We start from the raw sequence: 62,771 nt of genomic DNA, 5'->3' as shown, positions 1-62,771 counted from the left end.
ACCGGGTTGCAGAACAAGAGTAGGGACAGGAGCCGGAGCCAGAGCAGCCACAACCACAGGAACAGAAACAGACGGACGGGTGACGGACGGACAGGTGGTGGACGGACGGGTGGTGGACGGACCACGGATGGGTGACTGGCAGTGACCAGCAGGAACTCGCAGTATGGACCGACATCCGATGACTGCAGGGTAGATATAGTCTGGTGAGGTGATCAGAGAAATGAGCCACCTGCAGGTGGGGATTGGGGAGAGTGGTAGCAGCTGCTGAGACCGGTGAGGGGTGCGGCCACGGGAGGTGACAGGAGGCAAGGAGAGGAGGACGCAGAACACATGGGGACACAATAACAAACAGACAGGGGAAAGACAGAAAACATGAGGAGAGGTGATTGGGGACAAAACAGAGGCGCAAACAGTGGGAGCAGACAGGAATCCTGACATCAACACCAAAACTGAGAAACAGAAGAGACCATAGCTCACTTTTGATCACTGGATTATTGACACTAATCTTGTGTGTCCACTCTGAAACTGAGCCGATTGTAAATATCTTGTGTTCTGCCTGGTTGAAGATGTGTGTGAAGCATTTTCTTTGTAGAGTGTGTAGCTTCTTTGCAACATCCATATTTTTCTACTGTCATGTTGTTCTATCAGAATCAGCTTCATCAGCGAATCATGTGAACATGTAGGGATTCCTTCACAGTAATTCTAGTTTTCCTCTGTAGCATTCAATAATGTATAATCTCCACAGACAGCTGTTTGAGTCTGACGAATCTCTAGATATGCAACTGTTAGAGTATCTGTAATGATTGATCAGGGTCCCGGTGTCAGTGTAAGCTTTCTGATTTCAGTCAGGGCAAGATCAATCAATAAATTCAGTAAATCCTTGCATAAAAACATTGCTAATTTCTTGCTGATTGACCTACATGGAAACTGTTCCTCCTGTCAGTCAGCCATTTAGCTCTTCTGAGATAATGAACAAAGCTCAGAGCCAATTGTGCAATTGTCATCTTGGCAGTAAACAACACAAGTGAATGTAGATGGAATAAAAGTTTAAACAATACAATTATGCAGTTTAACTAGACTACAAAAACTACGCCACAGTTTTAAGACAAATTAAAAATGAATTACTCAAGTCAAACGCATGTATAATCTACAGTATAATCCAATCCAGCACTCACTTCTTAAAGTGTGCAGTAAAGAATTAGTTGTTTGATGTCATGTACTAGTGAACTTTTGCATATTCACAATGAAAACAGCATTGGTTCATGGTGCAGGCACAGTCTCAGCATGTAAACAGGACTCGCCGAAAGCGTTGTTTGTTTTTCATGTCAAGTAAATAGAGAAGAGAGGTGAGAGGTAACCAAAAAGAGTCACAGGTTGGTGTGGCAGGTGTTAACCTCGTTGCTGTTATTGAAGGCGTTCTCGTGTCGTGGAAATGTGTTTGCGTGGCGAGAGATGAGCGTGCGACGGCTCGTGGCTGGTCGATGGAAGAGTCGACACTCGGGGAATAAAAATCGCCTCGCGCCTTGTTTTGTACCAGTTAACTAGACTGAAATAGCGGTTGAATAAGGTTCAATAATCAATTATATTTTAGAAAATAGGCAATTTCATTCCTCATCAAACATTTGAGAACTGTTCATTCGGCGTGACCACGACAGATTCATGTTTCTGCCTCTGCTGGCACTATGTCACTGCACGCTGCGACAGAGGGGAGGTGAGTGATCTCTCCTTAACAGCACCGTACACCGTGTTTCTGATAATATATCGCTCAGGGGAGAGTTTTACTGTCACACCGTCTTCCATGCTACGGGAGGGGAAAAAGATAAAGGAAGGCCGAACTTCATCGATCTCTGAGGGTGGACTACAGTTGACTTTAGTGTCGGAGTCATTGAATTGATTCTTTGCACAAAGAAGTGAAGATGCTGTAAATTCAACCATAATCCTATTAAGTAAATAGTGTACAGTTTGTATAGTTTCATATTAATGTCATTGTGCTGCAGATTAACATTTTATAGTCCTTTTAAGGATGATTTTTGTGGCATGCAGAGGCGTGACACAACACTTCGGTGTTATAATTGAGAAAACGAATGACTTTAATGTTTAAAATCACTGTTACAGTGTGAAAATAAATGCTTTAACACTAATAGTGCCATCTTGTTGAGATGTGATCACACCACCCCCAAGCTCTCCTCACTCTGTTACTGTCACTCTCTCTGTCTCCCTGTTTGGCTCGTAGCTCGGTTTTCTCAGTTTAAAAGGTGTTTTATTGGCATGGTGGGGGTCAAAGGGAAGTACATACTAAGTAAAACTATGTGGGAAAAATTACAATGAGGAACAAAAGTATGAACACTGATGGTAAGTCTAAATTATGAGCGATCGGGCAAAACAAAAGTATAAATGTAGCTTTAAAGAAATATTAAGTAAAAACTCAAAATCAGCTTTTGAAAACAATTGAGTAATTTTCAAAGTCTTATATCTCATAGTTATGATGTATTTGTAACCCACACAGGGTTAACAGAATACTCAATATTATATGGACCTGTGCCTATTTATAAGGGAGAGGTTGTAAGGAGATAACAGACAATGAACAACTGGAGCCGCTGGGATACGTTCAACTGCATTTGTAATAAACTTGAGCAAAAAATAAAAACTATTTACAAATCCTCTGTTCAAACTCGCGTTCTAGGTTTTCAACATATGCAATATTGCATTCAAAGTAACAATAACTGCTTAGCAGCTTGAAAATATATAACACTCATGAACTTGTTATCAATATCGCTGGTGATGAAAGAAAATTGTCTCTTTAATGCAAACAGTTTAAAGGTCTTTGGATCCAAATGTTTTAAGTTGATTCAGTTGTCGAGGTCGTAAGAGTTTTCTCAGTCAGACCGGTCCAGTCAAGTTAGTTCGGTTCAAAAGAGCTCTTTGGTTCAACCAAAAAAATAATCCGAGATGTGGGGCTTTCCCTGTCCTAACACACTAGTGCGCTCGGACGAAGGGATGAAGGAACGGATGGTCTCCTCCGTGGAACAACAGGTGATCGTGGTCCAACTCCTCAGAGTTAATGGTGGCTCGCCATCTCCTTCGTCAAGGAGAATCCAAATCCAAATTTGACAGGGTTTCCCGGGTAACTCAAAAACCGAGCCTGTGTAAAGCAAAGGATTATTGCAGAATCATTGACTTCTTTTAAATCACTTCTTAAAACACATTTTCATAGAATTGCTTTTAAGTGATGTCGTCATTTTACGTCCTTTTATGCAGTTCTTTTGTTCCCCTGTTTTTGTTTATTTTATTCATTTATTTATTTGTTTGTTTTCTATTCCATTTGCTCATTTTGGTTATTTGTTTGGTTTTCTTGTATTCATTACCTTTATTGTATGTTGGTTTTTTTTGCCTCCTGTTTTCTTAAATGTTTACCGGTATTGATGTTATGTACGACTATGCTTTGCTTCTCTGTAGAGCACTTTGTAAACTCTGTTTTTAAAGGTGCTATATAAATAAAGTTATTATTATTATTATTACTCGATGGCATCACAAAATTCGGTTCTCCAAGGCCTTACTGAAAATCACATCCAAATTCTCAATGTACTATTGTGACACAATAGTAACTACATGACTAAATTGGTTTCACTGTACAGTATTTCTGATGTAATAACATTTTCATCATGAATTGTGATTTTTTTTTTTTTTATAAACATTTACTATGAAATTAACATGTTTACTTTTTAAACCATCTGCTGAACATAAATATAGCATACTACATGCTCCCATTCTTTCATTTAAGATCACAGTTTAAATACACACGTTCAGTACTCTTAAACAGACATTACATTTAATCATTAGCACGAGGAGTGCATAACAGGACAGCATTGCTGCAACATAAATAGAGCAACACGAACTTAAAACACAAAAGTTATAACAGCAAACATCAGAGCGGCAATTGAGCTATGAATCATACTTTTCCCACCGGGTTATCAATGCAGAACTACAGCTTAATGCTCTGACTAACACAACCGTAAATACAACGCTAAGTTCACATATACAGTGAGGAGAACACGAGCTCTTATCGTTCATACAGTTTTTACTATTTTGTGTTTAGCTGAAGAATTTGGCAGTCTCGAGCAGCGCTCGACTGTTCATGCCGTCTCGACTTCTCTGCGCTCAGACTGCTTCCTTGTGGGGGTGGGACTTAACCTCCTCCAATCAGAAACCTCATTGCCTGATATAGCCAATGAGAACGACGTCTGAACGACGTGGCTATGATTGACAGTGTTTTAGCAAATAGACAACTGCAAAGGAAACTTCCTATAACCCGCGCAGTTTTACTTACTGGGACACATATTACGTAGGGATTTTCACTTAGCAGTCGTTACCTTGAAATAGTTTTATTTTTTCCATTTAAAATCATTTTAAGTGGTAATCTTTAATATTTTTGTCCTAGTTAATTTGGTGACACCAGTAGTTTCCATAGTAACAGTAATTGCAGCGAGAGGCACTTGTTGATCAGCTACTTTGTGAGAAATCACCAGGAACAAGTGGTGTATCTGTTCACAGAGCAAACTAATCAAACTCATCTCACAATTTTGTTTGATCATTAAACACGAGTTTTTTCTTTTCTTTTTTTTTTTTTTTGGTTTAATTTTTAATCCCTTGGTTTTATTCGTTTTCTTGGTGTAAATACATTTTAAGAGATTTCGATGAATAGCAGAACTGAATATCTACAGGAACACGCATGCACATACCAATGACGTGAATGCAGGCATCAACACCCATTCACTCCATACATGTGTAATACATTCATATGCAAGTGCAGGGATGTACAGTGTGCGTGTATTATTGTACTGCATAAGTGCACATACAAGCTTGTGTCCACAAACATGCAAGAAAATGAGCCAATCACAAACGAGGATTTTCTCTTCTCTTCCAGTAATGGTAACATCATGTATATTAAATGAGCGATAAAAGCAGAGGGGAGCAACAATTGGAGTGACGTCCTTGTGTGTGTGTGTGTGTGTGTGTGTGTGTGTGTGTGTGTGTGTGTGTGTGTGTGTGTGTGTGTGTGTGTGTGTGTGTGTGAGAGGGAGAGGGAGAGAGAGCGTGGAGTCCAACAGACGGCTAATGGTTTTCCTTTAATAAACTACCGTACCTCTCTCGGATGATTCTCCTTCTCACGCAAACAGACAGCCATGACTAAGATTAGCCTGAGGATAAACACAACAATAAACAGAGATGGAGAGGAGAGGAGAGGAGAGGAGAGGAGAGGTTGGACAAACCATCACAAACCCTCAGCTGTAATTTCATCTCCTTACATCATTAATCTCTTCTGTCCAGGGAACATCTTGTGTGTGTGTGTGTGTGTGTGTGTGTGTGTGTGTGTGTGTGTGTGTGTGTGTGTGTGTGTTTCTCTCTGTGTTATTTTTCTTATCCAGCTCTTATTAAGCGTGTTCTTTTAAGCACGCCCATCTCCATGCATGTCCTCACAGGTGTCAATGTGTGCACACCTGTTTCTCCGAAATACACACCATCACAACATCTCTCATTCTCCAACAAACACAGATATGCTATTTCTGTTGCGAGCAAAGACCACAAAATCTGTTGCAGGTGTATCTCGTGCTCTTTTTTTTCTCTCTGTATATATAAGACAGATTCTCAGGAGCAAAATCTTTTTGTCTGAGGCAGTTCTGGGGTCGGAAGGAGACCTGGTGTTAGCAGTAACGAATAACAAGTAAAATAAAAATCTGAATGAAAAAATGTATTCAAACTAAAAGAAAAATGAGAATAAGAACAAAAATAAACAAGAATAATAACATTAGAAAATAAGAAGAGTAAGAAGAAGAATATGAGTAAAAATAAAAGTCTGAGAAACAAAATAGAAGAAAAGATAAGAAGAAAACTTGGAAATGAGAATTAAAGACGAATTAGCAACTGAATGAGGAATCGTTTCACAAAAATAAACAATACATTCATATTATGCCAAAATATTTCTATTAAGCAAATCAAACATGTGCCTTAGTTGGTTTATTTTCAGTCTTACCTTTCTATAATTATGAGGACAGTCCTTGACATAATGCATTCCCTAACCTAACCTTAACCATCACAACTAGGTTACTTACTTAAACCTAACTCGAACCTTAACCCTAAAACCAATTCCTGACCATCAAATCGCTCTTTGAAGTTGTCAGCCAGCCTGAATGTCCTCACAATGTGTGTTTATCTTCATAAATATGGTTTTGGACCAAAATTGGTTCACAGACACACCGAGGAGGGGATTCCAAGCCGTGATTTGTTTTGACAGGGGGCTCCAATTAGTATAAAATCACACCATACAAAAAGGAAGAATAGACGGAAATAGACCACACACACAGCTTCCAGCTGAAGCTAATCCACAGTTGTAAGTATCATATAGATTTTAGATGTGTTTTTACGTAATATCTGAACACAATCTTAACTTTTAGTGTACATTACCTCATGAGTTGTGTGTGTGTGTGTGTGTGTGTGTGTGTGTGTGTGTGTGTGTGTGTGTGTGTGTGTGCGTGTGCATGTGTATGTGTGTGTGCTTAGGAAATTAAACACTTGTGAATTTTGCTGTTGAGGTAAATTTACACAACACCTTCCTCATATCTGTTCTCCAGAGACAGATGCAATACTGTCACAACAGCCTCACTAGGTTATTACAGCTATAGCATTATTGATTCACACACACGCACGCACACAAACGCACACACACACACACACACACACACACACACACACACACACACACACACACAGAGAGAGAGAGAGAGATACAACACATGCAACTTAAACTCAAGAGCCCTGCGACTTGTGGAAATGCAGATACAAAAATACACACACACACACACGCACGCACGCACGCACGCACACACACACACACACACACACACACACACGCACGCACGCACGCACGCACACACCTCTCATTAAGGACTCTCCAGTGTGTCCTGTAAGCAGTTTAGTTCCCTGGTGGGCCGGTAATATAGCGTTGTGTTTGTGTGCTGGTGTGTGTGTGTGTGTGTGTGTGTGTGTGTCGTTGTGTCAGCTGTTTTGTGCCTGTTAAGCCAGAGTTACAGTTTCTTAGTTGGCTTGGGAACCATTTGTTAGCTTGCTTAGGGACGAGGACGTGCTGGAAAATCATTACTCAGAAAATAGGTTAAAGGGAGCGCTCAGGTTTCGTTTGAGTTTTGTCGTTCTTGTTTCTTGTTTGGTTACTTAGTAAACTCTATTACTGTATTACTGGTTTTATTATTATGCTTCCTATTTTATTACATTACTTGCCTTTTTATTTTAGTTATTCAGTGTTAAATTGTCATATTTACCATCATATACTCAACTGCTTGTGGTTACTGGATTCACAAATCTTGATTTAAGTTATGTAATGCTCTGTGAACAAAATATTTTAATGTTTAAAAAAAAAAGGAACATATTCTAAGACAAATGTTAGTTTTTTGTAGCTAACTTTCTTTAGCTGTTCTTTTTCCAGCAGGCTAGTGTATTTGCATTTACCTTTTGTATTTTCTTAATAAAACCTTAATAAGTCTAAATGCAATCCTGCAGTCTGAGCTGGATTATTACAAAAATCTGATTGTTCTGGTGAACATTATTTTATTTTTAATGACTGAAACCTGGACAGATTTGAATACGATCCTGCTGTATGTGCTAGTAAATGACAACAAATCTGACTGGAGATGACTTTTAGAAATGTGTGTGTGTGTCCTCCTTTAAAACTGCTGCACAGGTTGTCAACATTTACATTTTTGTGATCTTTGGTGGCCATAGTGATAATTACATTACATTACATTACATTTAGCAGACGCTTTTATCCAAAGCGAATTACAATTAGTGCATTTCAACCATGAGGGTACAAACCCGTAACGTTTAACTTGCGTCCCTTATACGTAAAAAAAAAACCGTACATCACAAACATGCTTACTTTAACCCAAACCATGATTTTTTTTTCTAAATCTAACCAAGTTTGGTGCCTTAGCTTACCCCTGACTGGCAGCGTTTCACACCATGAACTATGATTATTTGCTACCATGAAGACAAGGTTCCGGTACGCCTTCTGCTATCCAGCAAATGAGCTGTTCTGCCCTTTAGGGTCCTATAGAAGGTGTCTAAAACACTCATCTGTGATTTTTGGAGTCTTTGGAAACACACCATCCTCTTCATAAGGATGTGTTACGCAAAAACTGTGAAAGCCTCCCGAGTCTTTTCACAGGCCTGCAGTGTGTTACTATTTAATGGGTTGAAAGTATTTGGACCAAGTGTAGTTTTCCTGAGGCCCGTATGTGATCAGAGCCATGTTCAATGCACATGATCTCTGTAAACTGGCTTTGTGATGCACAGTTGCTTTTCAGATCAATGACGAAACAGTACCTGATAAATAGGAGAAAACGTGAAATGATTCTTTGGACTGCTGTGGCTGTTTCTTGTAAATGAAGGAGAGCGATGAGGAAGCGCAATGTGGATCGAGGGAGGGAGAGAAATACTGTAAGAGGGCCAAAGAGAAAGAAGGAGAGAGGAGCTCTGCAGCAGCTGGAATTGATTTCTCAGGGAGCGACGGAGAGAGGCAGGAAACTACTGCTACATCCCCTCGAGCCTCCTCTGACACACACACACACACACACACACACACACACACACACCTGTGAGGACACACACCTGCACACACACACATTGCTGATTCCGCACATGACACACACACTCTCTTACATGCACGCAGGCATGCGCGCGCGCGCGCACACACACACACACACACACACACACACACACACACACACACACACACACACACACACACACACACACACACACACACTCACTCATTCACTCACCCTCTCTGACTCTTTCCTTTTAACCTTGCAGAAGCTCAGGCTGAAATCAGTGGAGATCACCGTTTAAAATTGTTCTTTCTTTGGTTTTTCTTCCCATCAGTGAAGCTGAATTAGTTCTCCAGTAGGCTCTGTTACACTTCAAAACGCAACACAGAGCAGAAATAATGAAAAATACCTTTGTGCATTTGAGTACAATTCATTACACTGATATCGATCTGCTCAGAGGAAAAAGCTCTGAGGTTACTGCTGCCGCTGTTTCCTTTTGGAAGCTACAGCAGCGCTTTTGATTTATGATGAGTCATCAGCATTTTGCAGAAAAGAATAACTGGCTGTCTTGTATGTTTAAGCCGCATTTCTGGAAAATTGAGCAAAGTGTCTATGTTAGTCATATAATTTGGCATGTATAGTTGCCACATTTATACCATATTAAGGTTTAAAGTATGTTCCTGCACACTGCCCTTCCTTAAGCCTTACTAAAACCAAAAACGTGAGCAAAAGTGCAAGAAATGGACAAAAATGTGTGTTTATTCGCTCTAGTGAGAGGTCTAATCCTGAGCATGCCCTAACCAGCTTACTACCAACTATTGTGACCTACAGTTACTTAAATGAGCAAGGAACAAATCATGATGCCTTTTCTTTGAATGTGAAGAACAGTGTTACAGCTGAGTAAAATCATGGCTTTTTATATGTTTGAACATACAGTATTCTGTTTCTTTTTTTTTTCTAAATGAATGCACATACAGTGTGAATTCATTAAGCTCATGAGAAAGCACGGAAATCACTAACTAACTCACTGGTCATCTCAGTACTTGGCTTAATAACTTTAAGGGTGAGAATTACTAATTTTGTTTTGTTGTTTAAACATTTCTTGATTTAAAGGGCTGCTCTGAGCTTGAAGTGCGGAGGCTCTCATTATTTTCTGATAAAAACTACAGCTGCAGTTAATCTGTTAACATCCAATTTACTCCCAACCGGTCCTGTGTGTAAACCTGGAATGAAATGAACTGTAAATGAACTGTTGCATGAAATAAATATGTTTGCGCTTTTCTTTTAGTGAGGCTCACCACTGTGAATGTGTGTGAACAGAAAGTAATGAAAATCCGCACGTTTGCTCAGGCAGCTTAACCCAGACAAATAAAGGTTAATGAAAAACGAGCCCTTAAACTGAATGCTTAATTTCTGCAGGAGGCTACGGAGTGTGTGTGTGGAGCACTGTGCAGACACACACACCACACCTCTCTCTCTGTGTGTGTGTGTGTGTGTGTGTGTGTGTGTGTGTGTGTGTGTGTGTGTGTGTGTGTGTGTGTGTGTGTGTGTGTGTGTGTGTGTGTGTTTCAATGCGCGTCACACTCACACAGTCACAGGAAAACCCTTTAAAGTAACTGTATAATTATGCAAAAGAAACTGGCTGCACACACTCCTGAAAACGAGCGAGTGATTCTTCAAAGTAAATCAACAGTTGTGGAGAGTTCGCGGTAAAATGAATGGAAATATGAATATGGATCAGAGTACAGCCTTTTCTGCCCCATCAGCTCTTCTATTTTTTTTAAGGAGCATTGCAGCACCACAGACCTACTTTTCATCTTCTTAAACCGCGGCACATTGCACCAGTTTGTCTTTTAAACGTACGTAAAATTCCCCTGAGCAGAAAAAAAGATTAATAGAAAGTACACATTTGTGTCACTAATCGTTTCTGTGCACTTTCTAAAACTAAAACAAAACACAGTTACTTTAATTAAAAATGGAAAAAAAAAAATTACAAAGTGAGACATACAACTATGTTGAGTTCTATTGTCCATAAAGCAGAGAAAACAATATTAAAAATTTTTTAAAAAACAACCTCTAAATAATGTTATTGTCACTTGCATGTAAACTTCTTTGTTTCTTCCTGAAACAACTGATGCTATGGATTCTTTTGGGGAAAACTAATTTTGGTCGGGTTCATCCTGCAGATTGTGTTGGAGGAAGTCTTCTTTTCTTGTGACTCAAAGCGTCACCAAGTCTTGACTTCTTTTGCTCTAAGCTGTTGTTAAGTACCTGACTTTAAGTGACTTTGTATTCTTTTAAATAGGCCAACATGTTTGACGATGTTTCTGTTTGGTTTTGACTTTGTTGCAGAGAAACAGAGAGTCAAGTCTGGCTGCAGGCTGTTCTTCACGCAAAGGTCAGGAGTCTCGAGAGCTTTTGTGTTCCTAGATTTTAGTGACAGGCAGCAACGGCTTAGCCAAAAGTGAGACTACATGCACAGATATGCCGTACTAATACACATATAAAAACTATGTGAACTCACTGTTTGTAATAGTTGATGATTTCATTTAAAGACACTTTTAAACTACAGTTGCTCAGCAAGGTGATAAAGGAAAAAGTCAGCGGTAGGTAATTTTGAATCAGTAGGATGTTGTAACGGCAGACAGATTCACAGACATGACATGGATGATAGAGCAATAAAGGTTTTACTGGTAGAATAAATTGTAACTGACAAGTGTAATTCTTTTTTTCAACTTGCATTTATCAAGCTATTTTAGAGGCAATTTAGATCCCGATGAAGTCCATTCTCCCATTGTATACCTACACTCACACACACATGCACACACACTCAACAATGTGTATTGGCAACATACATCTTCATTAGTGCCCAGTCATATCTCTGTTCTTCTCACTCTTTGTGGCTCCAGTTGCTTTATTTCCCCTCATGAATGTTAAAATCTCTTGAGTATTAACACTCTGTCATATTTAGGCATAATGACTGAGAGACGCTCAGAGGATTGTTTAGTCAAAATTCCAGTTAATCATGGATATGCTTGCTTAACCTCAAGCGGGAAACATTCTCAAGAGAAAGAGAGAGAGGCACGAATGACAAATATGACTCTATTTCCATTCGACTGCAATAAGTAAAATTTATGACAACCAATTTTCCTGACTGATGTTGAGTTTGAAGGCAGATAGCTCAGGCACAAAACAGAAGATGATGTCTATGAAAAGGATCATTCAAATAATTTGCAGAGATGACCACAAAATAAAAATCTTTTTACATCTCAAAGAAAGAGTTTTTAGCTGTTTAATCAGGCTGGCGTGGAGGCATTGGGTTTTCTGGTTGTTTTATGCCCCATCCTGAATGCATTACCTCAGGAAAGCTTTGAAGAAATCTCTTCAAATTCTTCTCAAACAACTCAAAAATGAACTTGAATTTGGTGTTAAAAGGTCAAAGGTCACTGTGACCTCACAAAACATATTTGTGGGAAACCTCAATAATCCATCCATCTAGTTTCCACTGAGTATCTGGGACAGACACGGATGCAAACTGCAACTTGACTGGTTGGCGGAGGCATACAACTGCGAGCAAATACTTTTAGGATTCAATTTGAGTAATCTGTGTTCATAGGAAACTTTAAATAAATAACACTCGAATAAATGCATGCAGCTCAAGTGTAACAAAGATTTGAAAAGGGTAAAAAGGAAGGAAATCAAAATGTGTTTGTGAACAGGGTTAGGTCATTTTATTTTTCGATTTTAGAGATGTCATCTTCAGGCAGCCAACAAAAAGACATCAAAAAAGGTCACAGTGAAACATTTCACTACAACCTTCTCTGTGTACTGTTTGGTTGGAAACTGCAAAAGCATTTATCATTAAAGATTTTTAAAGATAAATCAAACAAACCTCGCCCATGTAGCCTCGCACACTGCAGGAATGTAGATTTTTAGTCACCGAGACTGATTGCTCTTTTGTATAGCAATTTAAATCCATCAGTCAATTAACCAGCTGAAGTATTTGGTTGAGACTTTACAGCCATTCTCAGGGCTCTCTAAGGCTCAGCTGCACTTTGAGCTAAATGCTAGAACAGCAGCATATCCACATTAACAGTGCTAATGTGCTGGTGTTTATCATAATCAATATTTACCTTGATCAGCATCCTGTTTTAGCATATTAGCACACCAACGTTGTTTAAGTAGCATAAGCGACACATATACTCTTTCATCCATCTCTCAGCAATTCAATAATTCAAGTGGCTGCAGCAAAATGTGAAATTCAAAATTTGGAAGTTGAGTTTCGGAGAGTTTGGAAACTCAGCACGTCTTTTACCAGCACCGTATTGATGAACAACTCTATCAGCCCCACAGTTATTTATAGTCACCGTTTTTGCTTGTGGGGCAGTGAAAAACGTAGATTTCCCCCTCTAAATATTCCGCTCACGCTGTGTGTCTGAATATTTTGACATCCCACTCTGAGTTGTTTTGCCTTCAAGACAGATTAGCGGGCCAGTGATTTGAAAACAAGCACAATGACCCCAGTAAATAAGTTCAAGTAGTTTGATGAAATCTGTTTGATTACAGTCATTCTTCTCCACTGCCTCTTTGTTTTATTAGAATGCCTCCTCAGATACTGTGGAATCAGAAACTGCTGCATTTAGCAGACATTCATTAACACAATGCCCTCTCCTACTGTTCCCAGCCACAAACATTTCCTCTTTATCACAGCTAAATGTCATGAACTGAGATCTCAGATTTATTTTGGATGGGGTCTCTACTCAGTCAACCGTAGACTAACTAGCTAATTAGATCTCAGGCTACCTGCTGTGTATGCCTCTGAGGAAGGCAGCGGTTTCATAACGGGGAGTGGGCACAGATTTTTAGGCAATAAATGTGTGTTTGAGCAAGTGTGCAGCTGCGTACATGACTGCATCCCTGTATGGATGCATATACATGTGTATATGCTTGGGACAATGTTTAACAAGTAATAAGTAGTCAGTGTTGTTACTTTAAAACAAACATTAATGGAAGAAAGTTGTTTTTGTTCATGTTTGAGAAATCTCAGGACTTCTGGTTGTTTTTAATGCTTTTGGAAATAGGGTACTTAACTCCTCAGGTAATACATCTTATTCACTGATGTGAATACAAGTGCATTGTTATGGTTTGAGAGAAAGACTGAACACAAGTGTTTTCTATGGCTGAAGTTAGTTAAACCTTGAATGGTACACAGGATAATGTTTGATTGCCATGTGTAAGAGTTTGCTGTGGTGTTGAACTGGATTGGAATATATTGTCCGATATTTGTAATGTTGGGATAAATGTTATAAACTCACATTTCAATATATTGCAGTCCAATACCGTACCCATGCTAACTTTGACCTTAGTAATATAAACAAAAACAACACAATAAAACAATAGAACAAATGCCTTTCAGAAAGTTCTGACAAAAACAGGCCATTAATAGTTGTATATGTGGCACAGCTGTTGTACCCGATTCTGTTAGTTTGTATTGGAATACCAAAAAACAGGCATTTAATTGTAGGCCTACGACTGTAATTCATAGACTTGTCTTTGTCTCTCTGATCTTTTGTTATGTAAATTCATTGTAAAAGTTACCTTACCAAATTGCTAATTTCCGTGGTGCACTTCTTTGGGACAGACATACAAAATGCAATCTGTCAGGCTGATATATGTGAAAACACATGAAACCAAGGTTGTTACAGAAAATAACTCTACTGTAAGTTAACTTTTTTAATGTACATATAAACATAAATTAAATAGCCTATCTTCAGGATGACTTCACCTAAACAACACATTCTGTTGCCAGGTTATCAGTCTTTGTGACGTAATGAGGTTCCATTCTAAAATCCCGCAGTGATGTCACAGTGACTCAACTATTCTGTCTTTACTGATCAAACCGGATCAAAGCAAACGGCAAAAGAACCCGAGAAAAATGAGTCAAGTCAAGACGAGTGAACGCAGCCAGTCTTCACACATGTCGAGCTCGGTGTATAATGACCTCCGTTTGGAGGAAAAATTCTGTGACGCAGTCATCAAAGTTGAGGATGTTGAATTTCCAGTCCACAAGGTCATTCTCTGTAACTGCACACCGTTCTTTAGGTGAGTTTGTTGCCTGATATCAGCGGAAAAGTTGATGGATTTATATCAACAAGATTAGAAAAGCAGAAAAAGCAATGTTTTGTTGTAGTTAATGATCTGAATCTGAGCAACAACAGTCTCAACAAGCAAACTAAAGAGTTTTGTTGCGTCTTTGAGCATTTCTGTTAAAACAGATTTGTTACGTAGAACGTAATGAAGCAAAAGATGATATTAAAGGTCTCATGGACAAAAGAAAGTAAATTAATGACATATTTATAAGACGTTAAAAGCTATTTCAGACATTTACCAACATTTACTCAATTCCATACTGTACTAATTATAAGCAATGATTGCGGAAGTAGTGTGTACATAGTCGAAAAGTGACATTGTGATATTAATTATGAAAAAAAAACCTCAATATGCTACACACTATACTGTACTTGCATTGCATCTGTATAGAACAGTGTAAAATACATTACATTTAGTATTTATTGTATAATAACTGCAGAAACCAGTAAACTATAAAGGTGTGTATACGTCCAGTTTGCAGAATGGACTAAACTGCTACTCGAGCGAGTAAGACATCAGAGTTCAGATACAGTTATCAAAATTTATCTTCAAAACATCAATTCGTTATTTCCATTATGGATGTTGGCTATTCAGTTGATTTTTTTTATATAGGTGAGAACTAGTCGAGACAGCGTCAAAAAGACCTTAAATGTTGTCTTCACGGATTAATCCTGTATGACACTGTACCAGGCAGATGGCAGACGGTGCGTATGGTGTTGTATGGATTTGCTGATGTAAATGTTGTGAACAGTGGGGCCCATGGTAGCGGTGGGGTTATGGTATGGAAAGGTATAAACTGTGGACAATAAACACAGGTTAATTTTATTGATGGGAATTTGAATACATACAGATATCATGATGAGATCCTGAAGCCCGTTGTCTCGCCATTCATCTGCTGCTATCGCCTCATGTTGCAGCATGATAATACACGACCCCATGTCGCAAGGATCTGTAAAGAATTCCTAGAAACTAAAAACACCCCGGTTCTTAAATGGCCTGCGTATTCACCAGACATGTCACCCACTGAGCATGTTGGCATGCTCTGGATCGGTGTATATGACAGGGTGTTCCCATTCCTACCAATATTCAGCAACTTTGCATAGCCATTGAAGAGGAGTGGACGAGAAACCTGCAAGATAACACCACAGAGTGGCATTTTATTGGGACCACTCCAAGGCACACCTGTGCAAAAATAAATTGTGCTGTTTAGGCAGCATCTTGATTTTCCTCATCTGTCAGGTAGACGGTTTATCTTGGCAAAGGTGAAGTGCTCACTAACACCGATTTTAACAAATTTGTGAAAAAGAGACTAAAGAGAAACTTTGACATAAATAAACCTTTTGTGTGTAAGTCTTCAGGCTTTTACTTCAGTTCCTGACAAATGGAAAAAAAAAAGACAAAAGCGTTGCCTTTATATTTTTGCTGATCCTATAAATATGTATGACTATTGTAATGTGTGTGCATTAATTACACATGCACAACATATCTTTAATTGTTGTCTCCGTGTATACAACTTTTCACTTTGTCATATGTGTTTCGCATGATGTTGTTTTTTAATTCAACTCTCTGCTGTGCCTCCATCTTCATCCACAGAGCTCTCTTCTCACGTTGGGCGGTCCTAGACCAGAAGATCTTTAACATACCCGGCCTGTCTTCTGACATGATGCAACTCATCATTGAGTTTGCATACACTGGCTATGCTTCTGTGACGGAGGCTAATGTACAGGAACTGATGCTCGCAGCTGATCAGCTCAATGTAATGGACGTCGTACAAACCTGCAGTGACTTCCTCGGGGAGCAGCTCTGCCCGGAAAACTGCATCGGTATCTGGCAGTTCACAAATTTCTGCCTCTCCCCTGAACTGCAGCGCAAGGCCTACCGCTACATCATTGATCACTTTGAGGAGGTTGTGTTCTGTGAAGAGTTCCTTCAGCTCTCTGTGCAGGAACTCACTTCTATTCTTGATGAAGACAACCTCAATGTGAAAGAGGAGAACACCGTGTATGAGGCCATCACTAAGTGGATTGCCCATGTACCTGAAGAGCGAGAAACACACATCGTTGCTCTCATGTCTAAGGTACAATAACTTCTGTTAGATGATGCGGTTATCCTGACAACCGTATAGTCAACGCTGGAAGGCCATGGTAGTCAAATTTAAGGCAATTTATGTCCAAGTCTGGGTTTAAGAATGCTTATAATGTCTGGTGTTCTGTTACACTGTTTTGCCATTCTTTAGTTTTCATTTCATCGGTTTATCTACAATAGTAAGTTCTATCCTGTTTTCTCTGTGTAGATTCGACTAGCACTGATAGCTGTGGATTATCTCAGGAACACTGTACTGTGCAATGCATTGGTGAACCGTAATAAGGACTGTCTGTCCATGGTCACTGCTGCCTCCAGAACCATTCATCAAATTCTCACAAACAGGCCCTCTTTGAATGGTCTCTGTAACCCTCTTGCCCGTCCACGCCTGCCTAATGCCATCCTATTGGCCATCGGAGGCTGGAGTGGTGGTGATCCAACTAACGGCATTGAGGCATATGATGTCCAGGCTAACCGCTGGATCAACGTGACAAACAATCTTGAGCGTCCTCGTGCCTATCATGGAGCCGCCTTCCTCAACGGATATGTCTACTGCGTTGGTGGCTTCGACAGAGTGGAGCATTTCAACAGTGTGCACAGATTTGACCTGAGCATGCACACCTGGCACGAGGTGGCACCCATGTACTGTCGCCGCTGCTATGTGTGCGTGACCGTGCTGAACAGCTGCATCTACGCGATGGGAGGCTATGATGGACATACACGACTCGGCACTGCAGAGTACTATCAACCTGAAACCAACCAGTGGAGCTTTATTGCTCCCATGCACGAGCAGAGGAGCGACGCCAGCTGCACAACTCTCCACAGCAAGGTGAGTAGAGTGAAAGAGCAGCTAGAAAAACAGTCAGAACTAAAAGAGCAGGGTGACAGTGAATGGAACATGGCTAATTTGATTTTCCCACCTGTCCTTAAGAAAACTTCACAGAATTGTAAGAGACCTTATAGAGCTACAAGGGCTGATAGTGAAGAAAACCAAACTGTTAAAAATATAAATCAAGGTCCACTGTTAGTTTTTTTTACCTAATGCACTATGATACACAGGGTTTAACTGCTGAAGTGTTGTTGAGCCAGCATGACAATACAGAATATCTCCGTAGTCAACAGATGTGAAGGGTTGCTGTACAAACAGTTGGCGGCAGACCAAAAGTCTTTAACTGTATAGAATTTGATTCTTGACTGATAGTCTGCTGTCAAGCAAAATTCCTACATATTTGTACAACAGTAACATGTGCGCCATTTACGATTTTGATTGCAGGATAGTCAAAGTCATTAGTGGCGCTGGAGAGTATCAAGATCTTGGCCTTCTCCGCAATTTAATACCAGTTTGCGGTTGAGTAGTGATAACTGAAGTTTATAAAAGGAAGTGTAAAGATGATTCAAGGCCGGCGCTGGGGTGGTGCCTGCAGCATATAAAATGGTATCATCAGCAAAAAAAAATGTACATTGAAGAACTGATTTGAAATGCTCAACCACCAGTACCCTTTACCAATAGTAAACAGTCTGGGGACTTGGAAAATGAAAAGAAAACAATAAATTTATGCCAAGTGCACCTGCTGTTTACACTGCCAGAAGCTTGCTTGATGGTTCCCTGGTTTCTGATTGATCATCGGGAGGTCAGGGAGGAATGATGATATCTTAACTTTGACACAATGACTCATTTAGGTTTCTTATTATTATCACTAGCATTCGACTATACTGAACATTAAGTGTAAAAAATTTGTTATTTATGTATAATGTAAACAACAATAGACCAAGGATAGACCCCTGCAGCATCCCATTTCTGATGGTCAGATAGCTTGACTGAAAACCATCAGTAACAACAAACTGATATTGGAAAGTTTAAAAAGCTGGTAACAGTATATCTACCAATAGTTGAAAAAACACAGCACAAGATTTTTTTTTTTAAAGAAATTTATGTAGTTTGGCATTGAATAATGAGAACATTATTTAATTTATTATGATTTAAAGATCTGCTTTTCAAGGGAGCCCTGGTCAAGCCTTTTCTTGGGATGCTAGATGTTGTAATTCTATTTGTGTAGTTTTTATTTGTTTACCTTTACTTGTTCTTAATGTTATGCCACTTGCCTGTCTTGGCCAGGGCTACCTTGAAAAAGAGATTTCTTTATTCCAGTCGGGCCTTCTTGGTTAGATAAAGGTTCAATTAAATATTATTTTCTTGTACAGGAAACATTTTTGCCAAATTCAGACCAAGAAAAGTCAAATTGCTTAAGTCCCTTCATTTCAGATTTACATCTGTGGTGGATTCAATGGGAACGAGTGCCTGCAAACCACTGAATATTACAGCCCAGAGACCAACCAGTGGACAATGATTACACCAATGAACAGCCGTCGCAGTGGAATAGGAGTCATTGCATTTTCAGACCATGTCTATGCAGTAAGTTCATTTTTGATCAGCAGTAGTTTGAATCTGGTTAGACTAACCAAGGTTGTTTGTCAACATTATGTTTTTACCAATAATCACTGGTATATCCAAACCACAGCCTCAGAAAAACAATTCTTACAGATATTGTCTATTATCTTCATTGATTAGTGATGTTTCTGATACATTTATTATTTATCTAATTGCACAAATGTAGCTCTGCAAAACATTACGTGCTTGAAGAAACCAAACTTCATGGTAATTCATTCAGTACACAAGAGACATTTTACTCAGAACCACAAATGTCACCTTTATGGAAGCACTAGTGGAAACGTAGGGGGATCACCACATTCATTAGGATTTATCCCCTCGGAACAATGAATTACTGTAAACAAGTGGATAAGTGAAAACCTATCCTGCAACGCTATATGAAACATAAGGAGATCAGCCGAGTCATTAGCATTCATCTTCTGGACAGAGTGAGTATTTGGCCAGAAATACTCCTTAATTTTCCTTAAAATAACCATTACTTAGTTGATTTGGATTTACACCTAATGAATAATTGCACCTGAAGAGAAAAAAAAGCCAAACTTTGTACAGTCCGACTTTCTGAATGAATGTTCTTTCATTTATCTGGCAGCTGTTCACTTTACTGTTCTGTTTTGTTTTAACTCAGAGACACAGCAAAGGCAGCTACCCTTCCTTTTCAGGAACTGTTTGTATCTACATTTGAAAATTTGACCCGTTGATTTACTTTTCTTCTCATAGGTTGGAGGCTTTGATGGCAACACCCGTCTGCGCAGCGCTGAGGCCTACAACCCGCGGACCAATACTTGGCAAAACGTATCCTCCATGGTGACCCCCCGCAGCAACTTTGGCATCGAAGTAGTCAACGACCGGCTCTTTGTTGCCGGGGGCTTCAACGGCTTCACCACCACCTATAATGTTGAGTACTATGACGCTTTAATAGATGAGTGGTCTGAGGCCTGTGACATGGAGATCTTCCGCAGTGCCCTGAGCTGCTGTGTGGTGTCCGGACTCCCTAACATGGCTGAGTATGCTGTCCCTCGTGATGCCCTGCCATTTTTAGATTTGGAGGATGAGCAGGTGGAGTCAGGAGACTCCATCTAACACCGGTGGAGTTTTTAGTACAGTCCTGCCATGTGCTACCATCCAAGACTGGCGAGACTGGGACATAATAAACTAAAATAAATTTAATTGAGCATCAAAGTAGTTTTGAAGAGGACCCTTTTGCCAGATATTTTTTTATAACTTTTCAGATCGTTTCGGGACTCCTAATTTTAATGGTATGTGAGAAGAGCACTACCGACATGTCTGCACTTTACTCTTTGGTATACTATGAAAAAAATTTGCACAAGCTGCTGGTAATCATTTAGTTGGTGGTAAAGTGAATGAGGTGGAGAGAGTCTGGCTGTGATTGGTAATTTCAATGTGAAAGGATTAAAGTAAGGGATGACAGTGAAACAATCAAGCACAGCAGGAACTTTCCAGTATTTTTAGTTGAAAATACTGATGAAATATTCTGAGTAATTTATTGCAGCCCTGTTTGAAGGGTAAAACTGGTCTTAGCCTTTTTTCATCCAAAAGATTGTAATATTTTTGTTCAAATTCTTTTATAAATTATGATGTTTTAAAATTCACATTTCTATGAGAGCCACCAATAGAAGCTGTGGGTATGCATTTCACAGTATTGTTTATTGTCCTCTTTGATGGAGTAAATGTTGTTCATTTAAACCAAAGACAAATGTGTTCATGCTTCTGAAATTTTACAACTTTTGTGTTTAATTCTTTTACAGTATAAACACAGAAAACAATTTGTTACAGAAAATAATTCATAAATTAACCTTTTTTAAATATATAAAACATCTTCAGGCTGACGTGGCGACTGTTGTTAGGTTAGTCTTTGTGACGTAATGAGGTTCCATTCTAAAATCCCACAGTGATGTCACAGTGAGTCCACTGTTCCGTCTTTATTGATCAAACTGAATCAAAGCTATTTTTAAAAGAATCAGAGAAAGGTCTTTATGCTTTCAAAAGTCAAGATGAGTGAACGCAGTCAGTCTTCACACATGTCGAGCTCGGTGTATAATGACCTCCGCTTGGAGGAAAAATTTTGTGACGCAGTCATCAAAGTCGAAGATGTTGAATTTCCAGTGCATAAGGTCATCCTCTGTAACTGCACACCATTATTTAGGTGAGTTGGTTATCTGTTGTCAGCGGAAAAGCTGATGGATTTATATCAACAAGATTAGATAATCATAAAAACAATGTTTTGTTGTAGTTAATGATCTGAATCTGAGCAACAACAGTCTCAACAAGTAAACTAGAGTTTTGTTGAGTCTTTGAGCATTTCTGTTTAAACAGATTTGTTACATAGAACTTAATGAAGCAAAAGACGATATTAAAGACCTCATGGACATAATAAAGTAAATGAATTACATATTTCAAAAGACATTAAGAGCTATTTCAGATATTTACCAACAGTGTGGTTCTCATGTCTGTATCTAGTCAGTAGTTGCAGATTCCAATTTAGAGGAAATGCAATTTAAATAAACATTTGGGGTTTGCTTTTTTAAAAGTGGAAATCAGATTATTTTTCTAATATAAGTCCTATGGTAATTAATTGTGACTCTTGATGCATCAGTTCCATACCACATACTAATTATAAGCTGTTATTTATTAAGTGATGTCACTACAAAAGTGACGATAAAAGAGTACGTTTATACCGTAGCCTGAGTATGCAGTATGGATTAGTCTATAACACACTCTCATGATAAAGATATCAAAAGTAAAGATGTTGTAATTTATAGTCATTTGTCTTCAAAAACCTGAATTCATTATTTAAATTCCAGAAGTCAGTTATTCGATTGATTTTATGATTTAGGTGAGAACTTGAGGTTCCATAGAACGGGATTTTAGATGATGTTTTTTTAATTGTTTTTATTTCACTCTCTGCTGTGCCTTCATCTTCGTCCACAGAGCTCTCTTCTCATGTTGGGCGGTCCCAGACCAGAAGATCTTTAACATACCCGGCCTGTCTCCTGACATGATGCAACTTATCATTGAGTTTGCATATACTGGCTATGCTTCTGTGAAGAAACACAATGCAAAGGAACTTATGCTCGCAGCCAATCATCTCAATGTAATGGACATTGTGCTAACCTGCAGTGACTTCCTCAGGGAACAGCTCTGCCCGGAAAACTGCATCGGTATCTGGCAGTTCACAAATTTCTGCTTCTCCCCTGAACTGCAGCGCAAGGCCTACCGCTACATCATTGATCACTTTGAGGAGGTTGTGTTCTGTGAAGAGTTCCTTCAGCTCTCTGTGCAGGAACTCACTTCTATTCTTGATGAAGACAACCTCAATGTGAAAGAGGAGAACACCGTGTATGAGGCCATCACTAAGTGGATTGCCCATGTACCTGAAGAGCGAGAAACACACATCGTTGCTCTCATGTCTAAGGTACAATAACTTCTGTTACCACATTAAGTTTGGATTAATTTCTTCACTATTTCGAACAATGGCACATTGGTAAAGTATAAGTTGATTTAAGTCTGACTGAGTTAAAGGATGCTTATCATGTCTGGTGTTCTGTTAACACTGTTTTGCAGTACTTTACTTTTTATCTATTTTCTCTGGTGTCACAAAGAGATAAGTAACTGGACCTCATCTATGATAAAGAGTGACAAAATGTACAGAAACAGGAGAACAGGGAGACATTTGTACCATGATGCATGGATAGTTATACTCATAGAATGTATTTAGTAGTTCCAAGTAAGACTCTTTTTCCAGGTAGTCTTGGCTTGGGAGTTTAGTCCACAACTGCAAATTAACACAAGCCCAAGCAAAATGAACTGCACAAACAAATGCACCCCTGTTTGTTTGAATCACAGGCTTGGAATGAAAGTGTCCTAAGTTACACCTGAATTTGGTTTGAGGCAAACAGATGCTGGATATTGGATCAGCCAATAAAAATTGTTCTTGCTCTTTCAAATCTTAAAACATTTGGATGTTCTTCAACATAAGTCTGGTCAGGTTTCATATTGTTCTTCTTGTAAACTGTAGCTCAAACCATTTTTAATAATACCCCTGTGAAACCGCCCAAAACTATAAATTTTGTTATTTTTTTCCTTAATTTTTTTTCACCTTTTAGATTTAAAGTTAATGTCTTTATTAGGAACCATAGTGGTTGGGACCCTTTTAATTAATAGACTGAAACACACTTTTCTTGCCTTTTTGTCCCTTCATCAACATCAGCTCCTAAATTACATACTTTTTGTGAGCGCTGGTCCATGTGCAAGGAAGTTTCTCCATGCACCTGAAACTTGAGCTGAGAGTTCACATCAAATTGTGTGTCAAATTCTTGGGGAACAAAGAGAAATGGCAGGGAGTCAAATCAGGTGAGCAGGGTGTGTGGGGAGGGACGATCGAGTTGTTGAGGGAGAAAAGCCTGTTTTCTGCTATGAGCAGGTTTGTTGTCATGTTGGAGAACATAAGTACTATGACGCCACAGTTTCGGTTGTTTCCACAGAATGTTCCCCCTCAGACGCCCTATATCATCACAGTAGAACTCGATGTTTACAGTCTGACCCTGGGGGACAAATTAATGGTGCACAACACTGTAAATGTCAAACAAAACCCACCCGGTCGTGCTCGTGACCTGATGCACCGTTTTAGCTTTTGGATAGTGACATTCTGCCCCTCTATAAATGCAAATGTCATTCAAAACATCTCTCCAAGCCCATTGCTTCATTGCCGTAGGCTTTCTGAAGCATTTCAGGCATCTTGTTACCAATTTTTCCGTGTTTGACACAAACGTTGATGTGCACTCTCTTTATGGCCATGGACAAATCACTGTGTGCACACAGCACCGCTCAGAAAAAAATGTGTAACTCAGGTTCTGATTTTGATCAAGCAATGAAATTTGAAGTACTCACTCACTAAGTTTACAGCTTCCTCCTGCTTTGTGCACATTGCTGCTTCGCACCGTTCAACAAGAGCAGTCTCAGAAGTTTTTGATCCACCCTCATAGATGGTGGAGACCAAGACTCAAGGGGCTGAATGTGAATGGTCAGGATGCTAAACATTACATTTAGACAATTAAGTTATAGTCATAGATTCTATCCTTTGTTTTTTATATAGATTCGACTGGCACTGATGAGTGCGGAGTACATCAGGAACACTGTACTGTGCAATGCGTTCGTGAACCGTAATAAGGACTGTCTGTCCATGGTCACTGCTGCCTCCAGAACCATTCATCAAATTCTCACAAACAGGCCCTCTTTGAATGGTCTCTGTAACCCTCTTGCCCGTCCACGCCTGCCTAATGCCATCCTATTTGCCATCGGAGGCTGGAGTGGTGGTGATCCAACTAATGGCATTGAGGCGTATGATGTCCAGGCTAACCGCTGGATCAACGTGACAAACAAGCTTGAGCGTCCTCGTGCCTATCATGGAGCCGCCTTCCTCAACGGATATGTCTACTGTGTTGGTGGCTTTGACAAAGGGGAGCATTTCAACAGCGTGCACAGATTTGACCTGAGCACGCACACCTGGCACGAGGTGGCACCCATGTACTGTCGCCGCTGCTATGTGTGCGTGACCGTGCTGAACGGCTGCATCTACGCGATGGGAGGCTATGATGGACATACACGACTCGGCACTGCAGAGTACTATCAACCTGAAACCAACCAGTGGAGCTTTATTGCTCCCATGCATGAGCATAGGAGCGACGCCAGCTGCACAACTCTCCACAACAAGGTGAGTAGAGTGAAAGAGCAGCTAGAAAAACAATCAGAACTAAAAGAGCAGGGTGACAGTGAATAGAACATGGCTAATTTGATTTCCCCACCAAAATTGTAAAAAAACAACTAAAAAAAACTGTTAAATTAAAATATAGGTCCCCTATTAGTTTTTTAATTGCATGATAGTCAGAGTCATTATCTGAAGAATATCTTGTCTGCATTTAAAACCAGTTTGTGGTTGAGAAGTGATAACTGAAAGGCATTAAAGGAACACTGAAGATGAGTCAAGGCCTGAGCTGGGATGGTCACTGCAGCATATAAAACGTTTTCATCAGCAAAAAAAATTTTACTTGCAGAATTATTGTATTGATGTATAATGTAAAGAACAGATGACCAAGGAGAGATCCCTGTGGCATCCCATTTCTGATAGTCAGATGGCTTGGCTGAAAACCATCAGCAAAAACCAATTGATATTTGAAAGTTAAAAAATCTGGTAATGGTATATCTATTAATCTGTCGTTCACTAATTATTTTACAATGATGCAACAATTTTTCTTGTACAGGAAGTATTGTTGCCAAATTGAGGCCAAGAAAAGTCAAATTGCTTAATTCCCTTCTTTTCATCCTCAGATTTACATCTGTGGTGGATTAAATGGGAACGAGTGCCTGCAAACTGCTGAATATTACAGCCCAGAGACCAACCAGTGGACAATGATTACACCAATGAACAGCCGTCGCAGTGGAATAGGAGTCATTGCATTTGCAGACCATGTCTATGCAGTAAGTTCATAAAACTCTGCATATACATTTAAATCATACCTATGATGTGTGAAAGCTTTGATCAGCAGTTTTTTGTTTTTTTACCTAGTTAGACTAACCAAGGCTGTTTGTCAACATTAAGTTTTTATCAATAATCACATTTACGTCATTTAATGGCACAAATGTAACTCTGCAAAACATTACGTGCTTAAAGAAACCAAACTTCATGGTAATTCATTCAGTACATAAGAGACATTTTACTCAGAACCACAAATATCACCTTTATGGAAGCACTGGTACCATTTATTAAAATACATTTTCTGGGAACAATGGATTAGTATAAAACAAAATTCAGCACCAATCTATTAACCAGATCTTGAGATATTTTGCAGGACAAGTGACAAATACTGGGGAGGTGCCCTTCCTTGCTGAGAAACTGGTTCATTCTACATTTGAATATTGGACCCATTAATTTACTTTTCCTCTCATAGGTTGGAGGCTTTGATGGCAACATCCTTCTGTGTAGTGCTGAGGCCTACAACCCACGGACCAATACTTGGCATGATGTGTCCTCCATGGTGAACCCACGCCGCAACTTTGGCATCGAAGTAGTCAATGACCGGCTCTTTGTTGCCGGGGGCTTCAACGGCTCGACCACCACCTATAATGTCGAGTATTATGACGCTTTAATAGATGAGTGGTCTGAGGCCTGTGACATGGAGATCTTCCGCAGTGCCCTGAGCTGCTGTGTGGTGTCCGGACTCCCCAACATGGCTGAGTACGCTGTCCCTCGTGATGCCCTGCCATTTTTAGATTTGGAGGATGAGCAGGTGGAGTCAATAGACTCCATCTAACACTGGTGGAGTTTTTAGTACAGTCCTGCCATGTGCTACCATCCAAGACTGTAACATAATGAACTGGAATAAATTTCATTGAGCATCAAATGGTTGTTGAAAAGGACATTTTTACAGATATTTTCATAACTTTCCAGTTTGTTTGAGTTAAAAAAAAAAAAAAAAAAGCTCAAATCACCATGGGTTGGCTGAATGCTGCTACATCCTATATTTATTCCAAGTTAAAAGCCCATTGTGGCAAGGTTGGTGCTACCGGGGTCTCTCCTGGACACAGATGACACGCTCAGTCGTACGTTCAGGTGTAAAATGCTTTTATTTGCCCGGCCCATACACCAATGTCCTCGTGCAACCGCTTCCTCCTCTTCCTCCTTCTCCCTGCTCCCTTTAAAGGGGAGAGCTCATCAGTCCACATCCAGCTCAGCTGTGCTCATCAGTTCGTATTCGGCTCAGCTGCGCTCATTACACCTGCCCAGCACCGTTCCCTGAACCACTCCTCCCACTCTCTACCCCCTGCAGCTGAGCTAACCACACCCCACCACCACACCCATGTTTCAAATTAAATCACCAACTATATACAAGGTTTTGACTTAGTCATGTTACTCTAATAGTAGAATTGGTTGTACCCTCGTTAAAATACATTTAAGTAGGATCGCGGTGGCAGGAGGTTGAGCAAGTTAGCCCAGACGACCAGCAACGTTTTCCAACAGACAACCACGGCCTCAAATTTGGAGGTGCTGACCCTCATCCCAGCCGCTTCACACTCAGTTGCAAACCACCCCAGCACATGCTAATTGTAGAAATTCACGTAATACTTGATGATTTGCTATATACGTCAACATGGGAATAATTGGAGAACTTGCACTTATTTTTTTGAGAAGAGTGTGGTGTCCATCTTGCAGACAGGATTTGATCCAAAGAATGCTACACAACAACCCTAACCTCTTTAAAATATACAATACTTGCCCTCGCTCTCTTTTTTCCAGCCTTGACCGGTCTAGCACCACATCATTTGAGCACTGACCAATAGCGTGCACTTGTAGAGTTGATCAATTATACATTATATGCCTCACAATTATTTGAATTGGCTTTTTTTTTTGAGACATCCACATATGTCAATAACAGCTGTACATTTTTCTGTTTTCTAGATACTGGTGAACTTTCCAGTTGTTTTAAGTAAAATACTGATGAAATATTATCAGTGGCTTATTTAAGTCCTGATAAACGGGTGAAAAATTACTTAAACATTTTTATATTCAATTTTTTTATTTTGTATTCTCATTTCTATAAGACTCTGTGTGTATAGCGTCCACAATATTATTTATTGTCCCCCTTTGATGGAGCAGCAGTATAGAAACATACTAATGGACCATTTCCCCCAAATATTAGGAGTTATTTATTGAGATAGACAGCTGGGGGAGCTAATTTCCCTCGACGCCATTTAAGCATAAGTAGAGGGTGCAATAGGATGACACCAGTCACCAGTCCGACTGCAAATTAAGGAAAATAACTTTAACAAATATTGGTGGAAATATGACATTTATGTTTTTTCCTTTTTATTGCTCCAAACAGAACTGATGTCTTCATATGCTGCCATTTAGTGTCACCTCAGCTCCTACTGACTGACAGAAAAAAATCATACTGGAGGAGTAAAAGAAATAGGGAAGGAAAAGAGAGACAGATAGAGAGAAAGATGGAAACATGTTCAAGAAACAGTAGCAGACAGACTCAGCCTCAGTATAAGTTGGTCTTGTTACATGACTTTCTGGCAGATGTCAAGGACTGGATGTTCCACAATCTCCTCCAACTAAATTTGGACAAAACTGGGATTATTCAGGGGGAAGAAAAGCTTGAATGACTTCAGTCTGTCCTTCTCTGTTTTGCCGCATGCACTCCCCCCTCTCTCTCAGCCTCTCTCTCACTGTTTCTTTCTGTTTCTCTCTTAATCTCTCTCTTCCTCTCTTTCCCTCCTCTACACTCCCTCTTTTTGTCTTCCTCTTTATCTAAGAGACAAAGCATTGGTAGTTCGTGTTTGGACAGAGTCACCTTGAGGCAAACAGTGAAGAGTTGTCTGTGTGTTTGAGTACATCTGCATAGGACTATGTTGTGTAGGAGTTTGAATGAGTACATACAGTATAGGACATGTCTGATTATTTGTACATATAGAAATATATCAGGGGAGGAAAGGGTGTAAATTATGTTACTTTTTATTCACTCAAAGCATAACTGGGCTATAACAGTAGTGAATAAAGGTATTGGGCGAACTCATTTATGCATTTTTTTGCATTGGCTTCATCTGAGAAAACCAAAGGACGGCATGTGTTTTTCAGTTTCAAAAATAGTCACTCGTCTGCTGTAAAGTGCTGCTTTGTTTATAATGTGTGTGGTCTTGAGTTGCTGTGATTTCCACGCTCTGTGAGTTCTTTCATTAGCGCATCATTTGTGGTCAGATATACACTGTACTGGACAGTGGTGAGCTCTAGGCCTCATCCTTTTACTATACACTGTGTTTATCACTGAAGACATCTTAAATATTAAGGCGCAGCCTGGAAACACGGTGCAGGAGTTGCCATTGTGGTCTCACCATGACGTAGCAGTTTCCTCAGTGATGAACTTCACAGGCAAACCGCAAAGGCTCACAGAAATCTGCCTTCAGAGTCACATCTAGTCGGCCTCGTCTTTGAGATTACTTTACAATCTTCTGCTATTGTGTGAGGTAATGTTGGGGTTATAGCAAATAAACTAAACTAAGATTAAGGTATGGTTAGAGCCAGGCAACTACAAGCAGACTATGGTTTCAGCTAATAAAAAGGCAAACATTAATTGCAGGCATGAGACAGCACAAAAACTGGTATCCTGCTTGTAACACTGCATGTGTATAACAGGCTGCTGTTCATTGTGAATGGAACCAACAAATAACATTGTGGTGCTGCGCACAAGACTTAATATTCTCCCAGTGTTGGGAATTTAAGGAAGGTTCATCTTCTTGGGAATTTCCACTAAATTGGGGAGTAGTGAAGCCACAGAGGCAACTTATCCCATAGATTGATTTGTTAGGTTTGATTTCCAGATGTTTGCTACTCCAACTCAACTATTTAAAAGTATTTTAAACTGTTGTGGCCCAATGTTGTGGTCAACAACTTCTCTAATTAGTGTGACATATAGTACAGTAACTTTAATGAGCTTCCTAACTTAATAAGAAAAACAATGCATTAAAACACATTGCTTGGGAAATGAACTGCTTCATTATGTAACATTATAGTGCCAATGGGAGAAAATAACTGTCTAATCATAGCTGACTGTATAATTTTTTGCCCAACACTAAACATGCCCACGAGTTTCCACCTTCAGAGAGAGCTGACCACTTTAAAGTCCATCCATCCATCCATCCATCATCTTCCGCTTATCTGGGATCAGGTCGCAGTGGCAGCAGGCCAAGCAAGCTGACCCAGACTTCCCTCTCCCCCACAACATTTTTCAGCTCATGCTGGGGGATCCCGAGGCGTTCCCAGGCCAGCCGGGAGATATAATCCCTCCAGTGTGTCCTGGGTCTTCCCTGGGATCTCATGCCAGTTAGGCGTGCCCGGAAAACCTCCAGAGGGAGGCGCCCAGGAGGCATCCTGATCAGATGCCCGAACCACCTCAGCTGACTCCTTTCGACGCGAAGGAGTAGCGCCTCAACTCCAAGTTCCCTGCTGAAGTCCGAACTCCTTACCCTATCCCTAAGGCTGAGCCCGGCCACCCTAAGGAGGAAACTCATTTCGGCCACTTGTAGTCGCGACCTCGTTCTTTCGGTCACAACCCAGAGCTCGTGACCATCGGTGAGAGTCGGAACTTAGATCGCCCGGTAAACTGAGAGCTTCGCCTTCCGACTCAGCTCCTTTTTCACCAACACGGTCCAGTGCAGCACCTGTTGTACTGCTGCAGCCGCACCGATCCGGCGGTCGATCTCCCGCTCCATCCTCCCCTCACTCGTGAACAAGACCCCGAGATACTTAAACTCCTTCGCTTGAGGCAGGCACTCTGTCCATACCTGGAGGGAGCAATCCACCGGTTTCCAGCAGAGAACCATGGCCTCAGATTTGGAGGTGCTAACCCTCATCCCCGCCGCTTCACACTCGACTGCAAACTGCCCCAGTGAGTGCTGCAGGTCGCAGTCCGAAGAAGCCAACAGGACCACATCGTCTGCAAACAGCAGAGATGCGATCCAGAGACCCCCAGCTCCTCCCCCCAGCTGCGCCTAGATATCCTGTCCATGAAGGTCACGAACAAGATCGGTGACAGAGGACAGCCCTGGCAGAGGCCAACACCCACTGGAAACGAGTCTGACTTATTGCAGAGAATGCGAACACAGCTCCTACTGCGGTTGTACAGAGCCCGGATGGCCCATTGCAACGGGTCTGGCACCCCGTACTCCCACAGCACCCCCCACTGAAAAACCCGGGGGACCCGGTTGAAAGCCTTCTCCAAGTCCACAAAACACATGTAGACTGGATGGGCAAACTCCCAGGCCCCCTCCAGTAGTCTTGCGAGGGTAAAGAGCTGGTGCACTGTTCCACAATGAGGACGGAATCCTCTTTAAAGTCCATATTTGTAAAACTGGGCATTTCCTGTACTTTTCGACTCACTTCATAAAGTGTTCACAGCTTGCTCAATTAGCATCAAATGCACTGGATGTATATTTTGAGGTTCTAGAATTGTCAATTATAACCAGAATTACTTTAAAAAAAAATGTATGACCATAATTAGTATAAACAGTGGGCTGATGCGTTATCATGTTTGTCCTGGCAATGTGACTCATTCAGAATCCAAGTCACTGAAAGTTAGTTATTAGGGCCCGAGCACTGAATGGTGCAAAAGCCCTATTGTTCTTCAAGGAATTCTTCTTCCCTATTATTCTTGATCCTTAAGCTTTCCTGGCGGCTTTAACATACTCAAAAGCTCATGAAACTTGGAACCCGTGTCAGTCGTGGCGAAAATTGATGTATTGTAGTGGTTTTGGGAGTGGGTGTGGTCAAATGGCTAAAATGGTCTAAAATGCAGTCCCAGCACCTAGTTTCACCTACATACACGCAATTCAGTGGACATATAGATCATACCTACATCTAAAGAAAAGTCTCTTGGCACGAAGACCTAAACTTAACATGAAGTCCGCCATTTTGAATTTAGTCACCATTTTTGGCAATTTGCACATTTTGTACTTTAACAAACTCCTCCCACAGAATTTTTCGGACCAACTTAAAAAAAAATTCAGTAAACTCTTAACACCTTTGGAATTAAAAGTTGTTCAAAGATTTTGTCTTCATCAATCGGTGTGCCCGTGGTGTGGCGGCAGTTATAAAAGTCTCTCCATGAAATTATAAATTACTGCAAATCTTATGTCCATGCACTGATCTTCTCCAAACGTTACATGTATGATAATAGTCCAGCCCTGAAGACATCTGTATGGTAATATTTGCTCATAATCATAGCGCCCCCTGCTGGCAACTGGAAATAAAACTTTTCATACTTTCACATGCTTTGTCGAGCTGGTTGATCACGTGAACCTAAATTCAGGTCAGAATAGCCTTAACATGTTGATGATGCTATATTAAGAAGTTCGTGCGACTTTGTCGAACGGCGTCACCGTGGCAATGCAGCAAAGTTCATATTTTGGACGATATGCTATAGTATGACATTTTTGTCATATTTTGGATGACATGCATGTACCATTTTTCAAATATTTTGGACGACATGCTATGGTATAACTTTTTATTTATTTTCAGTATGATATTTAATAGCATTGCTTTTTTTCATATGGTATGACTTTTTTGTCATATTTTGGATGACATGCTATGGTATAACTTTTTTGTCATATTTTGTACCATATGATATAGTATGACTTTTTATCACATTTCGGACGGCATGCTATAGCATGACTTTTTTCATAATTCGGACGAGAAGCTATAATATGACTTTTTTTTCAAATTTAGAAAATCTGACTTTCTTTTCATATTTTGGATGACATAATATTGTATGACTTTTTTATAATTTTTTTAAGTATGCCCCGACCCGCTGGCTCCCCGACGTGCAGCATGCGAGGGTCGGATATCACTGCTTGCAATTTTTAATTAGTTATTGTTATTAATTACTCCTTTCAAAAGTAATTTTATTACTTTCGCAATCGCTGCAAACAAAAGGTAACCAAATTAAAACTACTCAGGAGAGTAACTTTTGCATGACTTTTGAATGTCTGCTTTAATTCTCTTAGAATTAGAAGCACACATAGCTTGATTATTTTTATTGTAGTGTTGCCTTTCACTTCAGATTATTGAGGGCCTTTCACCCGGTCCACTTTTGGCAAAATGTGGCAAAAGAGTTGGTTGGTCATCAACCCACCTCTATACCTCCAGTTCGGGGCAGTCTCGGCCCCTTGCCCTCTGCCTCATTCCCTGTGGCTTCTGTGTGAGTCTCCTGAACTGTGCAACATCCGCTGCTGCCTGGTGCTTTTGCTGACCGCCTCTGCAGACCTGCCCTCGTAAAGGCCGGGACCAGTGGTTGCCCTTGCAAAATGAGATCCCTACTAGTTTGGGCCTCATTCAATACTATATGACCCTGTGTACTTCACCATGTTCACCTAGGCGGCACACTCCTGGCAGCCTGCGCCGAGGGCTGATGGGCTTGACATTGCGATGTGTGCAGAGGTCAGTATAGGGCCCGGTCCTGGCCCGCCACTCAGAATCAACCTCAGTGTAGTGCAGTGCCTTCACCCTGGTAGCCCTCCTTGTGCCTCCGGGTATACAACTCCTTTTCCTCCTCTGAGGGAGGCAGGCGGGAATTGGGGGCTGCAATTGTCTAATATGTGTTCTACAGTTCTCTGTTACTAGTTCTACGCAAGACAAAAGTAAAGAGTGCCAAGCACATTTAAATGACAGTAATTGTAACTGTGTTATTTGATTTGAAAAATTAATTGGTTACATTACTGGCAAAAGTAGTGAAATTACAGTAACACTTTGTAACAGCCTAATTAATCGCAGCCTACTTTGTAACTTTGTAATGCGTTACTCCCAACACCGATTGTGGTGAAGATCATTATAATTGCCAGACTTAGAAAATGTCTACAAGTCTTTTCACAAATCAGCAGAGTATTTACAGCCTGCAGTAAATATCTGAAATGGCTCATGTGCATGACGAAAGGTCTTAAACAAATACAGCCTGACAATCCCAACCGCCCAAATGCACACTTACACATCGGGGAGCCCTGGCATGCCCAAAGCACAGAGGTTTTTAAAAAATTATTAGCTAAAGTTACTTGGCTGATGGTCGATGCTCTAAAAGCCCTGTGCAATACAACTTTAATAGCACTGGCAACAGGGTACACACACACACACACACACACACACACATTCACAGAGCCATTTTCTCTTCCCTTATTTGCAAAGTCTGGTTTCTCTGTCTCCTCCACTTTCTGTCTCTGGTTCTCCTCTGTCTGCCTGCCTGCTCTGTAGCCGAGGGCTAACTGTAAAATACAGCTTCACACATAAAACCAGTTAAAAACACACAACCAGTTATTGTGTTGGTGAGCGACTGTCAGCAAACTGACAAACGACGCAGAATTAGTGCTTCACTGACAGTCACATCATGACATCAGCAGTGTAGAGCACACGTGTGTAGTCACGCTTGTGCACATGAGTTAGTGTATGTTCAAGAGTGTGTGTGCCACATATTGTATTACCTGTTAGCATTAAGCCAAACATGCTGTACTATGCAATGTTCACATATGTCCCATGTGCCTATGTGTGTGTGAATGCAAAGAGTATGTCTGTGTGAGGTAGAGGGAGTACTGTGTGTGTGTGTGTGTGTGTGTGTGTGTGTGTGTGTGTGTGTGTGTGTGTGTGTGTGTGTGTGTGTGTGTGTGTGTGCAGCGCCTGAGGGCTTTGTTCTGTACTGGTGCAATAAAAGACACATTAGAGAAAGAGAGAGATTACAGAAAAAAAACATTATCACCCATAAATGGTATTTTTTTTTTCTCACAGAAAAAACAATAAATCTGTGTGGGTGTGAGAAGCAACAGAGCAGGGTTTCACATGATGTATCTGCCTTGAAGTCCTGTGAAGGCAACGAATCCGCAGCAACAAAGAGGAATCTGACATGCATTGACATTTGTTGTAACGTACCGAGGCAAACAAACATTTTGTAGCCTTAAGTGTAACCAAGAGTGTCCTTAAATAGCTGTAACATTGTTGGTAACACCAATAAAGAAATAAAATAAAGTCTGTAAAGAAGAATCTCGAGGATGAAGAAAGAGACAAGAGGAGGATGGTGGCTTAAAGATAAAGGAGGAAGGACAGAGTGGAAGAGAGGGTTAGTGGTGTGTACTGAGTAGAAGGTGGAATCAATTTCCCTGTCATGCTTAACACCTGTCTCACCCTCCCAGTGTGAGTGAGGCAGGTGTGTTTGTGTGTGTGTTTTGGAGGTGATGAACAGACAATAGTTTCCCAGTTGGATAGGATTCAATTTATTCCCAATCCATCCTCTGCTGCTGCTTTTTCACACATACACACACACTATAAGACAGCTCCTACACTTCTTCTTGACCTCCATGTGACCTCTGTCTCTTTCCCGTTACCTGTGTGTCAATCGTAAAACACCAGGCTGACAACTCTGATCTGCTTCAGCACAGTTACTGTCCTTTTCACAGGCCAGCAGTTACGTTGGAAGATGAGGGTTTTTTTCCCCAGTGCATTGAAAAATATTACAGACCGAGCTGAGATGATTACTGAGGAGTTTCCCAATAAAGTCAAGCCGCAGTGTGAGGATGAACATCACAGGCAGAGAAACTATCACAACGAGGAGTTTTGGCCAGCTGTCTTATTGGTAATAACATTGAACTCACCACAAGCTTGTGATGTGGAAAAAAAAAATGCAACATTGTTGAAATGACTTCTGAGACATGTGAACAATCAGACAGGCTTTAAACAAACGCTAAGGTTAGACTAATTTGAATTGAAGGGGGAACGAGCACAACATTTTTACTTACATTATTCATTGTACCTATCCTTCACATTACAATGCATCTAATATGAAAACTAGATACTGGCTACCCAGTTGTTCCAATAAAACCGCTTCTTTCCTGCTTTACTTGTCTCGCACATTTGGAACGTTCCGCCTCTGATTATACTGGTATATACCACATCAATTCTAAATCTACTGGGTCTTCCACATCATTTAATTTATCTTCATCATCACCCATTATTGGTCTTTGAGACTCCGAGGTTGAAATGCACACATGCAAATCTTTTTAGATACTGGATTTGATCACTGGGAAAACTGGAAGTAAGGCATGTTGTACTGCACTCAGTTATTTTAAGGCATCCTTGTACCCAAGCATACAACACCCACCCACCTATACTGAAAAAGGAACCGCAACCCAGGTCATGCCAATCAAAATAAACACGCTTCCAAATATACCTCCCAGGATTTAATTAATTATGAAATTAGTTTCAGAAGAACCACCAGAACATTGAGCAGGAGTTAATTTAGCAAATGACACCACAATGACTTCTGTAAAAAAATTATTGACTTTGTATGTTATGAGAGAAGTTGAACGGGAGTCTATTGAAGCCAGAAGTTTTTTTTTGAGCCAGCTCCTAGTGGGCCTCGAGGGTATTGCACTTTAAGGCACTTCCTCATTGCCTTCATTTTTCAAACCTGAAGACTACATCCATTTGTATATATAGTCTATGGATTCAACTTAGACCTCCTGACTTGCTGCAGATGTGTTTACACATACTGTTTTTCTGTGGAATGAACATTTCTGATCTTAAGGCGTTTCTGTATGAACTTAAACTGATTTACACTATTGGCTTGTTGACAATCTGATTGTCTGATGGTCATCAGACATTAGACATTAATTGTGCGTCGGCCTATTATGGAGGAAGAATCTTCCAGAAGATTTTCCCTTCTCCCCATTTAATTCATTCAAATTCAGAGCCTAGAGCATCGGGCTTTATATCCAAGATAAACTTTAAGACAGAACAAGATCCAAGCTGAAATTTAAAAAAAAAACATCCTTTTATATTAAGTTATTATACAACTTTAGAGACAAATGATCTTGCTGACAAAGCTGCACACTGGTGTTAGTATTGTATGTACACCCCATGCCTGGTAATAGAGGCTGGATTTCCTCATCTTCCAGCCTTCAGCAGACTTGCACCCAGGGAAAGATTCCTCTGTTCAGGCCGTCTGTGCAACAGCCTCCCCTGACAACCCGGGAGGTCAAACCACTGTCACTCACATTGATATGGAGAGAAAGACAGAGAGAGGGAGAGAGAGGGAGAGAGAGAGAAGGGGGGGGGAAGGAAAGTGAATATACAGGGGGAGGTAAGTGGAGGAAGAGGAAGAGTGAAAAGAAAGGGCACATACAGAAGGGAAGAGGAAAGAGAAGAGATGAGAATCCAAATGAATCTTCCTCACCCAACGGACAGACTGTCAAGCTCTGTGTGCGTGTATGCGTGTGTGCGAGTGTGTGTCTGTCTTACCTACTAATTGAAATGCGATGAGGTGTGAAACATCCCTTTAAAAGACCTATCACTGTGTGTGAAGCTAAATGTGTGTTGGGGGGTTACACGTTAATGTGTGTGTGTGTGTGTGTGTGCAACGCATATCAACTCCTTTTGACCACAGATACAATGTGGTGTGTGTGTTTGTGTGAGTGTGTGAGGAAGAGTGTGTTAAATGGAAATGTGTGAGTGCCATAGTCAAGTGGTGATGTACCTGTTTGCATGCATCATGTTAGTAGCAATTAAATTTAGGCATGAGCACGTGAGCACAAATATACTGTGCAACAAAAAACAAGTGAGCTTGCATGTTTGTCCTCGTGCATACAGCAATAACGTGGGGAAGCGTTGTGTTTCCGGTGGATGTGTGTGTGTGTGTGTGTGTGTGTGTGTGTGTGTGTGTGTGTGTGTGTGTGTGTGTGTGTGTGTGTGCGTGTGAGAGAGTGTGCCTGTGCGCGCGTGTGTGTGTGTGTCGGTATAATTTCATTTTGCTGTCTCAGCCTCTTGTTAGGGAGCCATTTAGAACTCAGGTTGAGTTTCTTCAGCGTTTCCTGACACTTCTTTCCTCCTCACTGCCTCTCTAACTTCCACCATCTTTTCTCCATCTCTGTCTCATTATCTCTGTGTCCTCCTCTGCCTGTCGTCTCTTATACTCTTCTTTCACCCTCCTCATTCTGCATGGTCACTGCACCGCACACTCTTGTACCTGTTAATCAGTAGGTTGTCTCACTGGTTATCATTACACTCTCCTCTTTCTTTGCAGCTGGAATTTGGTCTACTGGAAGGACCCGTGACATGTGTACTGTTTGGTACTGGTTCTTGGCTATGCATATTACATATAGCAGAAATTACTACAGTTAGTGCAGTTTTTGATTGCTTTATACTCAACAGTGGGAATATTTTGGCTAATTACTGAAACAGTTCTGTGGTAATGGATTTCATTCAGTTGCAGCTCACTCCTCCAGGAGCATGCATTATGTGTGTGCTTTCTTATGTGTGTTTATGTGTGTTGAACACCACACTAACTTCAACCATGTGTGTTTGCTAGCTATGAGTTAATGTGACCGCATTGCTCAAAATGTCATTAGAGGTGTGTGTTTGTGAGTATGTATTAGTTTATGAGTCCATGCTCATATAGGTACAACCCTTGTGCTGCAGGTGTTTGCATATAGATGCTTATTTGTGTTTGTGTGCTTATAAGAAGCCCTCTATATGTTCCCTATCAGATTGGTGAGCCGTGATATTACACTCTAAGCTTATATACATATTCATCCATTTGCGCTCACACACAAACACGCAGACAGAGAGTCACTTGCCCTCGAAGGCCCTATTAAAGCGCTACTGTGATAGCATCAGTCATAAATATCCATATTTTAAAAAACAGAAATGTACATGAATTTTTTTTGTGAGGTAAACATGTCCCAGGGCAGTTGTACATTCACAAATTAAAGCCATTTCAGCTAAAAGACATTTTTAGCAATTTACAGCAATTTCTTTTGACAAGCTTTACTCCAAACAGTCTCTACACTCTGATAAAACGGTTGGCTATATTTCAAAAAAATGTTTAGCGTGTAAGGAGCACAAACATAGAGTTAAGTTATAAATTTCAAGGTGTCTTCTTGAACGGTAAAGTCTCCCCTCTTATCATGGAAGAGTAAGAAGTTCATGCAGGATGTGTCCTTTTCCGTTTCCTTTACACTTCAGACATGAATAAACATGAGACAAATCACCTGGCAGCATCTGAAACCAACATCAATGTGGGTTGAGCTTCCGGCTGTTTACCACAGGCAATACGACAGGAGTGAATGCAGATTTTAGTCATTGAAAGTAAAATCAAAGATTGCTTTCGGACAAAACACGACTCGTAAAAGTGAGGGCAAGAATATGTTTCAAAAACATAACGAAGCAAGGATTCATTTAGAAAAAGCTTCAGTTTACTGTCATCTTCTTTTTACAGTGAAAACTTATCAAAGCTAAAGTATAGGCTTGTCTAAATACAGTGGTCACTGGGCAGGTCTGGGTTTTACTGTCCCTTTAATTTATGAATGATTTAAGGTGAGAAGTACACAGGGACAGAGTATGAACTATTTAAACCATCAACGGCTGATGGCTGGAAGGTCAGACACCATGGGAAACCAGAATTAACATATTTAAATGCTTTAGGGCAATAAATGAAATATTCTGTGTGGCTTATTCTAATTTTTATGTCTTTTCATGATCTTTACCTTTCTACCATCCATGTGTGCAAACACATGCATTTTATTTTTAAATATTTTATTTGTTTCCTGATTAATTGTGAAGTCACAGAAGCTGTTCTTTCGTAGGCTGAAGAATTCAACATTTTGTGCCAAATTAAGACATGTGAAAAACATTTTATGTCAATACAATGCAGAACACCTACAAAATGTTAGATAGCAATTGATTAATTCTTGACGTCAACAAGACAAACAACAGAAAGCTATAACAGTGACAACATTTTGATTTTCAAAATTGAAGCCTTTCCAAATGTCATATGAGCTTTATTCTGTCTGAATTCAGATCTGAATTTGAAAAAAAAAAAGGGTTAGCCTCCGCTTTCTACACTACTTAATGATAATAGACCACCTAAAAGTGTCACGCAATGCATTCTGATTTTGATTTTCAAAATATAAACCCTATGAAATGCAACTTGAGCCATAATTTTTCTGAGTTCAGTTTGATGGTAAAAGTAAACTTCCTGTTTCCACAGAAGAAACTTCCAAATAATAATAACAGACCACCTCAATGTGTCACTCAGAAAGTATCAAGACGTTCTGATTTTGATTTTCAAAATAAAAGCCCAGTATATTCCTTCTAAATGCAGATTTGAAATAAAGGAAAACTTCCTGTTTCCACAGACAAATCGTACTTCATATTGTTAGACCATATCAGTGTATCATTTCATTTTATAAATTAAAGCCCTATAAAAAAAACCATTGATAAGCTATATTTTCCTGCATTTACAAAGATTGATAATAAAAGGAAACGTATTTCCTATTTCATCAGACCAGTTGCACTACACAATGATCGACCACCTGAATATTTCCCTCAATAAATATGAATATATTGTGATTTTTAAAATTAAAGCCCTCACAAATGTCATAAATGAGCAATAATTTCCTTGGATTTCAGATTCATACTGAAATACAACTTACTGTCTCTTCTTGAACAGTTGTACTCCAATTTATAGGACATTCATTACTTATCAAATTCACTCACTTATTTTAAGTCACAATTTACAGCTGTAGCAAAAAGCTGCATGTATCCTTTTCGTAACTGTGATGCTCCTGTAGTGGATCTGTACCAGTTCAGGCTGCTGTGCAATGTGTAAGTAAAATAATGCTTGTATGGATTTCATAGATGTTTGTGCAACACACACATTGACACTAGCTATTATAGCTAGGAAGACTTTTTCAGGTCCAGTGAATATTAGAATTTGTATCATTAGTGGACCGAAGGTAATATAACAAAAATCAATACCTTTAGTAGCAATAGGAGAAAATCTATCTCCTTTTAATAGGAGGTCATTTGTCTTGTGAGTTAAAGTACTGGCAGATAGTAGCCAATCACAGTCAGTGGGATCTTCCATGTGGCTGATAATGATTTAGGAGACACTGTTATGGGGATCATTGGAATCCAGTGAGAGCATGTGATGGTTAGTCAAGCTAAATTTACTGTGGAGCTTAAAGATAATGCGGTGCTGAAGCTCAGGGAGGTTAAAGTTAGTAAACGGTGCATTATGGATTTAAGATTTAGTGGCAAATATTCAGCTAAAGAGGACTGTATTTTAATTGTAATTAGCAGTTAGCATGTTAACAAGTAAATGTGAACATTGTTTAACATCAACATGTTAGCATAATAGACTGTATATAAGATTACTATATGGTTATCTAATGATGTTAGCGTTTAATTAAATTTGACTATCCACAATTACAGCCTCATACAATGTATATAGCATCGACAACGACACAAACTAAAAGACCAACTCAAGGTTTAACATGAGTTTAGAACCTCCAGGAGATATTTGTACAAAGTCTTTGGAAATTTGAAAACATAAACCACCCTCTGCTGAAGAGCCACCATCTTCCTTTCACACAGATGCACACACACCGCGTGCCAAAACACATACAATCACATTCCCATTTTCTAACTAAAATGTCCTGCTTTTGTACTCTTCTGTAAAACTTTTGGCTCTCAGCCAGATATTGTTTTGGGAAAACTCGATGATTAACCTACAGAACTTGCACAAAATCAAGACAAAGTATTCCTGGGAACGGCAGCAGTCTCACGTGTCTTACTCTTTTCTTTTCTCTTTTCTTTTATACAATCTAATTAATACAAAATTAAAAAAATTAAAAAAAATCAATTAGACTTATATGGACTTGCTTAATTCAATAGAAAGTACTCAACAATTTGGGTGCACATGGTGGCTGCAACTCATTACATTTTACTGCATATTCTTTATGTTGTGTCTTTATTAGGTGCTTACAGGCTGTTTTTAGTTATGGTACAGAAGTTTATGTTATTGTAGAGTTTTTACAAAGAGGCTTTTGTTATTAACTTCCATAGTTTCGCAAATTATTACAGCTCACAGATTGCCCAGTAACAATAGCAGAGCAGACATTATCTTACTATTGCCACTAGAATATCCCATGATGTTTATTACATCATTAAAATAGAAGACTGTTAAATTAGATTTTATTAGCTATTGTCAAAATCTTTAATGTATCCAAAGTGGCTTTTATGTCCATATTTAAAGCCTTAATGCAAATTACAAATGCTTTTTTGATTAAAACAAAACATGCACACCCACACATACAAATACACAATAACATACACATTCACCGACACCTACACCTACACATGAACATACACATATTGTGTGGCATTAATGTCAAGGTTAACGATGTTGTCCTGACATCAGCCTTCCTGTTCATGAGTGGGACCAAGTGTGAACAGTAAAAATCATTCACACACACACACACACACACACAAATGGAGCACATATGTTGACCTCTGCTGAGTTGCCACAGGGTAAAACAAGAGAGTGCTTTGTAAAATAATCATTTACAGTTTTTTATACTGCAGGCAAATCATCTTAATGAATGTTTTATAAAACCCCAATTATTTGCTTACATAATAATGAAAGCAAAACCACATTTATTACATTTCCTTTCTGTTGACTAACATGTTCCCTGCGTGCATATTCTTTACACGACTGATGATTTATCAATTTCCTAATGATTAATTCATACTGCTGAAGTTGCTGCATCGCAGAGCTAATAATAATCCTTGTTGCCTCGCAGCTCATCCATGTCATGTCACCGTAAAGATCCTCCCGAAGGACTCTATGGGTTTTGTATTACAGCTGCATAAACGTTTTCTTTAAAGGGTCACTGTGACGTTTTTATAAGTAAAGCTTAGTGCACTCATTTTGAACAGTGGTATTCAGTCCATGAAAACAGCTGTATAATGTCTGTGGCTCCGGAGGATCTTTCTAAAGGCTGAGCGAATAACCTCTTTTCTCATGTTGGGCTTGGAGACTACAGAAAGTCAATGTTCGGTCTTAGTCTTTGAAAAACATGGGGATTAACCAAGGAGGGTCTACATCAAAGAGACACTGTGCGTTGCATTATGGGAAGCACAGGATCTTGTGCTTTTTTGAAGCTGGACTCAGCCTTTAGTGTCACTCTGACTAAAGGGTATAATGATCATCAGCACCTAATATTGGTCCATTTAAATTGGGAAGTTCCCAGGTGGAAAATTTCAACTGTAATGCCTCCTGGAGTCAGATATATAATTATGAAAGCTGATATATCGGTATTGGAGATAACCATGATATTCAGGAAGTGAATGTGGCGTGCATGGTGTGTGTGTGTGTGTGTGTGTGTGTGTGTGTGTGTGTGTGTCAGCTGTAAAAGGGAGAGGTGGTGTGAGTGGTTCAGGGAACAGTGCCAGGGACAGAGATAATTAGCACAGGTGCTTGGTGTTTTGCTGATTACTCTCGTTCACTGGGATGATGACTCACACACACAGTTTCCTGAGGACGGCAGCAGAGAGTTCCTGAGGGCTGGCAATGACCAAGTGGACAGACCCTTTTCCAACAGGCTCTCGACAGCCAGGTAGACACAGCGCACACTTTTGAGTTGTATAGCATGTGAGTCTAGAAAAGTATTGCTTGAAATAAATCATTGCATTGTATGCTACCTTTTGGTACTGAGGTAACCCACGGTGATAGCAGTGGGCGCGCTACAACATGGATTATTTATATTGCGTTAATTAAGCTCATACGACAATACGATTATCGTGAATTCCTTTGGACACGATAGAAATTTGATATCCTGACACTCTAATTGTAGTAATGCCATGTTTCAGCACTTCTGTCTTATTTATTTCTCATTAAATCTATAGTACACACACTACTGTCCAACTTCTATCTGGACATGTTGCTACGGTGTTTGTATGTACAAAATACAGAATAAATGTTGTGATCAACTGCCAATGTTAACAGTTGCTAACCTGGCTTTTCCGATTTGCTGTACAGGCAGGCGGTCAACTCCATGTGACATCATGACTGGCGCCGACCTCCGACCTCCAAGGTAAATACAGCAACAGCAGTGTTTTTGTAAAGTGTTCAAAAAAAAAAAAAAACTCAATACATGTTTGTTTTTTAAAGTAGCTTTTATTTAGGAAGTGAAACAAAATGCCCAGTGTTGTCTTTGTGCTTTACATTGTTTCAAACCAGCCACTGGAGGTCAGAAAAAAAACCTCTGAGGAAGAACTCAAAACAAAGCAGGAAGCTCCAGAAAAATGTATCATCATCATCATCGTCGTCATCATCATCATTATCATCATTATCATCATCACTCTATACAGATCTGTAGAAATAATCAGACTCCAAAGTCACATTAGTGCTTATTTACAAGGCCTCTTGCCGCAAAATAGTCGAGTTTTCATTTGCTCTAAAAAAAGGTGTGGTGTAGATGCTTTCACAAACTTGTTGAAAAGCGACACAGCATATTTGAAGGTGTCATTTTTAACCATATTTTCTGGTGTGAATTAAGGAAAACACAGCTTGTGTTATGTCAGCATCTTTGTTGTTGTTTTTTTTTAGTTTTTTTTTTTACCTTTGATTCATCATTGTAGAAAAATGAGAAAGAGGTTGTTATTTCTACATACAAGGCATTGTCTACCTGAATCTAAACTCTTTCATTGTGCTACTATCTTTAAAAAAAAATTAAAAAAAAAAAGAGTTGTAGGATATAATTCATAAGAGGAAGTGCTTTTATATAAGAATAGGTAAACTAGCTTGTGGCTATAGTAGGCTACAGTAGTTCATAGTAGAATCTAAGTGTTCGGCGATGCATTCTGGTGCTGAAATATTGACCAAATGTCTTCTCTTCTTTTTCACCAATTCTTATAATTGCATTGGGAATTGCCACATCAAACTCACAACAGTCAGACATGATGAAAATGAAAAACAACCGTGAATTTATAGGGGCTTTAAATAGTATTGTTGACTCGAGAGTCCTCACATGGAGTTTGTGACTTAATGTCTCATGTAAAGCTCAAGAGCAAAACTTATCTGTTGATTGGATTCGGACTGAGCAGAGAGCTCACAAATTTTGGCCAAACTCATTGGAGAAAATTCGCACGAGGGTCAAGCAAGAATTGTAAAGTTGTGTACCACCTATTGAACGAAGAGAATTTACAACCATGGCGCAAAAATACCAAAACCTTTTACTGTTCTCGTTCCGAGTTGGTGTTTTCGTCCATGTTTCAGCACCAGAGGTCTACAGCAGTACCTTCTACTTTCTACAATATTTTAGAATAATAATACGAGGCAGGCAGTGCATAAACCATGTACAAAAAGACCCGTCCCGACCCAACCCAGAGCCCTCCATCTAAAGGAGTTGAGCCATCTGTGTAAATCCCTGGAAGCCCCTGCAGCTCCTAATGCTTGTACACACGTAATTGTCAATAAGCTAATGGTGCCAAGATATAATCACAACTAGGAGGCAAATGTTTGGGATAATATTACATACTCAAGCATCAGAGGTTGGAAAATTGGAAAAGTGACTCCCTGCTCTCTCTAATTTGATCTTTTTACAACTTTCCAAGCAGTTCACAAAAGTCACTGGCTAAAGCCTCAAAGAATCACGGCAGCGTCCCAGTTCCTGTAAATTTAGAGCTCCAAACCCAACCCTCCATTATTTAACACTAACTTGGTTCGCTACCTCCCTGAAATTTCATTTCTCATAACTACATAGAATAGTGGTACTTGGAAAAAATCAGGATGTTACAAGCAGTTATGACTCACGTCTCTTCAAAAATGTCATGCATTATTGCTCTATCAGATATGGATGAAATATTGCCCATGACAGAAATTTCCTTAATTTGCCTGTTATCTAAGAGGTTTGGCAAAAATATCCCAAAGACTCGTAAAATTGGCATAGATTCCATTATTAGGCTATTGTTATTTTTTGCATGCAGTAGTTTTTATAATTAAAGTGGCAGACAAAAGTAAAAGATATTCAGTAATTAGAAAGTGTCAAATGCTTTGGCATATTTGTAACAAAGGCAAAAGAAAAAAACCTGTAACAAAGTAAAGTGCAAATTAATACAAAAACAAATAAATAAATGAGGCAATAAATAAACACATAAGAAAGACGAAAACCTCAAAGCTGAATACTGTGTTGCTCGATGGCAACTTTTTTACAACACTTGAAAAAGGTTTGACCTTTTGAGGAAAATCTGGACATTTCTAATGTCTCAATCCCCATCTGACATTGACAAATAAAAATAAATAACCTCAGATTCAGGTTATAGGAAAACACTGTTAAGGAATACCCTGGTGGCTCAGGTGGAGTTTACAGCCATCTGATCCTGTAACTGGAAGTCCAGTTTATGTCCTTCTTACTTTTCACTGGTTGCCGTAAAGTAAAGCACAAACGCCAACGTTACTTTGAAGTAAAGAAAACAGCTCCCTCGTCTATGGTTTAAAAAAACGTCACAAAAAATAAGTTTTTCCCACTGCACAGGTGTACTTGGCTATACCTGTAGTACCGCGTTATGGCAGGTTTGTACATTGTATTTTCTTCACAGTTCATTGTGGTTGTGTCAATAGTATACAGACGTGGTAAACTGTAGGTGTTAACAAGTGTAGATCAAAATCTTTACAAGTGTCTTGTTTACTTGCTGAGAAGTAACACTGTGTGCTTTCTTTGTTTTGATGCTTTATCTCCTTGTAAATTCAGTCCAAGGTCAGTGTCATGAAAACAGGACACCAGATGTGTCCTTTAGATTATGAATGTTTGTTTCTAAAAAAAAAATCATAAAATATGAAAGTTCATAGAATCTCTTTGCAAGAAACTGATGACGTGATTCATGCTTTAAGCTCTGTGAAATTCCTGTCACAAAGAGAGAGAGAGATGGAAGAGGAGGTTGTGCTTCAGTGTCATTTCCTCATCGTTCGGAGAAAAAAAAAAAAAAGAAAACACAGGATGATGAGGATAGATATGGACATAAATAGATCTAGGTATCTTCAAAAATGATGAGCTAGATGTGCTGTGCTTTATTTATCTTCACAGATATTTAAAACAGCCCCAGGGGGACATATCCTATCGAAGCAGGTGACAATCTAAATCAGGCATTGAAAACTTTTCACTCCACTTCCAGATGAGGAAGGATGACACAAAGGAGAGAATGGAGGGTTCTTGATAAAAACAGACGTCTTCCATCTATTTTTGTCATATACCTCATGATCCTTGCAGAGAAAACACTTTTCCCTCGTGGTGCTCAGGTTCTTCTTTTAGGGGAAAGCAGGAGAAGTCGGAAGTGAGGCCGGTAATATCTGATGTGAATAAATTAAATGAACCCCAGTCATGGTTTAGTGAGTCCATCATTCCCCCAGTGAGCTCAGAGGGGAGAAGGCCCCCTTGAAGCACGCCGACTCGTAGTGCTTGTTCAGGTAACTCTTGAGTGCAAACGTTTTGTCACACCGTTTGCACTTGTAGTGCTTGAAGGCTGAGTGTGTCTGCATGTGAGCACGCAGGTTCGAGCGGTCAGCGAACGCTTTCCCGCAGTGTGCACACCCAAACGGCTTCTCGCCGGTGTGCGAGCGCATGTGGCCCTGCAGGAGCCACGGCCGGCTGAACGCTTTGCCGCACACGTCGCACTTGTGCTTGAGGTCGTGGGTCAGCAGGTGCATAGCCATCGCGGGCATGGAGACGTAAACTTTCCCACACGTGGGACACTTCTTGGCCATCTTGCTGTCGATGCTCCTGTGCGTCTGCTTGTGCCGGCTCAGGTTGGAGGACGTTGCGTAGGTTTTGCCGCACTCGCTGCAGGTGTGCCTCGGGGTGGTGCCTCTCGGGGTTGCTGTGGCTTTCCTTCGTGATCGTCCATCCATGATGAAAAAGGCATCCACCGTGTATCCCTCGCTCACGGCCGCGTCCCCGTTGATGTATCCGCCGGCTGAGGACGAGACCTCGGACCGTGGGCTGTCCGGCTGGTCCGAATCGCCATGGCTGTCACCATTGATGCCAGAATAGGTGTCGTTGATGCGTCCATAGATGATTGATGAGGGGCTTGGGGAGGGTACTTTAGAGATGACCGACGAGTCGCTTCCCACCACGTCATCGTAAGAATTTGGACTCAGATAATCGCTGACGTAGCCTGAGGAGACAGAGGAAGAGGTTAGTTGTCATGGCAAGAGGATTGATTGGAAATTAGAAACTGGTTTGAAAATCTTTACAGGGATGCTACACGAGTGCTACAAAAGTGATAAGGAGGTGAAAGGGAGAATACACTGCTCAAAAAGAGTCATCCTTTCTGTCCTTTGACATTTGACTGTTGACAAACCTCTCTATAAAGAGGAGCTGCCCTTTTTTTTACAGTGTCTCTATTTTCAACATCGAATGGAACACTGAAAATTTTACTTCATACCATGTGCACTACCCGGGTCCAGATCTCCAACTACAGCTAACTTTCAGGCCAAATGTGAAGCACTGAGTGAAGGTGAAACTATTTATGGTTCTATCGTTCTTAGGAAACTGCACGCTACTGTTGACTAATACATTAATGGAATGTTATAAATGACTTATTGATGAGGTCATTGTGCTAATTCTCCCAGTGTATTGTTAAATCTGATGTCTATTTTCAAATATCACAAAATTCGCAGAAATAAGAAGGGAATTGAAGACGATACATGTGGTACCCACTGCTGCCAATAAAATTAAACTGAATTCATATAACTGCAAAAACACAAGCCACAAATCAAACTCATTCATTGTTAATGTTTTGTCTCCAGATAACATTACTGCTCACAGCCTGGCGTCTCTGGTTTCGAAATATTAATTGGACCACCCTGGATCACATTAACAACATGTGCATTATTATTAAGAAAAATCTTTTATGTTCCCCCTTAATACACATACCCTTCAGACACAAGTCCATTCTTTAGAAACACTGGGCGGCATGTCTAAAACACAACTATTTTTGGAGGTGATATAAAGAGTTGTGGTATTTATAGTGGCAGTAAAATGCTTTTATGTCTTTGCAAGCAAGAAGGAGACACTTTCCCCTCAGTGGGAAATCTTTATTTTTCATAGACGGTTCAGTGAGCACACTTGCTCCTCATCTGCTTCACCTTTCCTGACAGGTCTCCAGCTGCACACAGTCACACCTCGGCGCTGTCAAAACCTCAACTCTTGTACCCAGAACAGCTCTATTACAGAAGCCGGGGGGGTCTGTAGCATTGCTCAGTGGGCACCGTGACATGACAATCTCCCTCTTGAGCTAAACAGTATTTGCCTAGGACTCACAAATTCCTAAGCAACCTGCAATTTTTTTGCTCAGCTTCTGACAAATCGGATCAATTATTTGCTGCCGTGTTACGATGTCAGCTGCTTTATTATTTCTATTATTGGCTTCAACACTCAACAGGCTGAACTATAACAGACACAAGGAGAGACAGAATCGCTAATAACCCACAGCCACAACTTCTGTGGATCCATGCCGATCGATAGCTCTCCATTTCAATTAGCACTATGTGAGCATTAAGACACAGACTGCGGAGGAGATACTATTGCTGGTAATATAATTTCATGATGCAGTTCTGAGAAAAGCTCAGATGTTGGTCGATAACATGATGAGACTAAGAGACAAGGGGTAGAGAGAGGAGAAGTACAGTAAGGTGAGGGGAGGAAGGGAGGAAGGGAGGGAGAAAGAAAGAAAGAAAGGTCGCAGACAGAAAGTGATGTTATGTGCTATGTAGTGTTGGTGGTTTGGCAGAGCTGTAGCTATACAGCTCTAATTGTAATTCAATGTTTTGAATTTAATTAAGACAGACTAACAGAGAACAAAGAATACAGGGGAGATCGAGGGAGTCAGAAAGAGTGGCATGGCGTGGAGAGAGAAAATCATGAATCATAAATATTCAATCATTGCACTCTGGAACAAAGTACTGTGTTTATGTGTATGAGTGCGTCTTGTTTTATAGAGCATGGGTAACATTTTGAAACAGACCAAGTGCTCATTTTAAAGCCTTATTTAAACACGTAAGTTGACTAAGAACAGCTCCAGTCTTTAGGATGTTGTAAAGCGTCATAATCACTCAAACTGGTTTCAATTACAGTCTTGAACTGGTGGACACTGAACATCTCCACTGAACAGGCCATTGCCTCATAAGCCGCTGCTACCAACTGTAGAAATTTCAAAAAGTATAGATAAACCACTTACGTCTGTTGCCGGCCAAAACCAAACAGTTTGCCTGTTATCAGATGACTGAATAGGCTGTTGTCATCATCTGTCCCAACTATATCGGCTAGTGGGGGCCTACTAAACCTACCAGTAGGTTCAGGAGGCGTACTGGACGTTCTTTATCACGGTAACAATAATAATTAACAAATGGTTAACATTAAGACACAGTCGCAGTTCAGTTAGGTTTCGGCTCAGGAGAAGATAATAGTTTGCTATGTAAGAGCCGTTGCTAATGTCACACAAAAAAACGCTACATATGTTACTTAAAATGTTTCGTAAGTTAACATATGTACATAATATGTACACAAACCATAGACTGTGTATAAAAGTGGACGTAGCCTCCAGGTCTGAAAACTGAGAAAGTGTCTTAAGCTGTAGTACCACTGAGGCCCTCTGGGGGTCGGCCCCAAAAAAGCCTGGCTCCATAGACTCCTATTCAACTTCTATCATGAAAAACAGAGTCAATAATTTTTTTCCACAGGTGACGATGGTGTCATTTGCTAAAGTCACTTCTTCTTAGTAGTTTTCTGGTGGTCCATCTGAAAATATTCCCGTCATTAATTTGATTTTAGACCTCAAAAAGTGGTATTTTGCAGGACATTTCTGTTTGATTGACAGGCCTGTGGTGCTGTCAGGTTTCCACTATACGTGAGGTAAGCGTAGTGTCCTCGGGTTCCCAATCAGATTGAGTCAGATTCACCGAAAGTGTCCAAATACGGTCAGTTCTGGCTCCCCAAAAAAAACAAGATGGCGACGGCCCGAAATGCCAAACTTGAGGCTTCAGAACGACAGTTCACAAACCAACGGGTGACGTCACCGTGGTGACCGTTTGACGCAGACTTTGTTGCGCTTTATACAACGTCATTTGACTTCCTCCTTCGCTCCCACGATAATTACTATGACCACTAGAGGTCACCATTACTGTAACCTTCTAATCTTTAGTATTTTGCCCAGTAGGTTTAGCAGGATCCCATTAGCCTATATATTTGGGACAGATGTGTGATGATAATTCAATAGTCTGATAACAGTCAGATTGGGTGCCAAAACATAATGCTCTGTGCTGGACGGTTGGATCGATACAGACAGACACACTGACCCGAGTCTGGCTCTTGGTGAAAATGTCTTGAGCAATGGGCAAAATAACTTTCCGTTTATGCTCGTCCACTATTCAGTGTGTATCATGTCACCTCTCTTCTTCAGCTGTATGTGTTTGCCTTGGTGAAGATACTAACGGCCAGACTGAGCAGTGAGTAAGTGACTAAACAGGCAGTGAGAACAGAAATAAAATCAAGCTCAATCCCTGGTTTTAGGATGCAAAATCTTAAGGTGTAAACGCAATATGGCAATTATATCCCTGACAATTAAACATGAGCAGTCGCTGTCTTCCTCTTTTTATAGCAAGTGTTGCTGTTACTGTGCACCTCAGCATCAGTGTACTGTCTCTACTTGTTTGTCTTTGTCTCTCTCCGTCTCCGTCTCGCTGTGTCACATCTGTATTCATTTCAAAGTACTTTAGCAGCATAAGAGCTGATAGCTGCTCTAAATGCTTATTAAAGATTAAATACTCTGGCAAACCAAAGCCATCCCTCTTTTATGTGTCTTTGAAATACAGAGAATTAGAAAAGGGAAAGGAAAACGTAGCGAGGCAGAGAGAGACAGAGAGAGAGAGAGAGAAAAGCTGCAAGCTACAATTTAATTTTTGATCCAAACCAGCAGTAACTGACGCACACTTGTGTGCTTTGGACACTTGTAGGTCACTGACTGCTTCCTGTATGTGTGTATGTGTGTGTGAGTGTATGTGTGTAATGCTGTGCACTCAGCTGTGCAAGCTGTCTGGGAAATGTGCCGAGTTGACAGAAACACAGCAGTGTGTGTGTGTGTGTGTGTGTGTGTGTGCGTGTGTGCGCGCGTGAGTGTGTGCGTGCCTGCAACAAGCTGCAGTTGCTTCAGTCAAAGTCTTGTTATATTTATAAGAAGGGATAGCTCCCTCAGTCTTTACATGCTTGCCACAATGCTGCTGCTGCTGCTGCTGCTGCTGCTGTGTTTCTCTGTTCAGAGGTGTTCTGATGTGTCATCAGAACACCGGGGATCTTTTCATCTTACATTTGACCTTGGTACAATGTGAAAACCACCAGGCTGCACTAACACCGCGACACACTTGTCTCTGTGCAGTGACAGTGAGTTTTTCTGTAGCTCTTTCAAGGCTGCATTCATCTTTCTTTGCCCACCAGAGGGCACAAACAAGCTGAAAGACACAATTTTGGCAAAACAGCAGTGTTACGGAGAGCGTTTTAACTCACGAAATGGATTTTATTTCCATCCCAGCAAAGTTATTTATTCGTCATTGGCCGTTTATAAGTCCAATATTTACTTCATTTAGCACTGTGTTTGCTGTAAACTGCTGAGTGATAAGAGTCGCCAAAGATAAACCGAAACAACAAGCTAGACAAGGCTAAAAGGCATCATGACTTTTATGTTGTGAATATAGACACTTTATTTGTGTATTATTTATAAATATCAATGCAGTCTTAACATAAACAAGGGCTGTTACCTCTGTTAAAGACTCACCCCCGGGTGCATTAAGTGCCTGTAGTGGTAATTTCTGAGGTTTAACTCCAAACGCCACTCGGAAAATCAACACAATCTTTTAAGAGCACATATAAGATCTTCGGTTCAGAAATGCCAGGCAAGTATTTCATCAATACTTTCTGCTTTTCCACGCCTTTCCACTGAATATTTGACCCAAATATTGTCCATTCTCACTGACTTTGTATTGTATTTTGCTTGTTTATCCGGGATTACACAGTGCGTGGGAACCATTTGCAGTCAATGTAACTGGGCAATATCTTGGAAAGAGACTCACAGGTGCTGCAGAGAAACTGATTTGAATAATATAATTGGCAAGAGAACAACGGTGAATCCTAATGCATGTGTGCTGGTGACATAATGTATTAACATAATCATTTAGCATGGTTTTCTTCAATGATCTCAGCTGTCTGGCTTCTTGTTGCTCCTCCACTGTTTTCATATATTCGAAGGAGGACATTTTTTTATTTTATTTTTGTGCTTAACTTTTCATGCCTGAATATGGGTTCTGTACTGTATGTTAAATAGAGTGGTAGTGCATTAGTGTTAAGCAGATAACGTAGGAGATAACTTTATTTACTTGGCATCAACATTTGTTTCAGGATGCATGTTCGAAGGCCAACATGTGAAATGTTGCAGGTAAAATTTGAAGACTATTGCAGTATTATAGGCTACTTTATAGATATAGTCCATGGTGTCACAGCAACAAACCTGAAATTCAACTAGAGATTCAAATAAAATCACATTTGAAACCACCTGGAGTATAAAACCTTTGTTTTTCTTACATATAATTTTCCAAATTTTTAGCAGGTGTTATGCATAATGTCCTACATACAATTAAATCCAAAAGGTTGTTTATGTCAGGTGTATAGGAAGTGACAAATTTCACATTTTCATGTGTAAATTGGGTTTAAGTGATCAATAATTCCCCCTGATGAAGTGCCTTTTAGAAAGACTCCTTTGCTCTGCCCTGACCTCTGACCTGGCTGTGGAAAGGGTCAACAGGCATCACACATTTAACCCACTACATTACTTTCAAATAATTGACTCCTTCATCGCCCCCCAGGTGTGACAAATTCTCAGTTGACTGAAAATGTAGGTTTTCCTCACCTCCTGCCATTTCTCACATCTATGTCTCCACAAAACAGTGTTTCAGGGAGAGAGAACATGTCAGTGATCAGAATTTCAATGTTTGCAATTGGTATATTTTTGGGTTGTGACCGGAGTCTGACCCTGTAATTCCCCTTTCCTCCTCCTTCTGAAACAGTCATGACTGATGCTTTAAATCTGGGGATAAAAGAAATACTCTGGGTGATGTATGGCTGGCATTGTGAGACTGTGTGTGTGTGTGTGTGTGTGTGTGTGTGTGAGAGAGAGAGAGAGTGTGTGTGTGTGTGGGGGGGGGGGGTGACTAACCTTTGTCATGATGATGGAATCGCAGACTGAGCTCTCCTCTTCGGCTGTGACCATATGAGCTCTCCAGGTCAGCAGCCGAAAAATCGTCCAGTTTGACTTTCTTCACTAAGAAAGACCGAGGCATGATGATAGAGTGTCTGCTCCTACGCTCATACAGATTAACACCCGCTCTCTCTTTCTTCTCTCACCCTCCTCGGTCCGAACTCAAAGCCTTATTGATGAAACACTTATTCAGCTGATTTTTAGCATGTATTTTTTTTTTTTCTCCCTCTTTCAGCTACTAAAGGTGCGCTGGCGTCCTCCCATCAAACAGCCTCGAAAGTGAAGACATGGCTTTTAAAGATCAAACCAACCAGGCGCTCTTCGCGTGCTTCTGCATCTTCAGCATATTAATTTTTTTATTTATTTTTTTTTTTTTTTCTTCAAATAGAGGCTACGTTTGCGTGTGATTGTTGGATCCTAGGGTGAAAAATAGTTTCTTTTTATTCCTTGAGCTCGTCACTGGAAGACCTGTGGAGTTCTTAAAGGTCAAAAATAAACATATAAATCAGTTCTTGTATGGCTATTCCGATGAAAAAAATAAAAAATAAACGTCCCTTGCGTCTTGTTTTAGTTTTTTTTTTTTTTTTTTTTTTTTTTTTTTTCTTATCCCGTTGCTCCTAAAGAAATATTTTTTTTGTCACGTTTTTGTCTTCTCAGAACCCGCTGGTCTTCAGCACGCGGACAGCTCCCAGCAAACAGTCGCTGACGTGCCACCCCCCGTCCCCCCGTCCAAGTCTCGTAGGTTTCAGCACCGGACAGCTCCTCTCAGCGCGAGACTCTTTCCCCTTATTTTTACCGCGTGCCACAGCCAACTGCCGTTCAGCTCCAGAGGAAAAAAAGAGACCAAAAATAAAAAAAATTTAAAAAAAAAAAGGCAATTTTAACAGTCAAATTTAGCTCTTCTGGTACTCCCCGGTGGAAATCCCAAGGTGAGTCAACAAAATTAGGGGGGTTTTTTTGTTGTTTTTTTTGGTCAAAATCAAACCGCTGGGAGCACCGGTGCCTCCAAAAAGAAGCGGTTAAAGCGTATAGGCAACGAGTTGTAACGGTTGGCTTAACGGTCGGAGAGAAACGGGTGTTAAAGAGGCTCAAAAAGACGAGCGCTGAGTCCAAGAAAACGTCTCGAGACCTTCACAGGACTTTGGCCTCTCAAACATCCACAAACTCAGCCAAATATTTGTTCCTCGTAAATATTGCTGGAAAATGTTTTTTTTAAAACTGCAGTTGGAAGACCGGAACATCTCATCTCTCCGGTCGCTAACTCTCTGTTTCACTCTCTCGGTCTCTTCTCTCCTCTGCGCGTGCGGAGCTGCGGCTCTCTGTGATGCACGAGATCAGCTGTTGCGGCTTTATACCAGCGCGAGCGAGGGAGAGAGAGAGAGAGAGAGAGAGAGAGAGAGAGAGAGAGAGCTTAATTTTATTCATCAGAAGGAGAAAAAAAAAAAAAAAAAAAAAGGAGCATCTTGTCTTGTGGCACCAGCAGCGGCGCGCGGTGATGGCCGGGGAGGGTTTTTAATTCGACTGTTTTAAGTGCTCGCTCACGCTGATTTTATGACAGTGAAAAATATAGGGCAGGTTTCGTTGTTTTTTGTTTTTTTTTCGTTCACAAACTGGGGGTCAAAGACCATTTGCAGATTTCTATAAAATCTAATTCTATATTAAAAAAAAAAAAAAAAAAAAAAAAAAAATTTTTTAAATCCTACAGTATATATATATAGCTATAGGAAAAACATCAACAAAATAATTCGTAAAAATTAATATATTATTAGTATTATATATATTATACAATTTAGATTGGTAGTCAAGAAATTTGGATATGGGATTTTTTATTTTTTTTTCTAGATTTTAAGACAGAGTGTAATTGGACACTACTACTACATATAGCCTACAAATGTCTGGGTTCTCATTCATCCAGGTCTATGTTTTTATCCAACTACATCTTGTAGTTTATTGAATACATTTCTTCAGTTCTATGAATTAAAGAAACCATTTGGATCAGAGGTGAAACATCTTCAAGAAACTAAAAGAAGTCCAGTTGCCTTTCGATAAAACGTAGATTATACATACCAATCAGATTCTGCTTAAAGTGTAGCGTGTTTAATTGCAAACCGGATTTATTTGATATGTGTTATATCCACAAAGATGTGAGACAGTTTTACATGTTTTTTCACCCGAAAAAAAAGGAAAAACAAAGTGAATACATTTATTAAAATACGTTATTGCTGCAACCATGCAACTTTTTCTCACTCACTCTATCTGACATAATGAAACACAAGCTCCAAAAACTGACAGTCGATCTCATTTAATTTTATTTGGTAAACATCAACACGATACCATCATATTTATTTCTTTGAATATAAAGGTTCAGCAGTAATTGTTTCTCCAGAGGGGAAAACTTGGCGCCCCCCTGCTTTACAGCCTTTCTTGACTGAGAACCATCAAACCAACAACTGAAATCCAAGTTCTTGTGGCACTGAACACAGGTCAATGCTTTTACACTGCAGTCAACCAATGAAGTTCCCTTTATGCAAATCAGTGCTCCTCCTCGGCCAATCAGATCCCCCGTGCATAAATCCATACTCAGCATTAGCCAATGAGTTTAGTAAATATAACTGAGGTGAAGGTGTTTTTACTGAATGGTCTTTCACTGAGACAGAGAGACACTGCCAGGCCTTTATTGGACTTTGCTGTACACTATATTAATTTATGCATGTGTCAAAAGAAAGGGAGTTGACGCGCAGTGATGAAGCAATGGTTTGGTGTTTACACACTCATACCGACAGACTTCTCCCTCCGGCCAGTAGACAGCGACAGACACACACACACACACACACACACACACACACACACATGCTCAGCCCTACCCCCATTCACACACTTACAGGCGGGCAGGATGGATGATGGTGTGTGATGTAATTCAGTGACGTGTACGTTTATGTAAGTTCTGTTCAGTGAGGTCCTTGGAGTTAACCTATTTTTATAGCTCATTGATAAATGTGTTCGAGAGAAAGAGTATGTCCTGTTAGTATGACAGTGCGTCTTTTTAAAACACATGTATTCTGTGTGTATTTGTAGTGAAGTGCAGCACAAAATACTCATCAGCCTATCTGTGTCTTTGGTAGATTAGTAATTTGGCTTTAAACATGTGCTGATCTATGACAGTTTTTTGTTTTTTTTGTTCAACACCCAGGTGGATTGTATGATATTAGATACGGGGAACAACAATATGTGTCTGAAGATGTAGTCTGAGTCTCTATGTATGGGTTCTCATTCATCCAGGGCTCTGAGGGCTTCAGAAGTGAAGAGATTTCGGTAATGGTATCAATAAATCACATTTCTATTATCAAGGTCAAAGGGTTGCTTGTAGTGTTGATCCATTGGGAATCAACATCCATCTCCTCCTGTAGCTTACAGCCTCTTTTAGTTGTTTCCATCTCATTGTTTTGGCATCGTGGCCTACACGCCCGCTGTATATTAATCAGCCCTGTTTGAAGCTGTTGAAAGACATTTTCAGCAATCGCTCTCTGACAAGCCTTTTGTTAGTTTCAGCAAATGCCCTTAAATGACATTTTGATATTAATGTAAGTGACAAAGCCCTGTAGGGGCCTCAGAAATGATGACTTGTCAGTTGAGGGAAAATATGGAAAACAGGTAACATTTTTATAGAGCTACCAAGTCTGCAGTCAGTGAGTGAGTGAGTGAGTGATGAAGCTACACCGCCAAATGCTGCGACTTCCTGTATCTGTTCCAAATTAAAAGCTCTCGTTTCAAATATGAAAGTACCTAGTAGTTTCATACACAGTTCAAACATCTATTAGGTTTTATATATAGTCTTGTCAGTGTATGACCACAGTTTTTCTATAACCATAATGTAACTACAATGACAATTTTAATCCAACCCTCAATCTTTCCCTTAACCACTGAGATTTTTTTTGTGCCTGCAGCGTTTTCACATTATTAAACCGATGTACAGGTTTAAACAGTTCCTAACAGTTATTTGCTATGATTTGGGGAGGCTCAGACAAAATATTATGTTCCTGCTTATATCGTGCGTCAGATTAAAAAAAAAAAAATCGTATATGTCATTCTAGATGACATGGAAAAACTATTGCTTTGGTTATTTTCATTTGGAAGACTTGTTGGAAAAGGCAGAGAGCAGAACTAGGTGGAGAAAGCAGAACATCTACCAACTGAAGGAATAATTGTTTTTTTTGGTTGGACTAACCTGAGCTACAAGGACCAACAACATTCAACCTACAAGTCACTGTCAAGTCCACATGTTTCACATGCTACACCTTGAATAGCGGTGCTATTGTATGACAGTTGGTTCATGACATAAACTGGATAAAGTCACTTCATAGATGACAAAAATCGATGTGCCTTCAGAAAAATGTACAGATGTCATAATTACATAAACATTTGCATTTAGGCTTTCAGGTTTCTGTGAGAAGAAAAAAAAATTGCTTAATGCCATATTAATAAATTGTTTAGAAATAAGATATTTATAATTTTTTTTTTTTTTTAAATCCACTCCAACAGTACAGTTCACCCATGTTTTCATGCAACACGATGCCACATCACGCACCTGGGATACTTGTTGAGCCTTTTACCTTTCTGGCTCGTTTTATTTGATGTTTCTTTTACCACAGAGAGTCAGATGTTTTAAATGGGGTGGGGGTGGGGGGCAAGGCAGTCCAAAGAAAAGAAGGTATTAAAATATACTCACCTGTCAGCGGGGGTTACGTGTGTTTCCTCTCTCGATCAACGACGCACTGCCCATTCTATCCCATCTGCTTCTATGATGGTGAAATTGTCCACTCTCCGTTATTTTCCCTGCTACCAGCGACTGCAGCTATACTGCTGAGCTCAGCGAAAATAGCTGTGTGTGTGTGTGTGTTTGTGTGTGTGTGTGTGTGTGTGTGTGTGTGTGTGTGTGTGTGTGTGTGTGTGTGTGTGTGTGTGTGTGTGTGTGTGTGTGTGTGTGTGTGTGTGTGTGTGTGTTTAGACTGTGGGGACATGTGGAGACTGGAGACTCATTAGCATAATAATAGACTCGGATGCATGTAGACAGGCAGGCGGTGTGCGAGTATTTGTGTGTGTCTGTGCGTGTGTGTGAGTCCTGTCAGGAAACACAATTGGAGGGTCCTTGTTGACTTTTCATTCCTCTGTCCTTTAAAGAGCTATTTAAATGACAGGGTTTTAAACAAAACTCCCTTCAAAATAGAAGGGTTTTACATATAAAGCAATACACAGATGAAACGGTTTGTAAACAAAAACTGACAGAGAGAAATACAGAGCAGGAGGGAGGAGAGGAAACAGGAGGAGAGGTGGGGGGGGAAGACAGTCAGAAAAACAAAGAGAGGGAAAACTACAGAGAAAAACCTCTTATGGAGGACAAATGGAAGGTCAAATAGGGTTTTAATGGAGAGAGAGAGAGAGAGAAAAGCAGCTCATTAGCATAAGTGTCACAATGGGTTGATAAAGGTTGGAAGACCCTGACTTTGACTTTAACCAGCACAAATTTGTTGCACTGGTCCAACTCTGGTTATGCATTTTTCTTGTATTTGTAATACATGCGAGTGAGACGGTTAATTGTGCTGACGTTGTTGAACTAAAAACCAACAGAAAGTGCTCATTAAGTTCTCCAAACGTGATGGCAAATATGTTGTTATTGACAACTGATTGCCTGCGTGCACATTTCCTTGCTTCACACTCCATACCAGCAGTTCGACATTGTTTCTTCTTCTAACGTTGTAATAAACAGTCAATAAAGACTTATTCATGTGGCTGTTTTCTAATTTGCCTCCACTACGGTTAAGGTTCGGTTTGGTTTAGGAACAAAACCCACTTAAATCAAATCAACAATTTTGGGGAATAAACAGAAGACAAATAGTGCTGACTCTTGTCAAACGAATAAATACATTGTAAAAAGCTTTTGAACTGAAGATATGTTCTCATAGACGGCTGTCATAGATTCTACAAGCACTCCACTGGAAGTAAGGGTGCCTTTTTTTCATTCAATATTCCCTCACCTTGTTTCGAGAGGAGCACTTTCCAAAGGCCGCGAGGTGGATTCGGCTGCACATACACAAACAAGCTGTTTTCTACCTGCATGCATTAGAGTTCAGACTTTACATGCTTTTTCTTTTCCACTTCAAACCTGCCTCCGAAGGAGCTGGTTCAATTTAACATCTCCCAGATCCATACAACTTTCCCAAGATTTAGGAGGTGTAATCGTCTGCTCCTCTGTGACCTATGGTTACCCAACAACACCCATGCCTGCATGCATCAGCAGAGACATCCCCTTGTAACTTCAGAGGACACTCCCCGCACCCCCGCACCCCCCAAGGGGTCAAAAGATACAACTGAAGGGCTGCAAGATGATTAAAGGCAGAAGGAAAACATGTATAGTCTTTTTATCGAATTTTTGTGGAAACTTCAGGCCTCTAGAGATCCTTAAATAAAACAATCTGAGCGGGGTAAAAAAAAAAAAATCGCTGTCGGGGCTGAGCTGCTCACAAATTTGGTCCACGCAAGAGGACACTGCTTCAAAAACAACTGCCTTTATTAAACATAGTGCAATGCATTGTAACCCCCGTGCAATACGAGACGACTCACGCCCAGCGCATTAACATGTGAACAGCACATGACATGCCCGAACATACACCGGGAGAAGGAGGAGGAGGAGGAGAAGAAGAAGAAGAAGAAGAGCCGCACATCGCTGACCATAATGGAACAAAACGGAGGAGAAAAAGAACAGAGCGTCACCAGTAAACCCATCATGTCCGTGTCATTAAGATACATACATGGCCCCTGCGTGTGTGCTATGAATATGTATGCTGTATGTATAAAATGTGACCCCGGACATTAATATGTATTGGGTGGTAATGAGGCGAATGGGCAGATCAGATGGTTCCTTTTTAACTGGTCACATGTGGCTCATTAGGCCGGGGCCACGCAGAGCACCTGATACCCTCAAGATCACCACCGCACCCCAAGAATTATTCTACGTAATTTATTTATTTATTTGTCTTTTAGGAATGCCACAAGAGAGGCGGAAAGCAGTGAGACTGCCAAAAGAAGTCAAAATACAGACCAGAACTTGTGAACTCACTCAGACGACAAAGATGCAGCGAGGGCTTGAAACGTGATTGATAGTGTCCTCAAGCAAGACTTTCAACTGTCTACCGAGGGAGTGGCTGCTGCTTCTCGTAGCTGACCCTGACCGTTGACCTATTTGTGGGCGGGTGGGGGGGGTGGGAGATGAAAAGTATCATTTTAATCATCATCACGCATCATCGCCTTAAACCTAGATCTGAGGTCCCGATACACGGGGAATATTTGAGGTTGGAGCCCTCAAATAGAAAACAGAAATAGTATTCATGTCAGCGGTACAAAATGTGTCGGTGAGATCGTATTTGCAATTATTGACTAAAATCGGAGGAAAAGATAACAAGGTGCATATTTCAGGATAAAAGAAGGAAAGAGGTGCAGAAGGACAGATATTTGGATCCGTGTTAAATAGTCACGTGTGTCATTATAGTGGGGTGACGTCAGACAGCTGTTACCCTACGTGGTGTTGTAGTCATTAGTCATTCACGGAAAGTCATCTTCCTCTGTGTAACTTACTACGTGTTTCCTTTCCAAGTGCCAAACAAGAGGCCACATGTATTCATTACATGATGATATAAACTGTTTACAAATGTACCCATAGATATTAGTATACTATACTAAACTAGAGAAAGTGTCCATCACCACTGAGTTAGTACAAATTAAATTTTGAGTTAAGTTTCTATACTTTTATTTAAGATTAGCAGAAGACAGAATACATTTCAGACAAGCTGACAGATATCCAAATAAACAGAGCCACCTGACACCCAAAGACTTCAAGCGCATCTCAAAAGTGAGATGGAAACAATGATGAGATGTCGGGATCTTTTTCTGCCCCCCCGTGTCGTTTCCCTTTGTTTCCCCCGATCTCCTTCACCTTCATCGGTCCGTACCGTCAGCTCGCCCGGTACCCACGTTACCTCAGTGAGTTCCCGGCCCTCGTTACGCTGTCCGGTTCCGACCGTCTCTCTTTTGTCTGCCTTACTCAGTTACCCGCCGGCGTGCCAGCCGGCCAGGTGTTGCCGTCGGTTCGATTTACCCGCCGCCCTGCGTCGGTCCACGAGGACCCTCAGTGGGCTCTGAACCCTCCGGCTGGAGACTCATCCCCGGTCTCTCGGTCTCCTGCTCCGCTCAGAGGAGACCACGGACTGTTGAACTTATTCTCCGTCCACCCACTGTAACAATAAAGAGCAGTTTCTGCTTTCTGTCCCTGTCTTTGTGGTTGCTATTGGGTCCGTATCCTGCACTCCCGTGACATGAGATTGACCTTGTGAACATAAGAGTTATAAAAAAAAAAAAGTACACTTCTATTTCCTGAGCTTTTTAAAGTTGAAACCATCTACCAGACATCATGTAATGGCAAATTCAATGATATTGCTTTCAAAAAATACAATAAAATAGCAGTTTCAACAGAACCAATAATATTGCAATTTTGCTTATCCATGACGATGAAACACCAATCCAATCCAAATCCAAGAAATGCGTCTCAGCCCTGATTGTGCAAGGACTGATATTAAACTGGGAATCACATTAGTCATAATGAATCTCGCGCTGTTTGAAAACTTTCTAATACTTGAGAATTATCCGACTCGTGGGTCTTTAGTTGTCACGACAGAAAACTATGCTCTTCAGCGGAGCTTTTAAACATTCAAACATCCACTCTTTGCCACATTTC

The 62,771-nt window shown here is 40.3% G+C and overlaps 3 protein-coding genes across 3 annotated transcripts; 2 read left to right on the top strand and 1 right to left on the bottom strand.

Moving 5' to 3' along the window:
* The first annotated feature begins 14,595 nt into the window (after positions 1–14,595).
* LOC138214702 (kelch-like protein 10) lies at positions 14,596–20,379 on the top strand. The gene is made up of 5 exons (XM_069176477.1): positions 14,596–14,720; positions 16,362–16,845; positions 17,062–17,679; positions 19,114–19,263; positions 20,017–20,379. Exons 1-5 carry the CDS (start codon positions 14,596–14,598, stop codon positions 20,377–20,379), a joined length of 1,740 nt encoding a protein of 579 aa, XP_069032578.1.
* Positions 20,380–21,311: 932 nt separating this feature from the next.
* LOC138214701 (kelch-like protein 10) lies at positions 21,312–26,627 on the top strand. The gene is made up of 5 exons (XM_069176476.1): positions 21,312–21,463; positions 22,249–22,732; positions 24,413–25,030; positions 25,645–25,794; positions 26,265–26,627. The coding sequence occupies exons 1-5, from the start codon at positions 21,312–21,314 to the stop codon at positions 26,625–26,627; spliced, it is 1,767 nt and encodes a 588-aa protein (XP_069032577.1).
* Positions 26,628–45,172: 18,545 nt separating this feature from the next.
* On the bottom strand, positions 45,173–55,279 carry LOC138214739 (transcriptional repressor scratch 1-like). Its single transcript, XM_069176522.1, has 2 exons — positions 53,945–55,279; positions 45,173–47,857 (listed from the first exon to the last, which is right to left on the bottom strand). Exons 1-2 carry the CDS (start codon positions 54,066–54,068, stop codon positions 47,082–47,084), a joined length of 900 nt encoding a protein of 299 aa, XP_069032623.1. The 5' UTR covers positions 54,069–55,279; the 3' UTR covers positions 45,173–47,081.
* Positions 55,280–62,771: the final 7,492 nt, after the last annotated feature.

The sequence above is a fragment of the Embiotoca jacksoni genome, unplaced genomic scaffold, assembly GCF_022577435.1.
Source record: "Embiotoca jacksoni isolate LCO1_2020_lvr unplaced genomic scaffold, fEmbJac1.0.p SCAF_7, whole genome shotgun sequence".
NCBI classification, from domain to species: domain Eukaryota; kingdom Metazoa; phylum Chordata; class Actinopteri; family Embiotocidae; genus Embiotoca; species Embiotoca jacksoni.
This window is presented reverse-complemented; position numbering and strand designations above follow the sequence as displayed.

Bases quoted from the DNA above. Each gene is read 5' to 3' on its own strand.
- LOC138214702 (XM_069176477.1), top strand. From the start codon at position 14,596: ATGTCGAGCTCGGTGTATAATGACCTCCGTTTGGAGGAAAAATTCTGT. The intron at 16,846-17,061 runs GTACAATAACTT...TTCTCTGTGTAG, and splicing joins TCGTTGCTCTCATGTCTAAG to ATTCGACTAGCACTGATAGC. The intron at 17,680-19,113 runs GTGAGTAGAGTG...CCTTCATTTCAG, and splicing joins GCACAACTCTCCACAGCAAG to ATTTACATCTGTGGTGGATT.
- LOC138214701 (XM_069176476.1), top strand. From the start codon at position 21,312: ATGAGTGAACGCAGTCAGTCTTCACACATGTCGAGCTCGGTGTATAAT. The intron at 21,464-22,248 runs GTGAGTTGGTTA...CTTCGTCCACAG, and splicing joins AACTGCACACCATTATTTAG to AGCTCTCTTCTCATGTTGGG. The intron at 25,031-25,644 runs GTGAGTAGAGTG...TTTCATCCTCAG, and splicing joins GCACAACTCTCCACAACAAG to ATTTACATCTGTGGTGGATT.
- LOC138214739 (XM_069176522.1), bottom strand. From the start codon at position 54,068: ATGCCTCGGTCTTTCTTAGTGAAGAAAGTCAAACTGGACGATTTTTCG. The intron at 47,858-53,944 runs GTTAGTCACCCC...CTGTCTCCTCAG, and splicing joins ATTCCATCATCATGACAAAG to GCTACGTCAGCGATTATCTG.